General features: G+C 32.6%; 4 protein-coding genes and 1 pseudogene across 15 annotated transcripts; 2 read left to right on the top strand and 3 right to left on the bottom strand.

Annotated features, from left to right (window-relative positions):
- Positions 1 to 1717: 1717 nt before the first annotated feature.
- On the bottom strand, positions 1718 to 6578 carry LOC109337706 (protein IQ-DOMAIN 1-like). 8 transcript variants are annotated; one of them, XM_019574735.1, is made up of 8 exons: positions 6302 to 6576; positions 5285 to 5368; positions 4858 to 5184; positions 4194 to 4421; positions 3745 to 3867; positions 2102 to 2737; positions 2028 to 2037; positions 1718 to 1957 (listed from the first exon to the last, which is right to left on the bottom strand). In XM_019574735.1, the coding sequence occupies exons 2-6, from the start codon at positions 5351 to 5353 to the stop codon at positions 2120 to 2122; spliced, it is 1365 nt and encodes a 454-aa protein (XP_019430280.1). In that variant the 5' UTR covers positions 5354 to 5368; positions 6302 to 6576; the 3' UTR covers positions 1718 to 1957; positions 2028 to 2037; positions 2102 to 2119. The 8 variants fall into 8 exon arrangements, with proteins under 8 accessions (XP_019430280.1, XP_019430285.1, XP_019430282.1 ...); XM_019574740.1 differs by having other exon boundaries at positions 1747 to 2461; positions 2492 to 2737; positions 6302 to 6577; XM_019574737.1 differs by having other exon boundaries at positions 1747 to 2044; positions 2084 to 2737; positions 6302 to 6577.
- A 27762-nt stretch (positions 6579 to 34340) lies between these two features.
- LOC109337704 lies at positions 34341 to 35089 on the top strand. Its single transcript, XM_019574728.1, has one exon. It carries the CDS (start codon positions 34406 to 34408, stop codon positions 35087 to 35089), a length of 684 nt encoding a protein of 227 aa, XP_019430273.1. The 5' UTR covers positions 34341 to 34405.
- A 4427-nt stretch (positions 35090 to 39516) lies between these two features.
- LOC109337707 (transcription factor GTE1-like) lies at positions 39517 to 46659 on the top strand. Of its 3 annotated transcripts, none has more exons than XM_019574742.1 (10): positions 39517 to 39646; positions 39842 to 39967; positions 42362 to 42577; positions 43969 to 44046; positions 44376 to 44600; positions 44764 to 44862; positions 45036 to 45094; positions 45588 to 45738; positions 45938 to 46131; positions 46265 to 46659. In XM_019574742.1, exons 2-9 carry the CDS (start codon positions 39842 to 39844, stop codon positions 46106 to 46108), a joined length of 1125 nt encoding a protein of 374 aa, XP_019430287.1. In that variant the 5' UTR covers positions 39517 to 39646; the 3' UTR covers positions 46109 to 46131; positions 46265 to 46659. The 3 variants fall into 3 exon arrangements, with proteins under 3 accessions (XP_019430287.1, XP_019430286.1, XP_019430288.1); XM_019574741.1 differs by having other exon boundaries at positions 45938 to 46113; positions 46288 to 46659; XM_019574743.1 differs by lacking the exon at positions 42362 to 42577 and having other exon boundaries at positions 45938 to 46113; positions 46288 to 46659.
- A 6555-nt stretch (positions 46660 to 53214) lies between these two features.
- On the bottom strand, positions 53215 to 64977 carry LOC109337705. Of its 3 annotated transcripts, none has more exons than XM_019574732.1 (6): positions 64709 to 64977; positions 64314 to 64552; positions 63070 to 63930; positions 61554 to 62645; positions 53598 to 56213; positions 53215 to 53540 (listed from the first exon to the last, which is right to left on the bottom strand). In XM_019574732.1, exons 2-6 carry the CDS (start codon positions 64477 to 64479, stop codon positions 53377 to 53379), a joined length of 4899 nt encoding a protein of 1632 aa, XP_019430277.1. In that variant the 5' UTR covers positions 64480 to 64552; positions 64709 to 64977; the 3' UTR covers positions 53215 to 53376. The 3 variants fall into 3 exon arrangements, with proteins under 3 accessions (XP_019430277.1, XP_019430275.1, XP_019430274.1); XM_019574730.1 differs by having other exon boundaries at positions 53216 to 54712; positions 54749 to 56213; XM_019574729.1 differs by having other exon boundaries at positions 53216 to 56213.
- A 2059-nt stretch (positions 64978 to 67036) lies between these two features.
- LOC109337702 lies at positions 67037 to 68812 on the bottom strand (annotated as a pseudogene).
- Between the last annotated feature and the right edge of the window lie 3277 nt (positions 68813 to 72089).

The raw sequence follows: 72089 nt of genomic DNA on the forward strand, positions 1-72089 counted from the left end.
AGTGAACCGGATGGTTCACTTAATATTTAAAAAAATAAAACACTACTCTAATGTTTTGTTTTATTCAGGTCCAAAAAAAAAGATGAAAATATGTTAATTCAATATGATTATATATAATTATTAATTATTTATATATAACTATATATTTATAGACAAAAATGATAAATTGTATATGAAACCAGCCGGTCCGACCTGACAGTTTAACCGTTCAAATCGGTTAAACCTAATATGAGACCTCTTTCGATTTGACGTCCGGCTCGGGTTTCACAACATTGGTATAACCGTTACGGTTCAAATAAAAATCAGTCGATATAACCGATTTTTATCAATTTCAACCAATATAATTACATAACCAGTATAATTATTATATTATACCAGTATTAAGACTGATTCATCATTTTAGAAGTTGTTTTCATAATAGCGATCATCCTAGCCCCTACCAGCAGCAGAATGTCTCGGGCGTGAAATAAGACAAATTTTACAAAATAAAAGCAAAATGACAACTCATTTTTGTATACTACTTATTTTATATTATCATTTTGAAATGGGAAAAAGTATTCATTATCATTTTTAAATTGCTTCTTAGAAATGGTTTTAAATTTTTGAGAAAAAAAGATATATATATTAATATTTTTAAAAAAATTATATTACATATATATTTAATTATTACTGACTTTTAAATATTAATAATATAAATGAATAATAAATAATAAATAAACTTATATAAATTTTTATATTAACAATGCTTTAGTATTTTACTTTAGATGGGACATTTCAAGTAGTTTGCATTTTTTATATGTCTCACACATTAGGCATGTCACCATGTGTAATAAGTCCACACCTTATGAAATGCGAGCAAATGACACAATTTGTGTCACTTCATATATTATCAAGTATTAATTGTGATTGATTAAAAAAAATTAATAATTATATTTTTAATTTGAATATATTTTTTTAACTTAAATATATTTTTTTAATTAATTATCATTGGCACATAAAGTGACAGAAATTCTAAAAGAGCAGATGTGCTCATGAAGGAGACCCTGTGCCTAAAATAAAATTTAAAAGAATGAGACCCTGTTATTTGTTGCACAACTCTACCAATTAATTGAAGTAAGAGATCACATATTCTAAAACAAGGAAGTCTTGAATGAAGTAAGAGATAACATGTTCCACAATAAGTGTTAGGTTATTTTATGTAATAGGAGTTATGATTGTTAAAAAAAAATATTTAATAATTATATTTTTAACTTAAATGTATTTTCTTCAATCAAACAGAGTTCGTGATATATGGAATGACTCGTGCTATGAGACAAAAAACATACTCTTGTGAGTTATATGTATCAAACCAGTGTTTTAAATTGTGATGGCAGTTATGGTTACAACGATTGCGGTTATTGCGATGCGGCTATTATAGTGTAAATTATTTTGTAATTAAAACTATTTTTGAATTTGATGTTGCATGATGCAGTCGCATGCAGTCTTTGTGGCTCAAATGCAATATGATGCAGTTGCGTTATAGCCAAATACAGCCGCATCATTGTGATTTAGTATCACAATGCAAAAACAACCGCATCACCATGGGATCTGAAACTTAAATAAAAGAATGTCACCAAGTTAGATATTCATTCTAAGATTATTTTTTCATAGGGTGCATGCGGATCTCTATATTTTTTCTATGAAAACATCCCATATCAAACATGCTAGTGCTGTATCTACTTTTTAACTTTGTTTCTCCTAACATCATTTAGAGAACATGATTAATATGGTTACAGTCTGAACCAACAATCTTGAAATTATTTTATAATGAAAAATACATACAAAGAACACACTCCCCTACATTAGAGCAAATAAATCATGACTTGTCATAAAACTAGTATCACCCCAAAACAAATCCTGCTAGATAGAGTTGTTAAGAAAAAGTGAAAGATGTTTTTGACAGATTATGAAGAACAAACTGATAAGTTAAATCTTTATTCTCTCTTTTTCTTCAAGGCACCAACATTGCAGGTGCTGAAGATGACAAAAGACAACTATCATAGCCTATACCAACTCTACTGAAATCTTAATTCATAATTCCAAGGGTCTTGTGTGCTAATGGTATTCTTAGCACTCATCATTATTGAACCATTTCCATCATGGGAGGGCCAGAATGCCTTCTTGAAGAAGCTGGAGAAGCCAGGAAAGAAAGCCGCTTCTTTGCGGAAATAGCTGCTCCTTTATCAGGTGTTCCATTTTTCTCCATACTAAGTAGTGATGGTCTTTGTGTTCTTGATCTGGCCTTCGCTGAACTCGTCGGCCTCATGTAACTTGGAAAGGCAGGTGAGCTTGTAAGACTATCATCATCTCTCACTGATGATGCACCAATGCTATGCCTGCGATAGCGTTGTGACTGGACGCTAAACAAGCTTCTCGAGTCCTCGTCGCCCCAGCCACTTCCCTTAGAACTTGATGGCCTTGCCTTTCCAGTAACAGATGACAAGGATGGGGCCTTTGATGCTGGAGTTGAAGGGGAATTGTGACTTCCTTGTTGGCTTGCTTTTCTGCCTGCAGGCGAAGCCTTGCAGGCATGGCTTGCAGAACTCTTTATAGATGCGCGATCGTTGGAATCCATAGTACTTCGGTCCTCCCATGGCCGCGCAGCCATCCATCGCTCTAACCAACTCCATCCCCAATGTGGATTATTTGGATCCATAAATGTGGGATTTAGTGATTTTGATGAGTTATTCCCTATTTGCTGTTAGAGAAAGTAATTAGTGATACACCAAAAAGTTACTTATACTACCAAAAACTCAAAGCTATCAAAAGGGACTAAACAAGTAGAGTCATTAATCAACTGATACAAGTGCCTTGGTGCATTTTCATCTGTTTTGCAACTTTGATTTAGAAATAATAAATTATACATTAATGTTTTGACAAGGACACATGTGTTCCATGAGTTTATGGTTCTTTTAATGCCTTGGTCTCATTGTCATGTCAGGGAATTAATCCTCAATGACTTATATATGTAGATCAATCTTATTAATGACATTTCATAACTTCAACCCAAAATCATATTTTAGGGTTATACCACACATCCATTCCTCTCTGTATATCTTAAATCTTTGGAAGTGGATGAGCCTTGCAACACTAAGGTTGTTTGTCTTGTGACCTGAAAGTTTGAGTCCAAATCCTGAAAACGACATCTTTGCTTGCAAAGGTAAAGCTGCATTCATCTACCCTCCTCAAATCCCACTAGGTGGGAGATAGTTCACAAAAAGTCAATGATATTTAACATTCATGCATGAAAAACTGTAGAAGAAAATTATATAACATTATTAGTTTTAAAGAAGTTAGACCCGAGAAATAACTTCATCAAAAAGGTAAGAATTGAAAGAAGTTTATAAGTAAAGATAGAAACATGATTTGGAAAATGAGATTCTGTCATTTCTAAGCCATTCTTATGAATATTAGCATACTCTCTTTGCATTGCTAAAACACCTAAGTTGTAGCATCTCTAATATTTGTTGATTATAAAGCACCACAATAGGGAGATAGTGTGACATCATAACATCTTGGTAATTAACTTAATCCAGAACATGCCCTTAAACTTGGAAATTAACTTAATCCAGAACATGGAAATTAATCCAGAACTTAATCCAGAACATGCCTTTAAACTTGGAAATTAACTTAATCCAGAACATGCCATTTTCTGTTTGGTTAAAATCCAAAACAAGAAAACCATAAACAGGACAATCTTGGTACCTGGTGTGAGAATGCATAGGCCAAAGCTCTCTCTCTTCTCAAAGCAGCTTCTTGCTTGTGCAACAATCTTGCTTCAATTTGCTCCTTTGTTTGCAAGCTATCATCCCATTCTTCTCCAACTAGCTGTAAAAGTACTCATTGCTTACGAACTTAAAAGGCGGTATTTATCATATCATACATTTTCATAAGTTTAAAGGGGAGTGAACAAAAAGGAGAAGGGAACTAATTAACAACCTATCATAAATTAACAAAGAAAACAGAAATAGTTCATATGCAAAAAAAAAACATTCACCGGTGATAAACATAAAACACAGGCATTGTAAAGAACATATTAGCCAAGGCAAAGTTGTACTTGCATCCGGAAATCTTATTGAAAGTTTTCCCTATAATGCATTGCATCATTGCCCCTACATGGCTACATCACAAAGAAAAATATAGAGAGTGCTTACAGCAGTATGCAACTTCTCGAGTTCCTTTTCATGTTTCTGCTGTAGTTGCCGCAGAAGAGCGCGATTCTCCTCGGACATTTTAATTCTCCTTTCACGAATCTGAGACTGAAGTCTTGCAAGAGTTTGCATGCATCTTAAGGTGCTAGCTGCCTGTCTTTTAACTGATTGCCCTTGTATTATTGTTTTCATTCTCACCAAACCTTTCAAAGCACGCAGTGCCCTTCTCGCCTGGAAGCTCGAAAACAAGAACCCTTAGCCGAAATTTATTGTAGTACGATATAAATTATATCCCTATGGGACTTGTTAATGTAATTACACTATGCATCACATCCTATAATAGATTAAAGAACAGTTTTTATTGATGTGTAATAATGACCATGAAATGAAAATCTCCATAATATCCTTGAAATTAATACAGCAACTTCAACTTCAAACTAACACATGATGAACGAACTTTATCCTAAAATAGGGTTGTGATTGTTAAATTTTCATCTCAAAACTAATCGGCTGTAAGAGGCATAGTTCACCACTTACATAAATCGCACCCTGAAGGTTTATGGTTACATTTTTAGGATAAAGTTCCAACACTATGGTTACATTTTTCTTTGCCTAATTAGTAGGCTGTGTAGCATTACTCTAAATAAATAGGACAACAAGTTCATACCAAATGTCCACGGAATGCGGTCTGAATCATGATAGCTGCTATTTCTTCCTTTGTCTTTCCGTGGTAACGAGGCATACTCGTGAGACGAACAACCTCAGCAGCAGCCTGGGCAGCAGCAACAGCAGCTTCTGCTGCAACGGCGGTGGCAAATGCCAATGAATAAGCATGCTTGTTCTGTTCATTCTCTGCCTCAGCTAATTTAACTTCTTGTGTTGGTGGAAGAGAGGGAACAACTGCAACAGGTGCATCTTCAAATGCATGTTCTGAATCCTTGTCACGGCCACTAGATTTTTTCTTTGACTTGTGGTTTTTCTGCTTTTCATTTTTCTATGAACCAAAATGAATGGTTTCAATCAGAATCTATTCTAATTCAGATAAATAATGTAAAAGATGTTGTCTTCTAAATTTATTTGCATAATATCCTAACCTTATCTTTTCTGGAGTCTGAACTAAAAACTTTCTTCACTGCAGAAAACCAACTCCCTTTTCTCCCCATTTGCAATTCTTGTTACTTTGAAGGAAAAGAAAACGCCAAAAGATCTTAATCCAATATAAAAGAGGTAAGATAAACAAACTTGTGTAAAAACTTAAAAGTGATTAGGTTCAACATGGTTAAAACCTTATTTCAATTAATGCATATTGAATTCCAACCAAACAGTTAAAGAAAACATAATTCATGCATAGACTAGTGAAAAGAAAACTGCATAGAAACTTCAAAAGTACATAAAAACTGTGTCCATAAATGCTATTGATAAGAAGAACTAGAAACAGAAACTAAGTAACAAAAGCGCCAAACCCATCAAAGGAAATTAAAGGGCTTTCTGATAATTCAATAATGCAATGAACAAATAAAGAAGCACCCAGATAATATAATTACAAAATGAGTTTTCCTAATGATTAAGAAATAAGTAAATAAAGGTTTTTTTGGTAGAAATAATAAAGGCAAGTTTATATCTGAAAACTAAATCTATCATTTCTCAATATATTAAATACATTATTAGCTCCAGAAAAAAATACATTAGTAGCTACATCATAGAAGATAGTAAAAATTTGCTAAGAAAATAATATTAATCAAAGTAAAAATACCATTTTGTAGGACTAGAGTGACATTTTACAAACCAATGTCAAAATCTCCAATCTTAAAAGCCTAGAGAAAACAAACACAGCATGAAAAATATGGAGAAGGACCCAGATATTATAATCCAAAACAGAACAAAAGCACAATCAAAATTTCCATTTTTGAAACAGGAAAATTAAAAAAAATCAACAATGCAATAGAGGATTGACAAATGGAGAAAAACCCAGATAGAATAATCCAAAGAAATGAACACAAAACCATGAAACCCAGTACACAATTTCCAAATTTGGAAAGCCACAATTAGCAACTACCAACAAAAACAGAATGAACAGAAAAAAGATTATGAAGTGAAAAACATTCCAATACCTATGCATGAGAATCTCTCTCAGATCTATGAAAACAAAAGGTACTTGATCTACCCAAGTAAAAACACAAGTTGAGAGGAATCAGATCTTGCCTTCAAAGTAACTTCAACTGTTGGAAAATGGAACATGACAATAATAACTATAACAGCATGGCAACTGGGACCTACTGTTTCAGATTCCTATTTTTAACGTTATATAACTAACACTGAAACTAAACAGAACACAAATAATGAAAAATACATATTTGGATACTACTATGAGTGAGTATTAACATGTATTTATTTCATCCACAGTTACTATATTTGAGTTTTTTAAACATAATTTCGGTAATTCAATGTTTTGTAGCTCAAAGGAAGAGTTAGAATAGGGGGTAATTCAATCATTTTTGTGGATGAAAGGAAGAGTTAGAATAGGGGCTTATGACTAGGAGTACTTGTAAAAAGTATTGACACATTATTCACTATTACATAAAGTCTTATATTAAGGTGTTTACAAATTAGTCGTCAACCACTTTCACATACTAATGTTATGATATGAAGTTATGTAATTATGAATGTTATGAAAACTGGATGGTTCATCTGGTGATCCAACTTAAAAACAGTTATAGTTTATAGTTTTTAATTGATTAACGGATTAGATCGTTTTAAATTAGGGAAATTTTGTTTCGACCATGTTAAAGTTAAATGTAACTGAACTATAATACCCAAAAAATAAATTGAATAATTCAAATAATTTTAGAAAAAGACAAATATTACCCTAATATTTTGTTTTACTTTGGTGCGAAAAAATATAGAGATATTATTTGAATATAATTATTAACTATTTAAAATTTATATTTATATATAATTATATATTATAGATAATTATTAATTAATATATAAAAACTGAACGATTTAATCATTTAAACTGATTAAATCTAATATGAGAAAGGAATGATTGTGAAATATGAGAAAATTATTATCAACTATAACAATATTGAAGTATAGTCAATTTTGTGAGGGTTGCAAAGAAATGAGTGTTGGATATTTTTTTATTTTTTATTTTTATTTTTTTTCAAAAGAAAGTTATCCAGATTTAATACACAGAATTTATTGTATTGGAAAATCATCACCCGTGAAGTCAATATTGCCATTACAACAAAGATATGATGTGTTTGGAAATGGCAAAAGTTAAGAGCTGAACAAGAATTAACACAAATTTATGTGAAGCACTTATGTGCAATAATGAATTTCACCAGAACCCCATTTACATCAAATGGGAAGAAGTCTTCGCTTAAGCAGTTAAACCGTCCGGTCAAACCAGGTGATTTTATATATAATTAATAATTTTATTAATAAATATATAATTATATATAAGTATAAAATTTTATATAATTAATAATCATCTATAATTATATTGAAATAATATCTCTCAATATATTTTTTATACTGAAGTAAAACAAAATATTAGAGTTATATTTTGTTTTTTTTTTAATTTTAGGTAAATTGTCCAGTTTACTTCCCATGTTATTCTGCTTTAATCGGGTTTGACATAGTCAGACCGGAACTTTCTCAATTCAAAGTAGTTCAACTCTCATTCAATTAAAACCATAAACTAGAATCATTTTCAAGTCTAATGACAACTGGTCGGACTGCTTAATACAATACGGTTCTCATAGTAGTGATTTCACATGTATAACTTAAACTACTATTGGCCCCCATTAATGTATATACGTATCCAAATGCTATTAAACCTTAGAGGATCGAGGTGCACCGTAAATGGAGAAGGTGATCAAAGTTTTATGCAATTGACTAAATTTACTACAAGTATAATATCTATGCTCTATCGATATAAATATTTATATTATTTAATTATATTATTTTTTAATTTAATTTACTACCTAGAAGTTCACATGCTCACATGCACCTAATTTGACTCAAACTAGTATAGTCGTAGACTCTATTCTGCACAATATCAGTCATATATATAATTGTTTATATTTTATAACTTAGATCCATCCTTATTTAATAATAATCGTATAATTTAAGTTGAAATATTATATTTATCAAATTCAATTTTAATAATGAAGTTAGTAATTTATTAACTGTGTTAAACCTTCATGTTAAGTTTACAGTTTATAACACAAAATTGCACATCGTAAAAACCGAATGATTTAAAATATATATACACGTTGAAGAACTTTTGTTTTTGTTTTTTCATCACTAAGTTGACTCAAATGGGCCGTTCAACTCAACTGAAATCACATAATTACTTCGTTAACATCAAAATCATCATAATTCATAAGGGCTAACCGGAATTTTGGACATTTCCACTAACTAATATGAATTGTTGTTACATAATGGAAAAACAAAGGGTGATGACTTGATGAGTAATGTAATTGATAAAATTTCATGATTAACGTGACATGAGCTTGTTTGTACTATAATTCTAAAATCACAACTTATGAGGGGAGGGAATGATTTATAAGATCATATTTGTTGTCCCATTTTTTGTAACATTTCATGTACTATTAACTTTGATTGGTTGAATTTTTTTACTGACATTAAAATTAAAATTATAAAAAAAATCTGGTCAATCAAACATCCTATCACATAGAGTGACATAAAGTCGTAGAAAACAACTTTACTCCAGGAAATGCGTTGCACGTTCTATAAGAGAAATATTTCATTTCCTCATAGTATAAAGTAAATAAATTATATTAAACTCAACTATATGATCGTAGAACTTATCATTTTAGATAATGCGCATGACTGGAACAACCAAATAAAAATAAAACTCTACGTGATAAAAATGGATTTTTGCAGCATATAATTGATATCCTTTCATATTTTTTTCATGATTCCACCGGTACTTTGATAACAAAGCACTTGTTCCTTCATGATGCTATGATATCACGTGATCACAAGTAAAAACAAACACGATGCAATAATTAAAACCATGTCATTTCACGTGCTTCTCATGTGTTTTGCCTCGGTTTCCGCTATCACTGCTACAACATCTAAGTCCCGAAGTTATCCCAAGAATTAGTGGCAGGATAAAAAATTAAACAATGACAGAAATTACATTACTCTATAAATTTAAAATTGAAAGGGCACTTATAACTAATGACTTAACATGCCATACAACTCATTTTCATAAACTTGACTCAATATTCCGAGTACAAACATAAACCGACAGAGTAGGATTTCCAAGGCAGTTCTTGCTTCTACTTGTATATATAATATTGTTAGGATATCATTAAATTTATATTACTTCCTTTTCATTAAATCATAGTACAAGTTTTATACCATCCACTATCTCAAATGTGTGCTGTTTGTAACGGTGTTATTCCAACTAAGCATGAAGAATTATTTTATGAGTGAAAATTAATTTATAGTGTGATTTATGACACCTTCAGTAATAATATATGCATAAAGTTAGACCCATTTATTTTAATTAAAAGTTTGTTTCCGTGGATTATAAAATTATTAAATCACCACTTACAATGATTTGGCAATCCTTCAGTATGGACTGTGGAAATGAGCCCAATTATTTTAATTCAGTTTGCTTCATTTTTTTTCTTATTGCTTGTACATTCATTTAGTTCTTTTAGCTCGAGTTTCTTCATTTTATTTATTTTGATATTTTCCAAAATTTTAATATTTAATGAATAAAAATAATTAAATTATTTTTATGAACTTTTTATAATTATTTTCGAAATTATAAATTAATTAAGTTTAAGTTAATAAGAAGATCCTTTTAGAAACTTCATTTTCAAAAATAAAAAATAAAAAAATATAACAAATCAAAATAATTAAATTAAAATAATGTTATTAGAGTTCCTGAATCAAAGTGGTTAGGTTAACCAAAGGTTCAAAACTAAATTAAATTAAGAAAATAATTTTAGAAAATAAAAATTTTGAATTAGGAATGAGCCACTATAAGCTCATATTCTTTTTCTAAAAAAGAGAAGAAGAAAAAATTATATTTATTTATTTTGATTTTTCGAAATTTTTAATATTAAATGTATAAGAAATAATTAATTTTATTTTGTCCACTTTTTTATAAAAAAAAATTTGATTAATTTAAACAATTAAATAATCAAATACACTAATTACCTAATTTAAATTTGAAAAGAGAATGACAGAAAATTATTAAAATAATATTAAAATATGATGGTCAAACCAGTCTGTTAAGATCCCTAAAATTAGGAGAGTAAATTTATCTGAATTTGAAATTTTGTTAACCGAAATTTTGGGATTAGGTGGTTGAAAGTTCACTATATATAAATAGAGTTCAAGGTGAAAATAAAAATACACCGAATACTATGAAAAAACTCAACAAAAATCAATTTTCGTGAGAGAGAAACCTTGTTTGATTTTTTTCAAAAATGATCCAGTGCAGGCGGGTTCATGCCATTCCCATGCACTTGCGTTGAAAATAGAACCACAGCCGTCTGATTTGCTTACTTCCCACGCCTTCACGTTGATCAAAGATCCAGCCAATCAAATCACGTAAAGAGTCTAAGCTACGGTGTACCGTGCCACACCGAATCACTGCACCGTGGGAATATGGGAATCCCTGCAAACGAGCCCACATCACGGTTTTGTGCGTCCCCCATCCAGCGTGTGACGTTCCGCCATGTGTCTAAACGCATTGACTTTTCTAGCTTCGTCCAATATCTGTCCGCCACGTGTTCGCCACTTTTGCCAGCTACCCCACGTGATCCCTGTCTGCACAGTACAAAAATCAATCCTCCTTTAGCAATAAGGTGCAGTTTTCAGTCCCTGTTTTTTTTTTTCTTCACTCTTTTCTTTTTAATTGTTTCAAATATATTTCATTCATTCAATGACATAAATATTAATGTGTAAAATAATTCTTGTAATAATAATTCACTAATTAGTATTATATAAAGGTCCAATAATAACAACATGCATTAAATCTTAGAATTTTTAAGGATAATGATAAACATAAAAAATAAATAAAATCTCTATTTTTTATGAATAAGTAGTAATTTGATTTTTAAATTTTTTATATTGTTTAGCAAATGACTTTTTTTGTTTTCTATAATTATCCAGTAATTATTAATAAAAATTAATGATCTCCTAAAAATAATTTAGTAAATGATTAAAGTATAAAACAATATTACTTTGGTGCATTTTTCAATTTAATCAAGTTTTACACTAGTCGTTTAATAATCTATAAAAATTTCTTTTTTTATAATAAAATCGCAAATCACATCTCTACAAAATTTAATATTTTTTAAATAAAACAGGATCAACAAACACTTTTCAAAAATAAATTAATTTTGAGATTTAATCAAAGATGAAGAGAATGATGTCCTAAATGTCTCTTTCTTCTCAAATCATGGTCGAAAGGTCGCGCTACGCCGCTTCTTTTCAATGGATTAAATCTCTAAATCAATTTAGTTCCATTTTTTTAAATAAGTAACAAAAATTAGCCAAACTGTTTTTATAATAAACAAAACTTATAAAATAGATATTTTTCACTAAAAAAAATATATTCTTTTTAATTAAAATACCCTCAATTGACAAACTTTTTTCTACTTAAAGAATAATGTAAGCCTAGATTCTCTTAATAGGGATACGTAGGACCGGGGTCAATCTTGTCAGGCACAATAATAAAAATAATTAATTAATTAATCAGATAATTTAATAAAATAATAATAAAGTCATATATTTTAATGAAGGGTACCGCTTAAGGCGGACGGGTAGGGTGCTAATACGTTCCCTACCTTGTAACCGACTCCGGAACCTGGATATCAAAAATCCAAAAGCCCAGAGTAATTGGGCTTAAAATATTTTTCTACATTTTTAACTATAAAATTTAGTGGCGACTCTAAACAAAATCGTGCAGTCGAAAATCGGGGCGCGACATCTGGCGACTCTGTTGTGGACTTTTTTGAGAGAGTCCGACCCATAATCTATAAAATGTGTGACTGTTTATTTACCATTATTATCATTATTTTTTATTTGGTTAATTAATTAATTTCCAATAATATGAAAATTGCATGTTTAATTAGTAGTTGTATGTATAAATAAGAATTTCATGCTTAATTATTAATTGTATGTATAAATATGAATTACATACTTAATTTTAATTGTATGTATAAATATGAAAATTGGTTGCTTAATTAGTAGTTGTATGTATAAATAAGAACTACATGCTTAATTTTAATTGTATATATAAATATGAATTACATGCTTAATTTTAATTGTATCTAAAAATATGAAAATTACATACTTAATTATATGTAATAAATATGAAAATTTTATGCTTAATTAGTAGTTGTATGAATTACATACTTAATTATTAGTTGTATGTATAGATATATATTACACGCTCAGTTATTAATTGTATGAATTGCATGCTTAATTAGTAATTATATGTTGTATGTATGAATTATATATGTATGTATGCATTGTTTTTGTTATTGTATGATATATCATGTATATATTTTAGGCACACATATATGACCTACACCCGAGTCTTAGTGATACCTTTTTGAATAGAAGAGACACTAGCCTCATTGGTCGCGGTCTTTGTTGCTTCTAAGTGTTGATGTGAACCACTCATATTGTTACATCTTATTATGAATTAGCCACTCGAGCTAGTCTCTTGTTTCTAGCATCATAATATTTGGGTTTCTCTATTTGAGAGAGATGCAATACGAGCGAGAGTCTAGATCTTGCCAATGACGTCCATTATATGTTAGAACCCTGTCATAGGATATTGTACTTGTTGTGAATCTTATGATTTGTATCATGTTTGTATTATAACATATTGTTTGGAATTTTGTCATGTAAAATAAAAATCATGTAAAATATTGCACATTTGAGGGGAATTATTGTTCGCCTAATAAAGAGATTATCATAAAAATAAACATGGCAATTTATTTTTGCCCTAAGCTAGCCTGAACGATAAAAACAAAAGAAATATAATTTAAAAATATATATCCATGTTCAAATCATAATGATGGCTAAACCACCCCAAGATAGGGTTCATTACCCTAAGCGACATACATTTTGTATATTTAGTCATTTCCTTCATCACGCATTAATAAAAAACACATCATTCAAGAAATACATTTATGGATGCATAAATATAAAAAATACATCTTCAAACATTCACTCAATTATCCATTCATTTATGCATTCAAAAAAATAAAAATATGTATTGACTAACTTATGCATTCAAAAATAAAAATATTCATTGATTGACTTATGCATTCAAAAATAATTTCTTTATTGATTGACTTATACGTACATTCATAGATACATAGATATATGAAAATTCGTCATCCACTACTTATGCATGCATTTATGATAAGTACATACATTAAAAAAATCATTTCATCCATGATACGCTAACAAAAAAACTATCGTTCAAAATAATTCATTCATGCATGCATATAAGAATAATACGTTACTCATACATTCTTTTAATTAGCTACCCGTTTATGGATTTTAGAAAAATAATACATCATTTATACATTCTCTTATTTATTCATCCATTCACTCATGAAAAAAAACAACGCATTCATTCATGTAAAATAATACATATAACTAAAATATTTATTCCTTAAATTGATTCATTCTATTACTCATTTGTGCATTCAAAATGAAAAAATATATGATTTAATACTCATTGACTTATGCCTTTATATATTCATTAACAAGAGTACATTAATCACACGTTCATTCACTCATGCAATCGAAAAGAAAAAATCATTCATTCAATCATACATTCAAAAATAAAAAAAATCGGCTGACTTATGTATTCATTCATCACATTCAAAAATAAAAATCTTCATTAATTGACTTACGCATTTATTCATTCATTCATTCAATTATCCATACAAACATTATTCATTCACTCTTCTACTCATTCATTAATTCATGCATACATGCATTTTTAAAATAAATTATACATTCATTCATACATTCACTTAAAAAAATTAAAAATACAATAATCATACATTCATCTATATTTTATTCATTCACTCAATAATTCTAAAAAAATTCACTCATGTATTTAGAAAGAAAACTAATCATTAATTGGCTTAAACATTCATATATGCATAAAATATTATTAAGCATTCATTCACTCATGTATACATGCAATTTAAAAATAAATAGATTACTCATACATACATTCATTTATGCATACGTTTATCAAAAAAATAAAAATAAATCATTCAAAATATTATATTTCACACATTACCATATCATACATCTTAATTTTCTTGCATTCATTGTCACAAACCTTTTCACCTCATCGTAAAAAGAAAAATATTTCATACATCTTCACATAGTCTTCATGCATTACATTCATGCATCTTAAAAAGATTTGCATTCTCAATCATTCATACATCCCAACAAATGCATAAGCATACAAATTCCTTGCATCATTTTGAGTTATAAGTTGCACCCCAATTCATGTAACATGATAAAAACCAAAACAAAAAATCACTTCATGCATCAATAAGAAATCAGTTTTCTGCACACATTTCATAATCTCATTGCTAAGGACACTCATAATTGAAGATTGGTTTTAAGAAAAATACTGTTAGACTTGACTGAAAGCAATCAATATTAAAACTGAAGAGATTTAAAAAGATAGAGAACTCTCAATTTGTGGTTGAGTCCATACTCGATATTGCATTATCTTCAACCCCAACAAAGTTAGAGAGCAATTTGAAAAATTCTCTTCACTTGAGGACCACAGTCAAGGTTAAACTATTCAAGCATTCACTCAAAAAGATTTAATTTCAAATGCATATCTTTTTAACAAGTATATATTAATGTATTGATCATGCAAATTTCAACATCTTATATATCACCCTAACATCTCACATTACACTCTACCAATCATATTTATCCAAAAAAGAGAGCGCATAACCCAAATAAAATTAATCTATGCATTAATATGAGATATTTGATTAAAAAATGATTCAAAAATAAAATGGAGGATGATGCAAAATGTAAAAACCAAAAAAATGATGTACATCTTCAAGCAAAATTTTCTAATGATACAATACATTTTTGTAATTCCTAAACATCTTGGAGATATCCCTAGTCACCCCATTTGAGCCCAAACATCAACAAAGAAGATAAATTTTGAATAACCCTCAATATTTTAATAGCCCAGGGAAGGTCGCTTTTCAACAATTTTCCTTGACATTCGGTTATTAAAGAAAAATATTCTTTTACATCAATCATTTGACCGAACGATAAGAGAATATAAAGAACGTTCATTGCTTAAAGTACAAAAAAAGGTATAAAAAAAGCTCGTAGAGAATCCTCAATTAGTATTTCAGACAAAAGTTAGGGCAAAAGTGCAATATCGATGATCACAAAAGGAACCCTTCATGAAAAATTATCGCCTTAATCAGAGGTCATCCTTATCAAAACCTGAAAAAATCTCTTAATAGTTGAATGTCATGTTTAAAAATTGTTGAAAATAGGATAAAGAAGAAGAGTGAATGGTGGGTATGGGAAACACAAGTTTTGAGCCTTATATCCTTTTCTTGAAAACCCTAGCCAAACCACGATACAAGCTTAAAAAGACCTTGTCAAAGGTTTATTTGTCTAAGATGTGCATCATGACCAAAAAATGTCGACTCCACAAATGTCGTAAAATTTTGATAAAATATCTCATCTTTAATGCATAAGTTAAAATTCATTATCACCATCACCATATCAACACAAGCCCAAACGCAAATTAAATATCATCAACCACAATCAAATATCAACCATTCATCATTCATACATAACTTCACTATCACTCATAAGCCAAAGATAAATTCAATTTTATCATAGCCACCATCACATCTACATTAACCAAACCCAAATTGAATTTTATCATCATTATCACCACCATGTCTACCCAATCCAAACTCAAATTAAATTTTGTCATCACCACTCATAGCCCAAATACTTACCAAATTTTGCTTGATCATTGTTTTAGAAAAGAGTTATGCATGAAATAAAGAGCAATAAAGGCAAAGGAAAATTGGACGCCTCTCAAATTGGAGCATGTTTAAAGATGATTCATGGTCTAAAGCCTTACATTCCAAGTTTACCAAATCAATTTGAATAGAAGAATGACTCGAATTATCTCACACTGGGGCAGTGAAAGGTCACAAGAAGTCAAAACTAGGACAATTTTTGGAGTTGATCTCATTTTCTTGTGAAAGTTTATAAAAAGCTGAAAACTGGGGGAATAGTGAAGTGACTTTTCTTGACTCTAAATTGATTCGATCAAAATAAGCCAAAATGCCTCAAGTAAGGAGAAAGCTCCTACGTTATCATCTTCAAAGACACCTTCAACAACGACTTACATATGTCTTCTACTTCCTACCAATTCAAGTTGCCACATCGGGGGTATTCACAAAAACAGAAGAAAAAAAGCAAAGAAAAAAAAAACAAAAGATTGTTAGGATGAAAACCCACATAGGCAACCCATAAAAGGTGAGGGGTCCTAAGTCGAAAACCTATGGAGGCGACTAGAGATCGTAATAAAATGAGAGAATTTCTGACATATGCTTACATATGGTATTCTGGGCAAAAATTAGGGAATATTAAATGAACACCCCAAGTTGAAGACTTGCTACTACATATCATCAATCACGCAAACTGAGACAACTTTTTGGAGAATCTAAGTTGTAGCCTCCTGAGTGAAGACAAGAGTTTATAACAGGAACACTGGGACAAATTTTGTTGTTACAAAAAGCATCAACACTTTCGAGAAATTTTTTATGCAAGCCTACACTGGAGCAAAATAGCTAGGTTTAGTCATTGTCCTCAAGGCCATACTATGGCGGTTTAAGGATCACATTAAAGGAAAGACATCTTCAAGTAAACTGTGGCATATTTTGATGAAAGAAAACTATGGTACCAAACTACCAATCAACATCAAGCAACAAGGACCACTTCAGTCGATTCTACAAAGGTTGATGAGTTCCATCCAAAAAATATATATAAGTGATGCATTAGAACATTTGTGCACAGGTCTTGCTCCTTATTCCATTCAAACGAAATATATAGTACTCATCATGACATACATACATTAAAGTATAATATGCTTATTAACATATAGTCACATTCATATACCAATCATTATAGCAGAAAAAAAAACAAAAAAAAACATGGCATTGTATATAACTAGGCATTCGCACGTGCATCTTCACATTATTCTTCCTATAAGCACAAATAAACAAACAAAACAATGCATTGCATATAACCAAACAGTCAAACATGCATCCCTACACTATTCTTCTAATAAGCGCAAACAAATCATTGCATTGCATATAACTAAACATTCAAACATGCATCTCTACATCATTTCTCTAATAAACATAAACAAACAAACCAAAAATTGCATCTCAACATACATTCCTACAAAATTTATGCATTAACAATCGGTGCGGAACATTACATTACGCAAGTGAATTATCTAGCTTCACACCAAAACCTCTATTATGGCAACACATGTGCCTCAACAAATCCTTGATTCTTTATAGCAACACGGGTGCCTCAGCAAATCCCTGATTCTTTATGGCAGCATGGGGGCCTCAGCAAATCTCTGATTCTTTATGGCAGCAAGGGTGCCTCAGCAAATCCCTGAATCATTTTGGCAGCATGGGTATCTCAGCAAATCCCTGAATTCTTTTGGCAGCACGGGTGCCTCAACAAATCCCTGAATCATTTAGGTCGCATGGGCGCCTCAGCAAATCCCTGAATCGTTTTGGCAGCACAGGTGCCTCAGCAAATCCCTGAATTATTTTGGCAGTAGGGTGCCTCAACAAATCCCTGAATCCTTTTGGCAGCACGGGTGTCTCAGCAAATCCCTGAATTGTTTTGGCAGCACGTGTGCCTCAACAAATCCCTGAATCATTTTGGCAGCATGGGTGCCTCAGCAAATCCCTGAACCATTTTGGCAGCATGGGTGCCTCAACAAATCCCTGAATCATCACGGCAAGCGCAAGAACTACCTCAACAAATCTCTAGTACATCACGACAAGCGCGGGAATTGCCTCAAAAAATCCCCGGTTCATCATGGCAAATGTGGGAACTGCATCAACAAATTCTAGGTCCACCAGTAGAGCATCGATCTTCTTCATCAACATTTGATACCTTACCAACAACCTTTTTCTAAGCCTTAACAAAAATAACGTTCATTTCTTTACTTGTCACTTACCACGATATCTCTCAAACATTGGTTTCCTTGCTATCAGGTAAGCAACAAGTAAATAGGGGCAGCTGTGAACACCCATTTTTGTCCGGCCCAGAAAAAGTCTAAAAAACTTTTTAAAGAAAAACAATAAATTAACTTCATTTTATTTATTTTGATATTTTCCGAAATTTTAATATTTAATGAATAAAAATAATTAAACTATTTTTATGAACTTTTTATAATTGTTTTCGACACTATTAAATTAATTAAGTTTAAGTTAATGAGAATATCCTTTTAGAAGCTTCATTTTCAAAAATAAAAAATACAAAAATATAACAAAACAAAATAAATAATTAAATTAAATTAATGTTGTTAGGGTTCTTGAATCCAAGTGGTTAGGTTAACCAAAGGTTCAAAACTACATTAAATTAAGAAAATGATTTTAGAAAATAAAAATTTTGAATTAGGAAAGAGCCACTATAAGCCCATACTCTTTTTCTAAAAAAGAGAGGAAAAATGTTTTTTTTATATTTATTAATTTTGATTTTTCGAAATTTTAAATATTAAATGTATAGGAAATAATTAATTTTATTTTTGTCCACTTTTTTATAAAAAAAATAGGATTAATTTAAATAATTAAATAATTAAATAATTAAATACACTAACAACCTAAAAAATACACTGAATTTGAAATTTTGTTAACCGATATTTTGGGATTGGGCGGTTGAAAGTTTACTATAAATAGAGCTCAGGGTGAACATAAAAAATACACCGAAAACACTGAAAAAACTCTACAAAAATCAATTTCTCTGAGAGAGAAAGCTTGTTAGTTTTTTTTATTCAAAAAAGATCTAGTGCAGGCGGGTTCATGCCATTCCTTGCACTTGCGATGAACATGGAACCATAGCCGCACGATCTGCTTACTTCCCACGCCTTCACGTTGACCAAAGATCTAGTCAATCAGATCCCAAAAAGTGTCCCAGCTATGGTGCACCACGCCACACTGAATCACTGCACACATTTACCAAAGACAAGCCCATAACACGATGCTATGCATCCCCATCCAGCTTGTGACGGTCCCCCACGTGTTTTAGCGTGTTGACTTTTCCAGCTTCATCGAATCTCTGTCCGCCACGTGTTCACGTAAGAACGAGGTTGCAACTAAGAGGGGGGTGAATTAGTTGACTTAAATTTTATGGCCACTTTTTCTGCAAAATCAAGAGTTAACGTGCAACAGAAAATATATGCAAAAAAATAATCAAGATAAAATGAAATAGATGAGGGAGAAGAGAATACACAGTGACTTTTATACTAGTTCACCTTCTAGTCCACCGAAGGCTACGTCCAGTACTCTTGCAACACAAGAGATTTCTTCACTAAGAATTATGAGTTGTAATTACAATATCTCACCCCAAGATTTCTATGTACCTTACAGACTCCCTAATTCTTATTCACTCTTGGAAAACATCTTTACAAGTGATTCTAATCCCCTTTCTTTTCACGCCCCATGAAAGAAAGTATTCTGCAACAATATTGAAGAATGTACAATAATGCCAGATTGCCTTTACAAGTATGAAAGTAGTATAACTTGCAATCCAATCAACTCTTTATGTATACCAAGCAATAATACTCTTCGGAAAACTTTGAAACTCTTCTAAGCAACTTCAGAAAAATGGCTTTGAAAGTTTGAGTGCAAGTTGCAAAAAGTATAGAGAAATAACTTCAGAATAAGTTTAAGAGCTTTTAAAAATTGTATAAGAGTTGTGGGTTGTTGTGTATTGTTGTGTATTTGTGTTGTGAGAGTTAGAGCCTTTATATAGACTTTCCAAACACCCATGGTGCATTTCTGAAAGTGTAGGAGTTGTTTGAAGTGAAGAGATTTCGTTTGGAATGAAAACATTTCATTTTGAAATATGACATCTGATGCAACAGCTCTTAGTAATCGGTTACTAACAGTGGGTAATCGATTACCCAAACTCTTTGTCCACTGTTCTTTTAAAAACAAATTAGAGTAATCGATTACACAATTTTGGGTAATCGGTTACTCAACTTTTTCAAAGTTGGTAATCTGTTACTCAAATGCAGTAATGGATTACTCTGGACAGTTTTAAGTTGGATAATTCTTTTTTCACACACATAACCTGTTACTTAGATGAAGTAACCCGTTAAACACTATTTTTGAAAATTGTTTTGTATTTTAAAGTGTTTCAACTTTCTTTAAAAATAGTTTGAGCATTACTACTTTGTAAATTTAAGAGTTTTAGGATAAAAGTACCCATAGAGACTTAATCTAATTATCTTGAAGCTTTAATTTTCTTTGTCTTCATAAGTATTATTCTTTTTTTTATTTTTGGTGATGTTGGTGTCTTCATCAAAACCTTGTCAATATCAGGAGCAAAAATCTTCTTCACATTCACCACTTTTGCCAGCTACCACACGTGGTCCCTGCCCGCACAATACAAAAATCAATCCTCCTATGGCAATAAGGTGTAGTTTTTCAGTCCGTGTTTTTTTTTTCTTCACTTTTTTTTTTTTAATTGTTTCAAATATATTTTATTAATTCTATGACATAAATATTAATTTTTAAATAATTCTTGTACTAATAATTCAATAATTAGTATTATACAAAGGTCCAATAATAATGGATAAGGAGTAAACATAAAAAGTAAATAAAATCTCACTATTTTTAATGAATAATTAGTAATTTGATTTTTAATTTTTTATATTGTTTAGCAACTGAATTTTTTTTGTTTTCTATAATTATCCAGTAATTATTAATAAAAATTAACGATCTCCTAAAAATAATTTAGTAAATGATTAAAGTATAAAACAAATTACTTTGGTGCATTCTTCAATTTAATCAAGTTTTACACTAGTTGTTTAATAATCCATAAAAATTTCTTTTTTATAATAAATCGCAAATCACATCTCTACAAAAAATTAATATTTTTTAAATAAAACATGACCAACAAAAAATGTTAAAAAATAAATTAATTTTGAGATTTAATCAAAGATAGAGAGATGGTCGTCTGAATACATCTTTCTTCTCAGATCATCTTCGAAAGGTCGTGCTACGCCGCTTCTTTTCAATCGGTTAAATCTTAAAATCAATTTAGTTCCATTTTTTTTAAATAAGTAACAAAAATTAACCAAATAAAAAACTTTTTTATGATAAAAAAACTTGCAAAATAGATATTTTTGACTAAAAAATATATTCTCTTTAATTAAAATACCCTCAATTAACAAACTTTTTTCTACTTAAAGAACCACGTAAGCCTTGATTCCCTTAATAGAGATACATAGAACCAGAGCTTAATAGGGGTACGTAGGACCAAAGTCAACATTGTCAGGCTCAATAATAAAAATAAACAATTTTTTCATAATAAGTAACTAATTAATCAGACAATTTAATAAATAATAATAATAATAAAGTCATATATTTTAATGAAGGGTACTGCTTAAGAATGGCGGGTAGGGTGCTAATACATTCTCTACCTTGTAACCGACTCCCGAACCTGGATATCAAAAATCCAAAAGCCCAGGGTAATTGGGCTTAAAAGATTTTTCTACATTTTTAACTATAAAATGTAGTGGCGACTGTAACAAAATCGTACAACCGAAAATCGGGGCGCGACATCTGGCGACTAGTCTGTGGACTTTTTTGAAAGAGTCCGACCACAATCTATAAAATGTGTGACTGTTTATTTACTATTATCATTATTTTTTATTTGATTGATTAATTAATTTCCAATAATATGAAAATTGCATGCTTAATTAGTAGGTGTATATACAAATAAGAATTACATGCTTAATTATTAATTGTATGTATAAATATGAATTACATGCTTAGTTATTAATTATATGTATAAATATGAATTACATGCTTAATTTTAATTGTATGTATAAATATGAATTACATGCTTAATTTTAATTATATGTAAAAATATGAAAAAATGCATACTTAATTATTAATTATATGTAATAAATATGAAAATTGCATGCTTAACTAGTAGTTGTATGAATTACATACTTAATTATTAGTTGTATGTATAGATATATATTACACGCTCAATTATTAATTGTATGAATTGCATGCTTAATTAGTAATTATATGTTGTATGTATGAATTATATCTGCATGTATGCATTGTTTTTGTTATTGTGTGATATATCATGTACACATTTTAGGCACATATATGCCCTACACCCGGGTCTTAGTGATACCTTTTTGAATAGAAGGAACATTGGCCTCACTGGTCGTGGTCTTTGCCGCTTTTAAGTGTTGGTGATGTGGACTATTCATATTGTTAACTCTTATTTTGTTACCTCTTATTAAGTGTTAGTGATGTGCATCACTCATATTGCACTATAATACGGGATTGAGTCAAATATATAACATTAGTTACACTACTTCATTCCAATAATAATGTAGGACTAATATTATATTTGTCTTGTGTTTTAGATTGTAGTTGTGGTTATGTTTATAGTCACAATTGTGGTTATTATGATTGTGACAATTACAAAATTAATGTTGATTACATTGTAAATTATTTTGTAATTAAAAAATATTTTTGAAATTAATGTGTCTTATGCAACCTAATGTAATCTAATATAGCTACACTGCTATTCATGCTACTGCATCATCGCAATTCGGTATTACATCATAATTATGATGTGATTAGTTATGATGACCTTAATATTATGAGTCTGGATCCTCTCCTGTAATGGAGAGGCCAATACTAACCTAGGATTATGACACGTGGCAATTTAATTTTTAATGGTTAGGATTTTAAAATGCAAAAATATGTTTAATTAAATTAATTTAAAAAATAAATTATATCTTCCTCTCTAACTGTATCTACTCCTTTGCTACACTAGGAGAGAGAAAATACTGAATGAAACCCAGTTTTCTTTCAATTGGAAGGACTAAATGTTTTGAGATATTTGTTGTGCTTGTTAACACAGATAGAAAAGTGAAACATTTTCCATGGTGAAAATTTAGGCCATCCATGTAGGGTTTCATATTTTTTTAGCAACATCCCTAATAATCCAAAACTTATGAGGGAGAAAACACAGATAGAAAACTAACATCATCAAAACTTATGTTTCTTCCCTCTAAAATCCATGGCAAGCACGTAACTCCAAAGTCTAGAAAGTCAATAGTCATCTCTTGTTTTTTAACTCTGTGCTCTCCAGGCTGCCGCCTATAATGTCACCGTCGAAGAAGAAGAAAAAGAAAAAGGATGAGCCAATAGTCATATCTTGTTTATCTCTTTTTGTGTTTGTGTTTTCTCTCTCCTCGTGTAGCAATGGAGGAAGTAACGGCCGTTGAAGTGGAGGAAGATAAAATTTGTTTTTTGAATTAATTTAATTAAGAATATATTTTTGCATTTTAAAATTCTAACCATTAAAAACTTAATTGCCACGTGTCATTCCTAGGTTAGTACTGGTCTCTCCATTACATGAGATAATCCAGACTCTAATATTATGGTCCTATTGTGTAATATAACTTGCAATTTGAGTCACCTGTGAGTAAAGGGAAACCCTCCAATAGTGCTTTTACCATATATGTTAACCTCATTATTGGACCGAATCAAACTATGAAGTATAGGTTGAATTGGTTTGGGTTACTGAAATCTAAAACATCCATGTGTACCCTGACATATGTGGCTTTTAAGGTGGGTATGGTAAGATTCATCTATTTTTTTATAACGTAATAGTACATATTATTGAATGATGGTATGCAAATTTTGTAAACTTAAAATTAGAGCTTCATTTTAACCCCATCAAATTAAATTCACCCCATTTTAATCGTAAAACCTAAACTATCCTCATACATTTTCAAACATTCTTCCTCACTTCATCTTCTTCAAATCACTCACTTTTTCTCTGCTTGTGATGGTCCTCTTCCACTAAATAAATCCCAAAAGGAAAAAATAAATACAAGATGGGGACAACAAAGCTACCAAGAGTGTTTATTTGAAAGAGGTTTGAACTGAGGGCCAGAGAAGAGGACCGTGATGATGATGCATGGGTGTTGGGGGAAGATATGAGAGGGATATGGAGTAATGGGAAGTTTGTGCATGAGAAACAAGTACATAGTGGAAGAGCTCAAGCCATGGCGCCTTAAACAGATAAAAATTCAAATTAGTAAAGAAAGATTATGATCCCGAGTCAAAATAGTTTTTTGGGATTAAAATATTCTAAAAAATAGTCATAAAAATACTTAAAATTTTAGATGAGAGAATCGTACAATAAAACTTGTTGATCCTCACTGACCCGATTGAATATGTTCACGAAATTGACCATATGAAGAAGGTAAACCCATTTCACAATATTGCCAAACTAATTGGTTGATGATATATTCACAACATCCCTCACATTATGGATCTCCTCTTGAAGGACCAACTACTCATCTTGGATAGTATAAATAGGTTTAGTCGCTAAGAAACAGACGACTTTCAAATTTCTAACATAAATTTTCATCATATAAATATTGACTTAAATATCTAATTCTCCTTTTAGGTACCTATTCATTACACTCCAAGATTAGTTGAAACCAGGTTCAACTTGAAGAACTTCATCCATACCATCACTCCTACACCACAGAAAAATATACATATAAAGTTATCAACCAATTATATGTTTATCATTATATAATCATTTCCTTGTTTTATTGACGTCAAATCATGAATTTCTTGTCAATGCTTTGATGAGTGAGACTTACATTTTCCTTTTCTTGCTTCTTTACTACATAAATTGTTTGTTAGACTAACAAATTGCCTCCATTCGACCGAAGGAAAATAAATAAATGCATGTTTTATTGTTGTGTTACAAAAAAAAAATGTATGTACCAAAAATGTAATTATTTTTATACTACTATTATATTATTCATCATTGATATTTGATCATATTAACTCTTAAATGAAAATTATATAAATGAATAATATACTCATTATATATAAATCTTTAAATTAATAGTGCATAAATATTATATTATTTGTATTAAGCATATCTTCTTATGTGAATGTATGACTTTTGTTGTTCTTAAGAATCAAACAAGTTAATATTAAATCTTATATGATAACTAGGACTCAATAAAACCTAATATCACTAAATCATTTCAGTGTAGATATTGTAAATATATTTATAGATGTAGGTACCTAACATACCCATAGAAACAGGAAATGAAATCATCTCTGATACTAGATTCCTTTAATATTGGGAATGCGAGAGAAATTATTTTTTAAAAGTATGTAATTTAAAAAAAACAAAAATTTGGACCATTGAAAAATTATTTTTGCCGTATATTATAATTTTAGCCTCACTCTAGAAACAGAGAGGGGGGAAGAAATAAGATCCTACCTGACTTATTATATTAGTGTTACGAGGTTGAAGACTGAGGCTTAGAAACGAAATGAGACTTCTCCATCTACAAGTTGACGAAGAAATAAGACTATTGCGGCCATCTAGAACACTCACTGTATAAGGAAGCAGCCCAAGCCCCACAATTGTGGATATTTAATATAAATTATATATTTGTTATAACGAGATAAAGTATATGTAGTCATATAGTCTTTTTAAGGAAGAAAACATATGTGGTTAATTCCTATCTGTAAAAATAATTTGTCAAAAATTAATCCAAATATACTTCCAGTATTATAAAGTGCATTTTTAGTAAAGTATTAGTCTAGTAGTGTATGACTCTGCTAGATACTCACAAAGACCAAAAGGTTAAGAATACAATTCTTTTGAGCAATGCTTTTAAGGAGAGCCAACCACATATTCTGAAAGAAATTATTTCATTACCCATATAAGATGAAGAGATATCTTTGATAGTATAAAAAACATATTTTTGAAAATTTATGCGCAAACTTTAGTGGTGGTGTGTAGATAATCTTGTTTAAAATGAAGTTGAAGAACATTGTAAGTATGAATATAAGACACAAACAGGTTTTTATTGTTAACTAATGATATTTTCTTATAATTTTATATATAAAAATTAATTTCTTTGGCCTTATATTATGCTTTAAAATTTAGTACAGTTTTACAACATTAAAACAATTCATTGTTGATATGGTGGGTTAGGCATTGTTAAAAAAAGAGTTAAATATGTTAATGGATATGCTTTTGAAAAAAAAGTTCTAAACTTGAAAAATGACATCTCAAAATGAACACAAAAATGATATATCATATTACTACATCTTCTTATTAATCCTCCTACCCATAAGAATAGACATATATCATAATAAAATACTTTATTTATTAATGATTAATTTACAAGTGACATGTATCACTTTTTATGAGTAAAAAGATTAATAAAAATATTTAGTTGAAGGATATAAGAATGCTCGAATGAATATATTATTTTACTTAATAATAATATTGTTATAACATCTCACTCATTAGTTGATACCCATGATTGTTGGGGTAAATAAACAATAATTGTATTTACTCTCATTGCTCCTCACTAAATAAAGATATTCCTAGGCAATGAAAGTTGGATAAGAATTAGTTAATAGTTTTAAGGAGTATGTATCCTCTCCATTCTCAGAAAAAGAAATGATCCTTTTACACATAGTTTTAAGATAAAAATATCATTATAAATGTAAACAAAAAGATATAATTATATTTTTATCATGTTTTTTGTTTTATTTTATACACACTTCTCTCTTCAATAGAAGAGTCTGACTCAGTCCCAAGATGGTAACTTCAAATAATCTATACGTACATTTGTAAGTTTTCAACTTTTCATAGGGGTGTAAAGCTTACCCTAACTTTGGCGAGTTTCGGAAAGCCACCTCACCTCGACTTTTAACATAAGAAAAGGGGTATGTTAGATAATTGTTTGGTATATATCGCCTTTAGTATTAGACAGTCCCTTGAAAATAACTTTCATGCTTCAGCTAAAACTGAAAAAGCAATGGAGGAACATTAAAAGAATCTATAATATAAAAATATAGATGATATTAAAAAAATTAACAACTCGTGCAATGTAAAACCTAGTATTATTATAAAGTGGGTGTTTAAATAGACTTTTAGATCAAATGAGAATTTTGAGAGGTGAGGCTTGGGAATTGGAAAAAAGCTAATGACAAACTTGGGATTTGTGTTTGTAAAATCAGTTGTTAGATACCTCTCATTTCTATGTCTTAAAAGAATTTTATAACTATTTTATGGCTCTCTTTAATGATATTTTATGTCACTTTTATGGCTTTGTTTCCAAGCATCCAATGCTTCATATCCAAGATACCAAGACTTTGCTTGCCTATAAAAGGACACATATAGAGAGCTTCAAAATCATCTTCACAACACACAACATCTCTTTCATTTACACATATATTGTGAGTGCATTCTTGGTGAGAATTCTTGTTCCATTTGAGAGAGTATTTGTGAGGAAAAATATTGTCATTTGTCATCATCGTTATAAGAGGATTTCTTGTACTCTTCTTTTTTACATAGTGGAATTTTGCTCTTGATCGCCCGTGGTTTTTTTCCTCTCACACTGAGGGGTTTTTCCACGTTAAATCTTGTTTGTTATTTTCTTTATCATTTAGTTGTTTCTCTTTTGTTCTCAATTGATTCAATCCTGTGCTTCCGCATTGTGCTATATCATCAACAAGTGGTATCAAAGCTCTTACTAAATTGAGAATTTCAAAATGTCTGCAAAATTTGACATTGAGAAGTTTGATGGCAAAATTAGCTTTTCTATTTGGCGAGTCCAAATGAGGGCCGTTCTTATCCAGAGCGGATTAAAGAAAGCTTTAGATGGGAAGTCAAAGAAACCAGTTTCCATGACCGATGATCAATGGGATGAGTTGGATGAAAAGGCGTTTTCTACAATTCAACTTTGTTTGTCGAAGGAGGTTCTTCGTGAGGTTGCCAATGAAGAAACCGCTGCGGCTTTGTGGCTGAAGTTAGAAACTTTATACATGACCAAGAGCCTCGCAAACAAGCTTCGTCTCAAAGAACGGTTATACACCATTCGTATGGTTGAAGGTACTCCTATTCAAACTCATCTTGATGAGTTTAATTCTATTATTATGGATATGCAAAATATTGATATTAATATTGAAGATGAAGACAAAGCTGTTTTGTTGGTTGTCTCTTTACCTTCTACCTATAAGCACTTCAAAGAAATCATGTTGTATGGAAATAATGATACCTTATCCTTTGAAGATGTTAAATCTAATTTATTGTCCAAAGAAAAATTTGATCTTGAAGTTAATTCTGTGGACAAGGGTGAGGGCTTAAGTGTTCGAGGTAGAACTCAAGAAAAAGGGAGTACCAATTATAAAAAGTTCAGATCCAAATCCAGAGGTCGCAAATCCAACAAAACTTGTCGCTATTGCAAGAAACCGGGGCATGACATTCCTGATTGTTTTATCTTAAAGAAAAAACAAGAAAAACAAGATAAGGGAAAATTTCAACAATCCTCTGAAGCTGCTAATATTGAAGCCAATTCTGACGGTGATATTCTTTTATCTGTTGTCTCTTATAATAATAGGAGTAAAACAGAATGGATTCTTGATTCTGGATGTACTTTTCATATGTGTCCTTATAAGGACTTATTCACCACTTTTGAACATGTTGACAGTGGTGTTGTTTTGATGGGCAATGATACCCAATGCAAAGTTGCAGGAATAGGTACTATTCAGATCAAGGCTCATGACGGTGTTGTCAGAACCTTGGCTAATGTCCGCTATATTCCAGATTTGAAGCGGAACTTAATTTCTCTTGGCACCCTAGAGTCTCTCGGGTGTAGGTATTCAGCTGAAGGTGGAGTTCTAAAGGTATTGAAAGGTGCTATGGTATTATTGAAAGCTAACCGGATTGGTAGTTTATATGTCTTGCAAGGTTCTGTTGTGACAGGTTCAACAGCTGTATCTTCTTCAATGCATGATAATGACATTACCAAATTATGGCACATGCGCCTGGGCCATATGAGTGAAAAAGGTATGCACCTTCTAAGCAAACAAGGTCATCTTGGTAAACATGGCATTGGTAAATTGGATTTTTGTAAACATTGTGTTTTTGGGAAACAGAAAAAGGTTAGTTTCTCCACTGCAACTCACCGTACCAAAGGTATTCTTGATTATATTCATTCTGACCTTTGGGGGCCTTCTAAATTTCCTTCTCATGGAGGATGTCGCTATATGATGACCATCATTGATGATTTTTCTCGCAAAGTTTGGGTTTATTTTCTGCAGCATAAAAATGAGACTTTCTCCACTTTCAAGAAGTGGAAAACTCTTGTTGAAACCCAGACAGGGAAGAAAGTGAAGAAGCTTAGAACAGACAATGGATTAGAGTTCTGCAATGGTGATTTTAATGAGTTCTGCACAAAAAATGGTATTGCTAGACACAAAACTATTCCAAGAAATCCTCAACAAAATGGTGTTGCAGAACGGATGAACAGGACTCTACTTGAGAGAGTTCGTTGTATGCTCTCAAATGCTGGGTTATGGCATCGGCGTGAATTTTGGGCTGAAGCAGCATCTACTGCTTGTTACCTGGTTAATCGTTCTCCACATTCAGCACTTGATTTCAAAATCCCAGAAGAAATTTGGTCAGGTAATCCTGTTGATTATTCTAACTTAAGAATCTTTGGATGTCCTGCTTATGCACATGTTAATGATGGTAAATTAGCTCCAAGAGCTGTTGAGTGCATATTTCTTGGTTATGCATCTGAGTCTAAAGGATATCGCTTATGGTATTCTGATGCAAAGTCACGGAAATTAATTCTTAGCAGAGATGTGACTTTTAATGAGGATGCATTTTTATCTTCTGGAAAACAATCTATTGTGTCTTCTTCTACTAGTACAGGTAATCTGCAGGGTACTAGCGAGAAGGTGGAGTTGATAGTGAAACCTACAGTTCCTAATGTTGATGTTCCATCTTCCTCTACAAATCAATCTAGCATTGATGATCATTATGTTGATTGTGATGACAGTACAACTTCTCCTATTCATCAGCAAGAAGATGATTATTGTATTGCTCGAGACAGAACCAGAAGACTAATTAAAAGGCCAGCTAGATACACTGATGGTGATAATTTAATTGCTTATGCAATGTCAGTTGCACAAGAGGTAAATGATGATGTTGAACCTGCCAGCTATACAGAAGCTGTTTCTTGTGTTGATTCGTCACAGTGGCTAGTGGCTATGAATGAAGAGATTGAAAGTCTTCATAAGAATGGTACTTGGGCTTTGACAGAGCTTCCCGAAGGCAAACGACCATTACGATGTAAATGGATCTATAAGAAGAAAGACGGTATTCCCGGGGTTGAAGATCCAAGATGCAAAGCACGACTAGTTGTTAAAGGTTTTAATCAAAAGGAAGGTATTGACTTTAATGAGATATTCTCACCTGTTGTTCGTCATACTTCTATTCGTGTTTTGCTTGCTTTTGTTGCTTTATTTGATTTGGAGTTGGAGCAACTTGATGTAAAGACAGCTTTTCTACATGGAGAGCTGGAAGAAGAAATTTACATGGAACAACCTGAAGGATTTATTGTTCCTGATAAGGAGCATCTTGTCTGTCGATTGAAGAAATCATTATATGGCCTTAAGCAAGCTCCCAGACAATGGTACATGAGGTTTGATTCTTTTATGATTGGGCAAGGTTATTGCAGGAGTCAATTTGATGACTGTATTTATTTCCAGAAATTTCCAAATGAATCATTCATATACTTGTTACTGTATGTTGATGATATGCTAATTGCTTCACGTGACAAGTCTTTGATCCGGAAATTGAAAATTCAACTCAATAATGAGTTTGAGATGAAAGAATTAGGTGCAGCCAAGAAAATTCTTGGTATGGAGATTCACAGGGATCGTCAAGCTGGTAAATTGTTTTTATCCCAAGAGAAATATATTGAAAGAGTGCTTGAAAGGTTTAATATGAATAATTGTAAACCTGTTTCTACTCCACTTGCTGCACATTTCAAGTTATCTTTAGATCTTTGCCCACATACAGAGGAAGAGATGGAGCGTATGTCACATATTCCTTATGCTAGTGCAGTTGGTAGTCTTATGTATGCTATGGTGTGCACTAGACCTGATTTAGCATATGCTGTTAGCATGGTAAGTCGATATATGCATAATCCTGGAAAGGATCATTGGAGTGCTGTAAAATGGATTTTTCGGTATCTAAAAGGTACTTCTGGTATTGGCTTGGTATTTGACAGAAACAAGGCTACAACTGATGACGTTGTAGGTTATGTTGATTCGGATTATGGTGGTGATATTGACAGAAGGAGGTCTCTTTCTGGTTACATCTTTACTCTCTGTAATAGTGCTATTAGCTGGAAAGCTACTCTTCAGTCCATTGCTGCATTGTCTACGACTGAAGCAGAATATATTTCAGCAACGGAGGGTGTGAAGGAGGCTATTTGGCTCCGAGGTTTGGTAAATGAACTTGGTCTAATACAGGGTGTTCTTACAGTGTTTTGTGATAGTCAAAGTGCTATTCATTTGACCAGGAATAATCGTTATCATGACAAGACCAAACACATTGATATAAAACGTCACTTTATCCGAGATATTGTTGCTATTGGTGAAATTATGGTGGAAAAGATTCACACATCAGAGAATCCAGCAGATATACTTACCAAGCCACTTCCGAATACCAAGTTCCAACTTTGCTTGGACTTGGTTGGTCTCTACAGCACTTGAGTGCCCTTCGGGGCATTATTTGGCGATGAGCAACTTATCAAATTCGAGCCAAGGTGGAGATTGTTAGATGCCTCTCATTTCTAAGCCTTAAAAGAATTTTATGACTATTTTATGGCTCTCTTTAGTGGCATTTTATGTCACTTTTATGGCTTTGTTTCCAAGCATCCAATGCTTCATATCCAAGATACCAAGACTTTGCTTGCCTATAAAAGGACACATATAGAGAGCTTCAAAATCATCTTCACAACACACAACATCTCTTTCATTTACACATATATTGTGAGTGCATTCTTGGTGAGAATTCTTGTTCCATTTGAGAGAGTATTTGTGAGAAATTTTTTTGTCATTTGTCCTCATCATTATAAGAGGATTTCTTGTACTCTTCTTTTTTACATAGTGGAATTTTGCTCTTGATCGCCCGTGGTTTTTTTCCTCTAATACTGAGGGGTTTTTTCACGTTAAATCTTGTGTGTTATTTTCTTTATCCTTTAGTTGCTTCTCTTTTGTTCTCAATTAATTCAATCATGTGCTTCTGCATTGTGCTCTATCCTCAACATCAGTCATGCCTTATTAAGCAAAGGCTACTAGGCTAGCTAGCTATGGATTGAGCTATGTGTTAGTTAAATATTGCATGTAATCAGTTGAGAGCAAGTGACATAGGAAGGGGATGAACACAAATCACCTGGCTAAAACTTGTCTCAATTTTTTGTTACGATCAATTAAAAAGTTTCACATAAGTAAAAAAAATCCTAAAAAATAAAAATTAATATTTTTATATTATTTGTTAAAATATAATTGACTAAAAATATACATAATTTTCTTAAGACAGAAAATCTCTATTTAAAAGGGAATAGTGTGCAACAGTGGGTCAAAAGTCATCCATATATTATTTTACTGAAGTATAAAAAATAATTCCTACTTAGTATTTTTAAAACTATTTAATTCAAGTACTTATCCCCCTCTCCTCAAGTGTTTTCACCTTGACTATAAAATTGTCAAATTATTATATAACTTTACAAAGTCATATACCAATCTAAGTGCTCTTTTGTATATGCAAAAGAAATTCAAGCATTTTTCATTGCTATCAGCAAATAATGAGCAAGGAAGAAATTTTTTCCTGGTATATGCTGAACATGCAGGCTCCTCCAATTTCAATCAACCAGTCAAACACTAAATACATGAGTAGATTCAATTGGAAATTAATTTAGCTATAGTTTTAAAGATTATTTCATTTAGTCTTTGAATACAAATTTCTATGATCAAAATAACATAAAAAATATTGGGTTGTCAAAATTAAGGCGAATTACATTACCATTTCTTGATATTTGAGTTAACTACATTTGACAGCTTTAAAAACTACCCCACAACCTCTTTGAAATATTTTCATTATACATATATTTTTAAGTTTATATTGTTATTACGTACTTTCTCTCTCTATAACATAAATATCAAGAAGCACGACTTAATTTTAAAGCAAAACATGTTTTGAGTGTAATTAATTCAAATATTAAAGTATGTAAATTTCATGTACACTAAATTGTTGTTATAGAATGATAAAAATATATCATTATTCTTACTTTTTTTTATATAAAATGGTATATTATTTTAAAAAATAACATCCAAATTCTCTTATACATACAAAGATAATAGTGTTTTGATACATTTTTAGTATAACTAAGAATATTATCGTACATATGGTATCATTTCAAATTTTATGATTATTTATCCCAACAAATATTATTTAACAAATCAAAATTTTAACTTTTGTTGTAATTCCATACCTTAAAGTGATAGGTAGATTTTGGAAATATTTTGAGAAATAAATTAGAAGTTCTCTAAATAAAATAAGTTCTCTAGCTATCTGGGTGGGACCTTATCAGTAACTGAAGCCAAGACTTTGGTAAGACGCGTGGAGACAACTCATCCTACACAAAAACAATAAACCCCTTAAAGAAAACTCAGAATCTAGAAGCAATTAAATTAATCCTAAACATTTTTCTCCTTTGGCGCCTACTCTTCTAGAGTTCTAGTTATTAAAATAGTAAATATTTATGTCCATTTCCCCCTAACCATTTATTCATTCTACTTCATCTAGAAGGCATCACCATCATCAATTAGTTCAACCCTCTTTACTTTCCTTCACATATATATTGAGAATTCCTCATTTAATTTTCTCCAACATCAAATATCTATATTCTCTTCACCCTTTGTTTAATTTCTCTCTTAATTTAGTGTGAGTAAATATAACACATTATGATGGCCAAAGAAATTCTCTTAGATCAAGAAGCAAAGAATTATGAAGAAAGTACTTTACTTCAAGACCCATATGAAGAAGATCAAGAAGAAACTTTATCCCTTTGTGACCTTCCAAATTATAGTAGTGATTCTGCTCAATGGGATGATTATTTTTCCAAACAAGGACAAAGTTCATCACATTCCAATGATGATGATGAAGATGAACTCTTTGAATTCTTTAGTGAAGAATTCACTACCCCAACTCCTGTAACAACTGCAAAGAACATCATATTTTGTGGCAAACTCATTCCCTTCAAAGAGCCTCGACAACAACAACATGTGACAAATACTTGTGACAAACCAAAACCCTTGTCAAGAACTAGTGGTGCAAAGGGTTCAAAGAACAACATGTGTGACTATGCATCAATAAAGAAGGTGTCGTTGATGAGGTCTACTACAAAGTCTAGGTGGCATTTGTTTATGTTTGGATCAAGAGTGTCTACTGAGATGGAGCTGAGTGATATAAGAAGCAGGCAAAACCGGAAGGTTCCGGCGACAATGATTCCGGCATCGGAGCAAGGCAAGGAAATGATGAAGAACAAGGGGAAGATGAAGAATACGAAAGGCTTGTGGAGGATATTGAAGTCCTTGGAATTTGGCTGCTTGAGTAGTACTATCGTAAAAGCTTCTTTTGTAGAGTAAATCTCTCCCATACTCAGAGAGAAGTACTATCCGAACAAAAACAAAAGTAATATGTTATAGCATTTTTATCCTTAAAATTAAACACTCGCATCTTGAGTACTTTATCGCCCATGTATTAATTACTAATTTCAGTTTAGGCACCCAAAACGAGTTAGGCCACTTGGCTAACCTGATGGTATTTTATTTTTTGGTGAATAACCTGATGGGTATTATTATATTGTCTACAACTATGTAGTTGGATTCTTTCACACTCCAAAAGAGATTTTGGAGCATGGTGCATGCTCTTATAAGTTGTAACAAATATCAAACACCGATTTTTGTTAATATAGTATATTTCGATAGTCAGGAAAATTTGTTAGATATGACCAATTATCGGTTTCAAAGTGTTAATATTTGCATCTAAGACTCACAAATTATGAGTAAGTATTTTATATATGCCCATGTGTTAAATGACATTTCACCCCATTTTTTGAGTGAAAATGGCACTCTCTTCCATTGACTAAAGAGATATTATAAAATATTGGCAGAATATAAATATTTGGTTTACTATGCTTAGTAAAATTACATTTTAAAAAAAAGAAAAGGGTGAAGCCTTGAGTGAACTAGGCTTGTCCTCATCTTCTTTAAGCTCTGCCTCTCCATAAACAAAGCAAGACTAAAAAGATAAAGATGAAAAATTGTTGTAAATAATTGTCACTCCCATACTTCAAGTTTGTGTTCCTAAGGTGCTGCTTAGGAATTGGGGCGTGTTTGGTATGGAAGAGTCAAGTTTGTAATCATGGTTAAACTTAGGAAATGCTAACTTTTCTGTTATTCATTGAGGTCAAATAGGGAGTGTCATTTTATTTAAGAATGGTGTGGAGTGTTATTTGAATAAAAGGGTTAGTGAGAAAATTACCTTAATTCTTAAAACTAATTAATATTTTTTAATTCTAAATACTAACTTTATGCATTTATAATTAGAATTTTGGTGAATTGTTGTGCTAATCGTTTGAATTTAATTTCTATGACATTTTAGGACATTAGGAGAGTAAAACAAGCAAAGATTGGTGTCAAATGGCAAAAAGTAAGCAAGACCACAAGTCAACTGACTTGTGCCCAATGCAGGAATGGTGCTCAGCGCAGCTTGTCCAGGTGAAGCGCCAGACTAGACGAAGAGGTTGCGCTTAGCGCACCACCCCTGCAGCACAAACACCAAAACTCAGAATGATAAAAAGGGACTGAAAAAACAAAAGAAGAAGGAAGTTACCCGATTTTTAGTTCCCAACTAAGTTTCGGTTAATTTTAGGATGATTTCCACTTTCCTTATTCCTTAGAATAATATGTGTTGGAAATGAGATGTAAAGGTGAGATAGAGTAATTGGAGAAGTTGTTGTAAGTTTATGGAGGAGGTATCACTTCTCCGTGAGTTATAATTTTCTGCATTGTTCTCTATCTTAGTTTTATATGCAAATGCTTAGCTAGGATTACACTCTTCCATGGATTGATTGTAATATTCATTTGATATAATGTTTGGAATTGTTATGTGAATAATTTGAAGTATTGATTTTCATGAATTACCTTGTAATACTTAATGCTTATTTTGGGAATGACGATTTGCTAACTATGATTTCAGAAATGAATTAGTGAAGATATTTTGGTTCAATAATCTAAAGCATGTAATTCATCATTTTTGTATAATGCTAGACGTAGTTTTATGCTTAATTGTCACATTATGCATGTGTCCGTATGATTGCAAGACATATATTCATATAAGCATTGAACAACTCTCAAAATTGTTGGCATAGACTACTAAATATAGATGTATGCTTGATGATCTATATAGCTTAATTTTATTAATCTAGTTGCTAGTCATAGAGTTATTTTAATAAAATATTAGTATAGACCAAAACATTGGCGGCTAATACAATTGAGGTGTGCACTTAACTCAACTTCACATGCATAGACTACTAGACATATAGGTTTGTTATATGAGTCATAATTCTAAATCTTTTGTGTAAAGTTACTAGACATAAAGTTTTTTTGCATGAGTTGCTAAATTAAGACATTAACTTTAGTAGTATTGAGATCCATCATTGTGTAAGAGTCATTCTTGAATTATTTGTTTGATTAGTTTCGAAGTTATGGAGAATGAATAGAAGATCAATCCCACTTCAAAACTCCAACATCTTTAGTTCATAATAACTTGACGTTTTAACAAACAAACACCACCAAAATCCTTTCGAAACTAGCTTATGATGATAATCTAATTATTAAAAGACTAGATTTAGCAAGTCTATATGGATAGGACAACCCTTATACTTTGTGTTTGTTTGTGACGCCATTTTGTAATTTCAATACCAATTTGTCGGATAGCGAAATAGTGTCGTTGTTGGGAACTTACGTGTAAATCATAGCATGACATATTTAGATCACTGTTTTAAGCACTTTTAAATTATATTTTTATTCACATTTTGAGTATATTGATATGCATTTGAGGTATTTTCTGTTTGTTTAGGGTCTAAAGTCAACATGAATTATGAGACGATTAGCCATGACTCCTTAACTCGTGCTGAACTTTTATCCTAGAATAAGATGCTTTTACAGCAGTCGGACATGCTCAATTGGTAGATGGCCACAATTCAACAAAAGGTGACTTGTGAGGGATGCCATGGTAATCACCCGACCATGTATTGCCCAAAACCCTTTACTGAGGATGCAATACATGAAAGGTCTTTTCCTATATAGAACCTCCAAGTTGGAAAATACCCTTAAGAAGTTCATGGAGCTAACCATGGAAAACCAGAGGAGTATCAACACCTCATTGATAAATTTAGAAATTCAAGTGTGTTTGCTACCACACACTTGAGTAATCTCCAAGTTTCTCAACCTGAAGAACCATCAACCATGCACTGGTCTACACCGAACATCAACCTCTCACTATGAAAGTCAAGGAATTGATAAGTAAAATTGCGTATGAAATGTTAGTTGACACTTTATTAGTAGTTAGCTCGTGTATCGTACAATATCATAGAGTATACAAGCATTGTTGATGATTTTATCATTAGCATAAATCATATCTTAAAAGAGTTAATGATTAGACATATGAGTCTTAGGAAGAGCACAAAAATGATCAAATCATTTAAGCGTAGTGACTCTTGCTAGAAAGCATTAAACATTGTTATACATTGGTATTAAAATATCAATGTCATATTGCTTTGGTTGATCTAGCTCTGCATCCATAAGATCACAAAGTAACGTCAAGCTAGTGACATTAAAGAAGTGTTTGATAAGAGACAATCCATTGTTTAAATTTCTGCACTTTGAATTTTAGTATTGTTCTTTTGTTTTTGTACTAATTTTTCTAAAGTAATAAATGTTATGGAGGTGTATTGGGGACATTGAGGTAAGAAAAGTGCACATACGACACTTGTGGGTACCCGTCAGTAATACTTGTAATGGATCGAGTTTAGATTTGTTTTTTGGACACCCATGTAGTTATTAACGAAGATTTTAAAACTCGTCGTTGAACGAGTGCATGTATGAGTAATGAGGTACCCAAATATGCAATTCCTAAATGTATATATCTATATATACAATGACATAAGTAAACATATTTTCTATTATAATTGTGATATTATTTTGTTAAGTAGTGATATCATGTGTGTTAGCTAGCTATTATGTAATGTTATGTTGATAAATGAATATTAAACATTTGATATGTTTTATTGTTTTATGTTAAATTATGTTTTTAGTAAAAATATTTTTGTTTAAGCGATAGTTTAAAATTGTAATTTGTACTTATGTTTTGTAATTATTATTTTCTTCTTCTTCTTTTTATTGTCTAAAATAATACACATAATTATAAGAAACATATGCACAAATATATAAATTGTTTACAATTTTATAAATATTTTCTTAATTTTTAGGTTGTTATAGATTTGCTGCATACCCAATAGTAACAGACCCAATAAGTATTTGTGTGGGTCTAGAACCCAAAATAGTAGGATTGTGGGGGTCTAGGTAGTATATTTTTGGGTCCATCCAAACTCATTATCGTTACTAGATGTGACACTTTATTATGCATTTGAACCATTAACAAAGTTGTTCTAATGAATAAAATCAAAATTTTAAGATTTGAGCGATGAAAGATAAATACTAGTGGGAGAAAACCACCACCCTAATATAAATTGATTAGGAGAATAAATAAATTATAGAATTGAAAGAGGCTATATAATAGAGATAGATAAAAATTTAAAATTAAACAATAGTGATTGAGATTAACGAAGTATGAGTAAATTTTTTCACTATTATTACTAACTCAATATTATTTTACGTGAAACCCAATCCAGTAAGGATAATTAATAAGAAAAAAATAATTTGTAATGATTAGGATTTTAAGAGTTTTCCCTTAAATAAATAGCTTATGATTATCCGTTGAGAAACGACGTCGTGTGACATGGAGGGTGAACTGAATCACCGAAACGCCGAAAGGCTTAATAAGAGAAGCACCTCGCGACACAATGAATAACCACTCTACTGCACCGTCTTGCTTGTCTCGTCGCAACTCACTTTCTGGTACTAACCTCTTTTTCTGTTCCTTCTCTTCATGGATTACCACTTCATTTTTTTAATATATATTTTGATGTGCTATTACATATAGGAGAACAACATCACTATTAAGTTGTACCTAAGTTTTTCTCTATTTACGATACCATCTGTTACTTAATATTAACTGGCACTTTGTCTTTTGTGTAGTGTTCTTTGTTGCAGATGGAAGCTTTTGATGCGTCGATATCAGAGGCGATAAATGTTTTTATGGGAAACCCTGACGGCGATTTGATTCAGATGGAGGGTTTCAAGCATCGTGTTGATAATATAATTTCAAAGGTTGATAAGGTAAGTATTATTTAAGGAATTAGTGGCAAGTATTATTCTTGAGTTAGTTTATTTGTTAAGTAAGGAGGTCAGATTTTATCACGCTACATAGAACATTTACATTTTCTTACTTCAAAATTAGAGTACACGTATGAAGTCACCGGTTCAAATTCTCGAAACAATCTCTCCATTTATATGGGTAAGACTGTGTACATCTAATGCTGCCTATATCTGCCCTCCCCAAATCCCACTAGGGGAGAGCCTTGTGCACTAGGCCTTTGTGACCAGTTACAGCTGATGGAAATAATGGGTGACTTTATTGGCTTGTAGGTAGCGATCTGTGAAGGGTTGAATTGTTATTTTTTATTTTCGCGTAGCTTCTCTTTAAAGGCTTCTCGGAAATCCTATTGTAGTGTGGCTTAGATTTTATTGATTGTGTTTCGTGCACCATGCACATCTTTCACTCATTAGCTAAGCCTTAGAGACAGCGAGCTTTATTGCTAATTTTGGCATAATACTATGGTATGACAATAAGGCATGGTGCTGTCTTGTTAAATCCGGACAGAGATCTGCTGTCCCATATACTGTCTCGTGCCAATGAAAACATGTCATGTCGATTAAATTTTTTAAACATTCATTATTATTGCTCTCTTTGCTTCATTATCATTAGTCTAGGACAATATATGGGACATGGTCTGGAACAACAGATCTTTGTTCGTTAAATCCAGCAAGAAGTTAATGCCATCTTGCATGATTTAACTGAATGCCATGTGCCATATCAATTTACTTTGTGCAAAACAAAACAACATACTGTGAAAAATGGGTAATTGTTGGAGTCTGAAGATTTTGGCTCATCTACAGCTTTGTGCAGCCTTCTTTCTTAGTTGAATAGTGTGCATTTGATGCATGATTCATGGACATTTTTTTCTGAGACCCATAAGAGCTGTAGCATAGAACTAACTTGGTCACTGCAAAGTGCAGTCTTCAGTAGAATGTGGCATGTGATTCAACACCAAGTAAAGACTAAAGAGGCTAAGTGATGCGTGTTTGAAATCCCACCAATCCTCTAATACTTTCAGTCAAGTATGTAAGGTTCTTTGATTAATCTTTTTACTAAGAGTTTAGCGAATATAGTTGTAAAGAGTAAACATATACTGGCAGTTGAAGTATAGTGGTAGTCAGCAGGAATATTGGGTGCATTTGGGGTCTGGGTTAAGCCACTTTTATATTCTCCGTTTGTTCAATTAGTGAAATTTTATCTGCTGTCTCTGCCTGGGGACATAGGCTTAAATTTTCTTTGTAATTCTTTTCCTCTTATTATTTGAGTATTTTGTCACTATGTTCCTATTTTTACCCCAAAACTAGCAAGACACATAAAGCAAAATAATGCACACAGTTGTTAATGATTGGATTTAAAGAATGCAAGCTCTTTTGCAGGGATACAATACAAGTGCAAAATTTTAGAATAAACAAGAAAAACCTTCCCTTCCCTGGGCAAGGATAGTATATGTTTAATTAGTTTCGTTCCTTCATGTGTTGCATGAAACATGTTTTGTAATAATACTTATTAATATAAAAAAAAATTGGTATACTTTCAAATAAAATTTAGTATCTTCCTTTATCAGACTGTTTTCTGTGTGTGTGCATAGATGGACAGAATCAACAATGCAGAGAAGAAATGGAATATCTTTTTGTTAGATATAATAAAATAAATAAAGTTATCACTTCTGCAACCAATCTTTTGCATTCTAGCACTTTAAAGTTTTCTCGGTAGGCAGCTCAGAGTCTCTTGCACATGCAACGCATCTGCATACTTCAGAAAAAAATTTCTCACTAGTGGGATTAAGGTTTGGTTGTTGTTGTTATTGAAGAAAAAAAGACAGATTTTATAAGAATTGGGAACCACTAAAACACAAGCCTCAGTTTGCACAAAAGGACAAGAACTGCTCTGTCTCTTTTGATAAACTTCTATTATACTGTTGCTTCAGTTTTGCTGCATTTAACTTCAATGTGTTCGGAAGTCATTAACTCTATATGATAATCATCCCAAATGTTATATTTGTGAATTGTGATTAATTGAAAATAGTTTTGATGAAACACTCAATTAGCATTTATGTTTTATATCGACCACAATTATGTATGCTATTATTTTCTCTCAACCAAATAATGCCTCTGTAAATTTATTATGTCTAAATATTAAAATATGGAAGTTTTTCCTAAATCACATTATACTCATTTGATTATTATAATATTTGAGGAATGAAAAACTGCCTGTGCATTCATAACTTTGAAGAGGCATTAACAATGGTTTTAATCTGTTTGGTTAATCAAGGTGCTGCCTTTTCTCTGCTGTATGATGGTTCTTGGTTAAATTTGCACTTCTACAAATTTTCTGTGTTATGTATTCTCCTGCAGCTTGAGCAGAAAGTGCATGACATAGAAATTTTTTACTCGAGCGTGAATGAGAAACAAACATATGTGCCTAAAGGTAGCTCAGCTACAAAGGATAAAGATAAGGAGAAACATGTTTCAAGTATTAAGAAGCAGCAGCAGGACACATCACATAGAGAAGCAGCTGCTTCAAAGAGAATGCAAGATCTCATGCGGCACTTTGGCACAATATTACGCCAGGTATGAATCTATAGTTCGTTTTTTGTTAAAATTTGTTGTAGTGTGCAGTGGTTGTGGAAATGTCTCTTTGCACCTACATGTTGATTGTCTTTACTTTATTTTTATATTTTATTAAATTTTCAATGTAACTTTTGATTATTTTGACAAATCTGCCTTGCTTGTTCCGTGCATTTTCATGTAATTTTCTATTTTTATGCATCATCTGTTCCAACTCATGATAAAACCAAGTATGAAGTAACAACCTTGGATAATAAATTCTGTAGTTTTTGATAATACCAAGTAACAATCTTAAATAGTAAATTCTCTTTCTTTTTTTCATCTTATAATGATTATTCTTCTTTTCTTCAAGAACATAATTAATTCAGGAGTAATTTGGGGTTTCTTGTTTTCTTTTTCTGTTCTCTCGGGAGACTTTTAGTGCACTGAACAGTTAGCTATGATGCGTAGGTCTTGCATATCTTCCTCTCGTAAATACATTTGTGAGTAGGAAATCCATTCTTTTGGCATGATATTCCCAAAAACTAATACGATCATGGAAATGCTATACTTTGTTGTTACAGAAAGTTAGTTTATTTAATTTTAAAATTTAAGATGTATAGATGGCTACAATGCAATATTTGGAACCTTTAACTTTAAGGTGATTCTAATTCAAGAATAATAGTTGTAGATGATAAAAGTGAACGGAGCAGGGCAAAGCCTTATGCTTAATCAGGGATTAGTCCACACTCAAAAAGTGTGAAGACACAATGATCCTGCCAAAAAGAAAATGGGAAGCCAGTTATAGGATAAGCAGGAGTACAGCTGAAGCCCGTACTGAGTGGAAAATTACAAAACATATATGGAGGATTCATATTAGTTTTGATTGAGGATATCGTGTTTGTATGGAGGCTTGTTATTTATTTTATTTTTTAATTTGAAAATTACACCAATTTTCTGGTTTTTTTATTTTATATAAATGAATACCCAAGTCTTACAAAGGTATACCTTTTCTTATGGAGTTACATGGTGGATATGCTATGCACATATCAAAAGAAGTATTGTTGACCAGGGTCCAAGATTTTCGTATATGGGAAAATTCATTTCAGTGTGCCTCTTATTTGAATCATCTACGTAACCAAGTATCGTTTGTGATATGCTTTTATGATGATTTCTATTCGCAGAACAATTTACACAAAATATTTCTGTATTTCATTTGGTTATGTTGTATGTGGTGATCACATTTCTTGTCCTGATTATGCTATATTTTTTCTTTTCCTCTATATTGTATGTGGAAAATGATCCCATGCCATTGGGTGACAGTGTTTGAGTGGTAGATGAAGTTGTGATAGTGCATGTCTTTCCTTTTTTTTAATTACTAATTAGGTCTCCAATAATTGGTCATTTTCCATCAGATCACTCAACACAAGTGGGCTTGGCCTTTTATGCAACCTGTGGATGTGGAGGGCCTTGGTTTAAATGACTACTATGAGGTCTGGTTATGTGTATTCAAATTTATCAAGTTATTTCATTACTGTTACTGATATCGAGAGACTTTTGACCTTCATTATATTTCCTTTTTGTTTGTTGAGGTTTTCTTATATTTTGTAATTTAAACACTTCCTCTTCTCTTAAATAAACATACTTAATAATATAAAGAAAGTGGATGATTTTGAAATACCCGGGTGTATTTTTTGGTTGTGGATTAATAATGCACTAATACTGAATTTTTCATTCAGAACTGTGGGTTTCAGGTATCTGATTTTCCATTAAAATCTCTGTTTATGCCTTTGATCAATCTGTTGTATATGATACATACTAGGTCATTGATAAGCCTATGGATTTCAGTACCATTAAGAATCAAATGGAGGCTAAGGATGCTGCTGGATATAAAAATGTTCGGGAAATTTGTGCTGATGTGAGGTTGGTTTTCAAGAATGCAATGAAATATAATGACGAAAAAAGTGATGTCCATGTGATGGCAAAAACTTTGTTGGCCAAGTTTGAGGAGAAATGGTTGCAACTTCTGCCTAAAGTCACTGAAGAGGTAACCTAATTCCACTGTTTTCCCTGAGATCAATTATTGGGCAGGATGGAATTTGATTACAAATTGAATAAGGCGTCTATTTCATTGTGGAGACTACTGAGATTTTCTTTTTCTATCAATAATTTCTTGATAGTTCTTATCATCTTGAGTTATTGAAGTGTAGGAAGAAAGACGAGAAGAGGAAGAAGCTGAAGCACAGTTAGCCATGCAGCTTGCTCAAGAAGCAGCTCATGCCAAAATGGCTAGAGACTTAAGTAATGAGGTATTGAGGGAGAGTTTTACATACTTCAGGATGGGTTTTGTTTGGGATCATATAAAATTTATTCAACTAATCTGTTGGTTTTTTCAAGCATAATAGAATACATAAAATATGAGAGTATTGATTCTATTAAACATGAGACTTTGCTGAAGATGTTTTACTTTGTATCTTCTCAGCTGTATGAAGTGGATATGCATTTAGAAGAGCTACGTGAGATGGTTGTTAGAAGATGCAGGTTAGTTCTGTTACATTACATTTCTTGAAGAATACACCCAAAAAATTATCTGTTATATTTTGGCCTATAATTTTTATGTTCCTTGTTAAACCATTGTATGCATGTTATGTGTGATGATTCTTTCTATCTTTTTTTGTGTGTTGGGGGTGGGATGGGAAAGGGGATATTTTTGCTCTGCTATTGAGAGCAAATGTATCTGTTGGAAAAAATTCCATTCATTTTCTATCTACATATTCATTCTGTTTAGGATTCTAGATCAGTCTTTTTAAGTTGTGAAATTTGAAACTGAAATAAGTGCTGAATTACTAATGTTGAGAAGGAAAACGACAGTGTCACCACACCCGTAAGAAGGTCCATGCTGGTGTTCTTGATTTTTTAACAACTTAAGCGTTTGGGAGAGTTGGTTTTCGAAAATTTCGGCCTTATGGTTGGAAGATATTAAAGCTTTACTTTGTCACTCCCACAAAGCTAAATTGGAGAAAATTGGTTTCAGAAAATTGTCAACTGAAGAAAAAAGAAAGCTTGGAGTTGCTCTCACCCGATTGTCGCCTGAAGATCTAAGCAAAGCGTTGGCAATTGTTGCAGAAAATAATCCCAGTTTTCAATCAAATGTTGAAGAGGTGGATCTTGACATGGATGCTCAGGTCACTACTCAATACTTATTATATATCTTCACATTTTTATATGTATATGTTGTATTCAGAAAAGTTTAAAAGAAATAAATAAATATAATTGCTTTATCATTCCAAGTTTTACAAGAGTACATCTTCAGTTACATTCATTTGTCAGAAATTGATATAATGAGCTTGTTAATGAAATGAGTATCTTGTGCTCCTTAAGCAGAGTGAGTCAACTTTATGGAGGTTAAAGTTTTTTGTGAAGGAGGCTTTAGAAGTCCAAGGCAAGAATTCAGGAACCATGGATGGGAATGAAAGGCATAACAACAACAAACGTAAAAGAGAGATATGTGATGCTATTGCCAAAACGTCAAAGAAGACCAAAAAACCCACTTGAATGTCATTTGGAGATGACTAAGGGTCCGTTTGTGAGTTGAATTTTGGTGCGAGAGGAAAGAAAAAAGAAGATTTCGAAGTCATCTCAGAAGTGCATTTCATTGCTCTCAAGTCTTTCTTTTCCCTCCAAAATCTAACTCACAAATAAGCCCTAAGGAGTAATTCCTAGACTCAAATTTTTAAGTTTGTAATTTTTTCCTTGGAAAATGGCTTTAAATTGAGTTGTTCAAATTAGTCTCTTAAGCCAACTATAGACTTTCCCAGTGGCTCCTCTTTTCTCCCAAAGAAATCTTTGAGATGTAGCCACAGTAGTAGTTAGAACTAAAGGCATCTTTGCCGCATATAGATGGACCATGTATTCTGCCTTCCAAGTGGTTAAAGGATAGATGTAAGTTTCTGTTACTATTACGACAACCAAACCTTAATCTCATTTGATGGAGTCGATTATATGAATTGAACGATGTTATGATGTTCTATATATTAATTTGTCATTAGAAACCAATTGCTAACTCATGGAAATCATGTATCTTTATTATGCTTGGCTTGTCCTTCCATTTCTGTCTAAGTCATAATTCTTTTGATCTTTATGTACTACTTTATTATACTAGAATATTAGTTGTTAGACAGCACTATATTAACATGGTTATGCAGTACTATATAATATCATACATGTTGATGGCAACTTTTGTTATAGAGTGATTAAATTGATGCTAAAATCAGTCTTGTGCGAACCAGACCGTAATCGGACTTGAAAACGGTTTTGGTTTACAGTTTTAACCGAATAAGGTTGAACCACTTTGAATCGGGGAAAGTCCAGTCCGACTGTGTTAAACCCGGTTAAACTGGATTAACCCGGGAAGTAAACCGGACGGTTCACTTAAAAATTTAAAAAATGGACTGCTACTCTAATCTTTTGTTTTCTCCGATCCAAAAAAAGATAAAGAGACGTTACTTTAATATAATTATACATTATTATTAATTATATAAAATTTTACATTTAAATAATCATATATTTATAAATAAAATTATTAATTATATCAGACGGGAGGGTTTAACCGGTTAAATCGGTTAAACCTAATACGAGAACTCTTTCGATTTAACATCTGGCTCGAGTTTCATAACATTTGATTAAAATTCTCTAGAAGACAAACACCATTAGTTTAAATCCATTGTCTTGGACTCTTTATATTTTTTATTTTTTCTGTTCCACACGTTTGTTTTGTCTTCATGAGTTACTGCCATTGTAAGTTCATTAGCTTAACTTGGTAATGAAAAATGGGATGCCCATAGATTCTACTGCAAATTAAAATCGGTCGGTTTTCACCAATTCTAATGCATGAGTGATCAAAATATCAAATAGGAACACTGTATGGAGTTATTAATATTTTTTGGTTATTATAAAGAAAACACAAGGTTTTTGTATTATGACTTAAAGTTAAATGTTTGATTCATGAGAGCGACACATATTGGAAAGATAATTTGCATTTCAAAAAATATTAATTCCTTATCCATAGGGTGATAAATAATATTATGCTATCATTTGAGTTTGTACTTTTAGTTGATTTTTTTTGTTGTTAGATAAATTTGATGTCAGATTGTTTTTTTAAAGGGGTGTTAGAAAAGTATTTAATCTTTATTTAAGTTTGCTTTATATCAGTTTTTTTACTACATATACTTGTGGATGAGTCTCGTCTTAATACCAGTTAAAAATATTCATACCAAACGGTTTCAATTGAATTGTATTAGTTATACTAACCATTTTTATTTAAAATTATTCCTTTTTAATAAAAATGACATAATTTTGCAAAATGTTGGGAGGATAAAAAACTACTATATTTTTTTATCCTCCTAAAACATAATTTACCATTAAGTTACACATTTTATTTTAACAAATTATGTAAATAAAAATAGTTATTATCTTTATTGATTTTTCAACATTAATATTAATATAATATAACATATATATAACTTCATTGTTTAATCAGTGAATCACCAAATAAATTACTATATTATCATATCAATATATTAATTGATTTGATGATTGATATAGATATAGGTGAATCATTAATATTAATAAGTGAATCACTAGTATTAATAATACTACTATACACTAGGTGAGAACGTGAAGGATTGGAAAGAAGAGAAAATACCCCGATTATAAGGATGAAAACTTCTCTATATGAATGATGAAAACTCTGTCACTTATTTTTACAATAATAGGTTCATTCGTCAAAAAGTTACCTTTCAAACTGATAAAATGGATATATATAAATTATCACATGCATATACAAAAAATAATAATTTTTTAACCGATATATGGCACCTATAGGGTGGGTATTATTATCCTTCTCATAGCCTTTTTTTTAATATAAAAGGTACCAATTTGAAGTATGTGGGCCAGACTAGTCATAATCCAACAAAAAGTCCAAACAATAAAATTGTTATCTAGACAAATTTTATTCCCGTTTTCTTTTATATTGAACTGTTATCTAGATATATCCCCTCCGAGGTGAGCTTAAATTTATAAAACAATAGGAGAGATCAATGTAATTAAATCAAACCTTAAAGGATATTAGTATAACTTTTCCTTTTATATATTATTTGTCTTATCATTTTTTCTATTAATAAATAAATAAATGAACCTAATTAGTACATGCAAAACAAATGCTCTTGAACTTAAAAAAATGAAAAAATACATTCATATTTAAAAAAATGAAATGCCTTACTTACCTATTTTATTTCTACTTCAATTTTAATTATCATTCTCTCAATAACAAACAAAAAAAACTATCAGTGTCTCATATATGTCTTAGTGCTACTCAGTCATTCATCATATCACCCTACTATTTTGTCTTTATTATATATTTGATTTCAGTGATATGACTTGTAGTCATTCGTGTTCATAAAATAGATTGATTTCCGAGGAGAGTACACAGTCTCAACAAAATGTGTAGCTTAGGTCTATTGGTGAGGAGGGTGGTCATAAGGAATGGAGTGCAGGAGGTTGTGGGTTCGAGGTCCCACCATCAACAAAAAAAGGAGTTATAAGGTGTTTAGATGGTAGAGTGTAGGAGGTTGAAGGTGGAGTCTCACCCACAACAAATATACTAACAACTAACATACTAACAATTGCCGATCAAAAAAATAAAAACAAATGTGTCACTTTATATATTATTTTTTATTGGTAAAAAAATACTTTATTATTAAATTTTAAACTTAATTATAAATATTTTTTAGCCAACAAAAAAATTGACATATAGAATTACACTCTTTTAGTATATTAGATATTTAACCTTTTCCGGAGCCCATGAATTTGGAGTGGAGATCTTCTCCAGTATCGGAGAGTCCATAGGATTAAGACATGTAACAAAAAATTTCTTTTAACGATTATGATTACATGTTATTTTCTATTAAAAAATAAATAAATTTTTTTTAAAAAAAACTCATTTTCATATTCCAGTGCTGGTTTCTCCAATAATGGAGAGAAGTTGAACTCATGAATTCGACATCAACGTACATTCTCCAACAGAAAATCTAGACATGAATACACAGCTTTTAGTATAGACACTAAACATATTCCCCATTTTAAGTTACATTCATTTAATTGTTTCTAAAAAGATTTGAACAATTGTTTGAGAAATCTATTAACTCCACAACTAATGAAAATATCACTAATTTTATGATTTGGTGAATGTTTTGGTTGAATTTTACAAGGATGTGTCAATCAGAATTATTTGTAAAAGATAAGAAATAAACGAAATGAAATATTACAATTGGTCAAGATCTAATAAAGTTTTCATTTGTCATGAAAAACTTGTGAATTTATTTGCTACCCTGTGTTGATTAACATAGTCAAATTTAAAACAAAAACCCAAACCACAAAACTTTTATGTGTACATAAATTATATTTCCCATTACTTTTATATTATATTTTTATCTAGAATATATATATATATATATATTATATTTTCGGATCTTTTTTATATTATTTATTTCTTATCCTATCTTATATTAATAAAATAAACAACCTAATTTGTTACACACAATTGAAAAGCTCACATAATAATAAAAACTTTCTCTTTCATATTTAAACACAAAATGCCCCACCTACTTATCTTATTTCCATTTCATTTCTCACTCTCTTCATTGTCTCGGTGTATATGCATCGCTTAGCTACCTTGTCACACATTTCTTTCGACCATAATGTTTTCCCTTTACCTTCTCTCTATTACTTTTTATTCGATTCAATTTTGCTGATTTTAAATTTTATCATTGGAATTCAGAAAAATTGATACGATCAGCATACAATCTCCAAAAACATGTGATTGCTTTTCCAAAACCCACCCCTTCAACATCCGTATATGATCTCCAACAATAAGTATAAACAAAGGTACGTGACTTTAACTATCAACACTAAAAATATAGCAAGCTTGAGTTAAATATTCAATTTCATTCTAAAAATCAATTTGATTCTAACGCCTAATGAAGAATTCATTAATTTTATAATTTCGTAAGGATCATTTTCATTTTACAAGGATGTACTAACCTATCAGGAGAGGACGAGAAATAAGTAAAATCAGAGATTCAAATTTATCGAGTCTTAATAAAATCTTAATTTTTCATCTAAAACTTTGTGATTTGTTGGGAAAAATCTTTATTCAATGTAGATCAAGATGGTCAAGATTGAAAAAATATATGTAGAAATATATTTTATTTTCCCATATGCATTTATATTAGCTACATAATCAATATGCTTGAATATATTTTAAGTTCTGATAAAGAATAATATCACTTTATTTTTTTCTTGGAAAATAGCATTTTAGTTTTTAGTCCTTCTAACTTAGTTTACTTTGATTTTCACTCATGTCATCAAATGAAATTCATTAAGTACTTATGTGACATTTTCTTGTGGAGCCATTTGTCATCCATACGAGGTATCATGTTATCACTTAACTTATTTCAATTAGAGGAAAATCAAAATAAACTAGGTTATAGAGATTCAAAACAAAATTTTATTGTGAAGGGACTAAAAAGGAAATAACTTTATCCTACATGAAATAAACATATACAAGTTTATTTAATAAAAGAATAACTTGGTGCAGGAGTTTCAAACCTGGTGGGTATTGGCATGAATACATACAATTTTGTGTTCAAGAGCAAAGAGGTTATTGTAGAACTTTAACCTATAGCCTTTGGGCCATGAGGCAACGATTTTACTGTTGCAGAAAGGCTAACCTTCTAAAAATCACCTATGCACAAACCTCACACTTGAGTGGTTTGAGAAGAGTAAATGTAAGTTGTCTTATCTTTACAAATAAAAATTTCATACAAAGTCTTATTTTCCTTTATAAAAACTTGTAAATTTATTTACGATCCCAAATATAATATGAGCTACACACATGAAGATCCAACTTGAAACCCAAAAATCGAATTATTATTCAAAAGGAAAGGGATCCACTTACTCTTGAGAGTAAGTTTTTTAAACTTACTTCTTATCCTAGCCATCAATTCTAAAGAAATCCAATAGTATGAATTAGTGAATAAATCTATACCATTAGATGTCACTAGAATTGGTGGCTAGGATGAAGAGTAAGTTTGGAATAAGTAGATCTTCACTCTTATCATATCCAAATATATATCACATTTCCCTTTCTTTTATATCAAGCATGGCTTTCTTTCAGGTGTACCCAAAAAGAATATCAAGCATGGCTTATCATGTATATTAAATATTGAAAACAATCAATCTCATACACTAAGCCTACGAATATATCTCTGTTCTTTATTTTTGAAACAGAAATTATCTCTAATCTTTAAACACAAAAGCTGTCACCTCTACCTCTTAGTTATATTCACTTCCTCCCTATGTTGTTGCTACACCATTCGTCTCTATTGGTGGCGAGGTTGCTCCGTTATCTTTGTTACTTTCTCAATTCTTGAGGAATAAATTATGCATAAAGATCAATAAATAATTAAATTATGTACAACTTTATTATATTTTGATTAAACTATCCGCTATTATATCTAATAATCAATCACATTAATCATATCTCACCATGGATTATTCATTATCTATATCTCTTTGTTGTATTTTGGCGCCATCGTCCATCTCTATTAGCAACAATGGCGCTCATTTATTATTTTTCTATGCTAATTTATTTCATGATTTCTATTAATCTGAATCTAACCTGAATTGCTTGAAATCAGGAAAGCTTTCTAGAAGAATGCCCGTCCAACAAGAATGTACACTCACCGACTATAATATTCAAAGGTGTGTGACTCTAAATATTTGTACAACACAAATAATATATACACACATTATTCATTAAGTTTATGATTCAGGGAGAGTGGTGCTTTCAAATTCTACAAGGATGTTTCAACCCAACATGTTGATGAAAAAGGTAAGAACTAAGAAAACTTGTGCATTTAGTGGCCAAATCTTTATATGATGTGGGTCAGCTCTTGGTCAAGATCCTACTTAAAGTTCATAATATTGAAATTTATCTAGACATATATCGCATTCCCCCTTTTATTATATATTAAATATTAACTAGCTCCTGCATTACTTAATAGAGTTTAGTGCAATGAGATTACTATAGTCCAATTCAATGTGGTGTGTTAATGTGTTATGTTGCATGCCACCGTCACCTAGATCTCTCTCTTTTTGGTAACAATGTCGTGTATCTAATCTTTAAAACACAATTTGTCATCCTCATCTCCTTTTCTACAACATAACCACGAGTTCATCAAATTTATGATTTTGTTATACAATGTTCTTGATCAAAATCCTAACCCTAACAAGAGCAGAGCCTATATCGTATGATTTGGGTGACTTGAGTATTACTAGGATTAGGGAGTTTATGGGAACTTCAATACCAAAGCAAAGAAAGACTAATGGTTTGTTTGCAAGTTGATTTTTAAAGGGTAACACGAGAAAGAGAAAGGCTTGGAAGTCATAAAACTTGTGAAATAGCTTTGAAGCCTTTTCTTTTCCTTCTTTCCTCTCAAGAACTCATCTTGCAAACGGACACTAAATGTCCACTTTCCCATTATTAGAGCCCAAAGCAAGCAATTATCAGAAAAGCTAGATGATTGTTGAAGTGAGAAGTGATGGGAATAAGGGATCCAAAATGGCAATGATCCCTCTCTAACTTTTTTAAGAGATTATTTCTGTATTTCAATCAATACAACAAATACAGAGCTACTGCATAATACAAGCACCTAATAAACAAATCGCCCTATCACTGTATTGAGCAATAAACAAAAACACTATTATACAGAGCACCTACTACTACCTGACTCCTCTTTCCCTCCCCAACATTCATCCTCTCTGGTGATACTCCCACTCTGGCCACTAGAGCTGGAGTAATGCATTTTTATTGCTGCTACCGGATCCAAGACTCCACCATCGACAAGAGTCCCCGGTTCACCAACACCATTTATTCCCACCATTACTCTTCCATGTTGCTGTAAACTTGAGATAGCTTCAAAACCATTTCTTTTCTGCATCTCTGAGAACACATCTTGGTGGAGCTTTACATCTACCACAAATGGCTTCACTGTTGGACCATCACTATTTCGACACATTTCGTAATCAATCACACCATTGTTGCCATTGACTTTTCTAGTTGTAAATGCACTGTTATTAAGGTGTTGTTCATTAATTTTGGCCAATGCCTTCAATGATTGTTGCTCTGATTTTGCAGAAGCTTCTGGATAGTTACTAAATGCAGCAGGATATTTTGCAAGCAAGATGGCAGAATCAGGCAGTGATGAGAAACCGGTCTGTATTCTGTTCCCATCCCAATAGCCATAACTCATGACTGGAACATTTTCAAGGCCCCCTGTATGATCATTATGATCAAACTTCAAATCTGCGGAATTTCCATCAGCAGTGTGATGGCCAGTAAATTTCAGATTCGAAGAGTTGCTGCTCAGGATGGGATAATGGGTACCATTTTCTTCACTTCCCTTGGTGGTTAAATTAGGTTTCTGGGTGGACGAAGGAATGGTTAGTATCTTCCCGAACAGTTTCACATCACCATTTCTGGATGTTTTTTCTGAATCTGACAAACACTGCAATTTTGTTTTGCAATGATCATCAGCTTGTTCAATCTTTTGAGTCAGAAGTGGCAACTTCTTTGAGGAACCACAGCAACTTGTATCCACATTCACTTCCTTATTAACAGGCACTTGCAAAGGATAACACTGGTGGGTGCTAGCAGCCTCAACATGATCTAATAACCCTCCAGGATTATGAAGCTGATGGTCAACATTGCTAATGGAATTATGGCAGTATTTATCTCCACTTCCCTGAAAGTCACAAGCAGAAGACGGTTGATCTTGGCTAGCTATTTTATCACATCGAGAAGGAGTGGTAGCATTTTGCAACAATGAATTTGTAGCTGCATGAGGACTCTCCACAGACAACCCTGAGATATGAGGCTTTTCCATAGACAGTTCGGGCCGACTTTCCACATCAAAACTCAATCTTGAACAGGCTAAAGCACCTGTATCAGCTTCATGTTTATCATCTCTTTCAACAAGGCATTGAGGTGATGACACTCTTCGCCCCTCCAATTCATTTTCATTACCCATAGAAGAAACCCCAGCAGCAGAATTAGAGTGGTATGGTTCAATTATCTCTGTAGCAGAAGCCAACTCTGAAGCTGCACCATCCACTTCTTTTTTATCTTTTCCAACTTCTTTGCTGTCTGACATAATTATAGCTTTCTGGCCCATGACTGAACCAGATGCATCAGAACTGTACAAGATAACGGCATTACCATCATTGGTCAGTTTAGTCTTTCCCTTAATTATAAATGCATCAGAAACCATATTTACATGTTCATGATGTACTTCTGCCCCAATAACTTTTTTAGATTCATTTAAGTCGGTTGACATGTTGCTGGCTTCCACATGGCAAGATACATCACAGTATGTGTTCATGACAGACGAATGCAACTCCTCATCTGTTTTAGTGCCAGACTTATCGGAGCCATTGGCTGAACCTGTCTCTACAACACATGCATCATCTGTGTCACTCCCGCCACCATTTGCATGATCATTTAATTGAGATCCCGAATTTTCAGGTCTGCGGTGCATGAGATCCAACCCAAGGCACTTTCGAGCCTTGCTGAAGAAGACTTTGCACTGACTTTGAGACCTTGTCCCCACATACTGTGCAATCATAGCATAATCCTTACCAAAAGATGACACAGCCTGAAGAAACAATGCCTTCTCCTCATCTGTCCAATCAGTAGGATCCATTTCCTCAGAGCCCTCATCTGAAAAAATTCCGTCATCAACATCCTGAGTGACATCAGGTATCTCGGGTTGCTGGCATAGAGGGCTCAGTCTCAGGCACTTCATGTTTCTGTTACCTTCCACAGGATCAACCAAGCTTGTGCAGGAACTAATAGCCTCGGATGAAAGAGAACCACAAATACCAGCCAATACATCAGCTGCAACAGTCACTCTTTCATCATGAAGAATATCAAAACCGCTTGATCTTTCAGTGATACTGTCCTTGCCCCTTGATGATTTCACCCTACCTAATCCCCTCAAGAGGAGACTTCCTGAACGAATTTTCTGATTAACTGGAATGCTGTCCGCCATCTCTGAAGCTGCACTCAAAATATCAAGTGAAGCAGCATTCACTTCACAATTCCATCTTTTATCTGATGTCATCAAGTTAGTTTTAACAGAAAATGAGTTTCCTAGCTTTCCGCCATATTGCTTTTTTATTTTCTCAAAACAATCTGACTTGTGATTTTTGTAGTAGAACTCAACACAGTCAGCAGTTGTCTTGTGGTCAAGGAAAGTAGCAATTTTCCGGAAGTCTTTTCCGAAGTTTGCAAATTTCTCCTGGAAAATATATGTCTCTTCTGATGTCCAAGGGTTGATCATAGCCCTTTCTTTCTCAATAGCCAATGGATCTTCAACTAACCCATTTCTAGATATAAACTTTGAAACCATTTTCTCCTTCTGATCCAAAATTAATGCTGGCATCTTCAAGCTGTTTCTCTGAACTTTAACTTTGGATTCTGAAAGCAGTTTGCTTGCAAAATTAATAATCTCAGATTTTGGAACGAAGCTTAGATGATTTCCTGTTGCAAATATGATGGGGGGAAAGAGAAGGAAATATAGTTATCATCAAAACAAAAGGCTAAAAAGTTTAAGATCAGAACAAACAACTACAAAATACAAGTGTCATGGGTCAACTTAAAGACAAGTTAAAGACAGAATGCAGCAGATCATGGCCCCATCCAAAAACACTGGCAACATAACAAGTCATCCAGCAGCTACAACAATGAATACAGGCATAGTGACTAAAAATTTGCTAATCCTAGAAATTTTAAACTACAATGAACAACAAAGTTTCATGACTCAAAACAAAGCCAGCAATTGCTAGAAAGTGAGCCCTTGATGGAGGTAACCTGGGATGTTTACTGTTACTCAGGATATTGATGATGAAACTTATTCAGATAGCTGTGAGAAATGGATCCTACTGATTCTACCGATGAAGAGAAGTCAGTATTGGATTTTGCTATGATTGCAGTGTGTTGGAACACGGTTCCAAGATCAGTGCAAAATTTTATTCAGAAGGAGAAAATGATTTTGAAGTTTATATCTAGTAATGGGCTGGTTGAAGATCCATTAGCCATTGAGAAAGAAGAGGCTATGATCACCCTTAGACATCATAAGACAGATATTTTCCCAGAGAAATTTGCAGAAAATTGCTTCATTCCTTGACCAAAAGACAACTTTTGACTGTGTTGAGTTCAACTTCATAAATCACAAGTCTGGTTGTTTTGAGAAATAAAGAAGCAAGATGGTGGAAAGCTAGGAAGCCATTTTCTGCCAAAACTAACTTGATGGCATCTGGTATAAAATGGAATTGTGAAGTGAAATCACTTCAGATTTTGAATGCAGCTTTCATTGACAGCAGAAAGCGTTGCACATGATCATAAAATGCATTCAGGAAGTCTCCTCTTGAGAGGATGTGGTAGGATGAAATCATCAAGGGGCAAAAACAGTATCATTGAAAGATCAAGCGGTTATGCTATTCTTCATGATAAAAGAATGACTGCCGCAGCTGATGTATTGACTATAATTCGTGTCATATGATGCTATTAGTTCAGTTAATCCTCTGGAAGGTAATAGAAACATGAAGTGCCTGATACTGAGCCTTCTATGCCAGCAACCCAAGATGGTTGATATTACTCTTGACGGGATATGGTAGGATGAAGAAATCAAGAGGAAAGGATAGCATCACAGCAAAGGAGGATGGATGGAGAACCTAAACAGGAACCAGTGCAAAACAGTGGTTGCAGTGGTGCAATGGAAAGAACCAAATCAAAGGAGCTATGAGAAAAACAGAGGTTGGAGTTGGGCTAAAGTCAGAAACAGCATGAAATAAAGGAATCAGCTGCCATGCTAATTCAAAACAGAGGCAGGCTAGTGGAAAATGGTGTATAGGTGGTGGTGTAAGTATTTCTCAACATCTCAGAGCCTTCATTTTTCATGATTTTGCATAACGGAGGTGTTAAGGAGTTACGGTGCAAAAATAAATCCTTTATTAAGTTCTTGACTCTTTCTCATAACACAGATAGTTTTATTTTGGATAAACTCATCAACAAGTCCAAAGCTCCTTCTAAGTTTAAAGCTTTTGTATGGACTGTTGTTCTTATTAGGATTAACACTAATTACATGTTCTAGAAGCACAAACATCTGCCCAATTCGTTTCCTAATATCTTCACGATGCATGGTTCAAGCCCCCAAAAAGGGGCATCATCTACATTGCTCACCAGCAAAATAGCTTTGGAATAAGTTGTTTAGGAACAATGGAGAGTCTTGGATTTGCCTTATGGTCTTGCATACTTCCTTACTAGGTTTGGAGGTTTTGGCTTGCATAGAGATTATCAACCTGTTCTATTTTTATTGTCTTTGGTGTATATAGCTGAAAAGGAACGACAGAATTTTCGATGACTCCTTTTCGTCTCTAGACTTCCTTTGGGATAGGGTCCCTATTTTGTGCTCTAGACATGGATTTTTTAGTGGCGTGGGTGCCATGCTATGTTGCATGGCCCTGCCACCTAGTCTTTAGTTGTTTGTTTTTCGTTTTCTGTGAGAATGGCTTAAACTATTCTTCAGTACTTCTCTTTTCTCATCTGATAACATTTTTATTATAAATAAGGCTATATCCTTATACAAATCTTCATATAAGCCCTCCTACCACTTAAAGTTAACAAATCTGAGATTATATTTGTTACACAATTATTACTTAATCTTGAGTTTTAAACAGTTTTCTCTTTTCCAAATGGGTGGATGAATTTCTAGGAAGATTCATTGGAGGATATCTTTTGTCAGCCATTTTAAAATTATCCACTAGCTGCAGCTGGCCTAACCAAAGTCCAAAGTACTTTACCATCAACCGGATTTAAATCATAAATATTCTAAATTTGATAACACAATAGCAAACCTCAACTTAAATTCAAGAGAGAAAACCTTAGGATATAATATCCTAGTTATGTCAATTCTTCTAATGATGCATGTTTACATTGATTGCTAGCTACTACTAAGGAAGCACAAATACATTATGACTCCACCACAAGGATACAAAACAACAACAACAACAACAATAACCAAGTACGTGTCAGTTCTTATAGGCAGCTGCTTTTCCTTTAATTTCAAGTGAATTAAAGTATAAGTTCAAGAACACAAAAGTTGTCACCAAATTCAACCAAATGTTTTAGAGACGAAACAAACAGAACCACATAGGACCAAGTTGTGATTAACTATGAAAGTCCATTTGCTTTATTAAAAGCAAATTGCCAAAACCTTTTAACCTCAAAGATACACTAACTTAGAAATTATTCGAAGGTAGTAAAATGAACATTTATGATTTAACAATGCAATACATTTTTCACTATAGGACAAAAAAAATTATCGTGCAATTTCCAACACCTAGCTTTCTCTGCCCTAAATATTACAAGAATACTGTGCCTCAACATTCAGTTGTTCCACTTGGACTATGTGGCAATGCCTCTTAATTACTTCATAAGAGGAGAAATTTATTAATGGAAAGAAATTGAGATATTAACTAGTGAAAAATCTCCATAAACTAAACAACCAAAAAACAAAATGATTTTGCTAAACATTGCCCGTAGGGCAAAACTTAAGAAATAAAAAAGGAGTAAACTTTTATTGGAAGAATGAATACATCATTTCTTAATTTATTAAATGCACCATTTCCCAATAAAAATTTAGTTTTCAGATTTTTCAACCATTACTTTTAGGGTAATGAATAGCAAAACTGAAGATAAAAGTAATAAAATCAAACACATGATGCACCATCCCTCTAGCATATCTAATTATCTACTACCGAAGAAACCACCAGAAAGCATATCATGCCCCAACATTCGGTTGTTCAACTTCAAAGGGGTACACAGCTATGACTCTTATTTACATCATATTGGAAAAAAAATTATCAATGGAAGAAATGGCAATATTAATAGGCTAAAAAACCATAAACTTAAGCAAAAAATAAAGATGAAATATAAAACCCAAGATCTACAAATCCAATCCCTTTGGCATATCTACTAACGAAACCCACAGAGAATCCAAGTACTGAACACCAGAAAGGTATCATAGAACGTAACGGAATAAATTGTTGAACCAAGAATTCATAATCAAAACTCAAAAATATTTGAAAAAGATTGTAGGAGATGTTCGTCTCATAGAGATTTGAGACAGAGTCATAGAGCAACCTAAAATGAGTGTTTTATATTAGCAAACTTCTTAGTCTACACTAATATGTCATTCTTTCTTTATTCTAGTTGATAAATGAGTAAATAATATAACTCACTAGAACAGCATCCTAAAAGGCTTCCACACAACATATATAACAAAGATCAAGTGTTTGATTTGGATGATATCAGTGAAAAGATGTTAAGCATGTCAATCACTCAACATGACTGACACAGAGTCGTCAATAGCGACGCTGCCTCCGTCCCTACCTGAAACCAGTACATATACATTTAAGCTTAGTGGTCATAATAGCTGCAAAATTGCATCACAGCTTGAATAGCAAGAGGAGCAACCTCTATTCCCCACAGGCACATCTCTGTTCTGTATCCCAGCCGAATTCAGGAAGCCCATGCATTTCACGATCAAGCCCACCCCTTTAGGTTAAAAAACACCCTTTCTGGCTATGCCTCTCCCTTTCCAGACAATATCACCACACGTTTTCCTCAGCTTCAAATGGCTTTCTGTTTCAGCACAGCAATCTTTTCTTTCATTTTTTGTTGAAGTCCTATGGCTTTCTAACTTCTTTTTTTGTTTTGTTTTGCAGTGTCTTTATATCAGCCAAGTCCCTAGTCTTGGCATTTATTGCAAATGGCTATAAATAGTTTACACCTTCTGACTTTGCACTAGCTCTTTCCTAACGTGAATAGGGTTCATATCCTTTTTACTTTTTTCTTGATTCTTTACTTTCTAGTTATGGGCATTGACTATTTGTGTTGTCCTCATAATTTTTGTTATAGACAGTTAACTATAAATTTGTGCATCACTATTTCAATAATACATTTATTGTAATAAAGGGTGGCCCAGTACACGAGGCTCCCACCTAATGGTGTCTGGGAGGTTGATATACACAGCCTTACCCTTGCAAGCGAAGAGATTATTTCCAGGATTTGAACCTGTAACCTCCATGTCACAAGGCAAACAACCTTATTGTTGCACCAGGCTTACCCACAATATGTTTTTTGTAATATTAATACATAATTATAATTAAGTTTTAAATACATAAACTATATAATCATATTAAATTCGAATATAAACTTCTGCTATTATTTATTTATTGATTATATTGAAATGTACCTTTTATTTCAATTAAACATGAGTTGTGTGTTTTTATAAATATTTTGAACTTAGGTTCAGTACAATACCAATCCACTACACTTCTATAACCTTTTTGACAGTCAAATATTACACTGTAATTAGCAATTAACTAACAAAGAAATCCATTTGATTACTTCTCTTCACAAGCCACAGTATTTTTAGTGCTGAGCTCCGAAGGAATACAGTTTACCAAGCAAGCTGCATGTGATAACACATCCATGGAATACAAGGTATCAAAATAACATCAGACAACCCTTATCCTACTAAGTGTGGTCAGCTAAATGGACCAAATGTTGGCATTAAACTCTATGAAAAACCAAATTATCAAGAATGTAAGAGTCTACGTCATTACAAAACCTAGCCACCAATAGGAAAAATAGTAAATTATTTATGTTTCCCAATTTCTGTAAACAAAGTATACATTGCCACATGAATCAGAGAAAAGCAAAATCTCCTAGCTGACCTAATTATGCAGAGAAATACATAGTAAAATCACTGTCACATGTTTAGCACAACAACTGTTAAAAGAATAATTTCCATACCAGGCAAAGGAAAACGAGAACGAATAGAGGAACGGTTCTTTTGACCACTACTGACAGTTCGCACACCTAATTCAACTTTCTTGTGAGATTTAGGGCGGTATTTCCTTATAGACAGTATGCACATATCTTCTTTCCACAGGTGATGCAAGGCTTTAAACTTCAGTGTTATAACTCTCTCCTTAAATCTTGCAAACTGCTTTTTCGCAGCAAATCTTTCCATGAATGAACTATTATGTGAACCACTGCTAGCTTCAATATTACCAATTTTGCCACATTGTTTGGGCAACAACTTAGCAAATACTTCATATGCTCTGTTTGCACATTCTTTATTGGAAGAAAGAATTGTGTTATATAAAATATCCTCAGTTATAGAAGATAAGCTTGCACCAGTATTAGCATCCATGCCACCCCCCATAGCACTATCATCACCACGAGCAGATACACTAGCAACTTGCTTTCGACTGCAGGGAATTAAGCATTGCCTGTCTGTAGACTGAACACCATCCAAATCTCCAGCACAAATATCATTCCTACCCACATCACACAAGGAAACTGCATTTATCAAAGACGGAGGCTCTATAAATTTCGATGTTGCTGTTCCAGGACTATCAATATCCTCTTCCTTGCCATTATCATGTATAGTATGCAAACTAGTTGAAAATGGCATCTTCTCCATATTAGGGTCAACAGAAGAAACAATTTGCACTGGCTCTGGACGAGCAACCTTGTCAGTGCCTCCAACATGTCCCTCACAAGGTTTTGCATTGTAGCATACCAGCAAGGAGCCAGCTGCAGCAGGACATGGAAATCTACCCTCAGATTCAGATTTTAGTGACTTCAATTCATTTTCAAGTGAATCAATTTCAGTTTCAGTCACCTCCAATACCTTCGAAACGTCAGCTTTCCATATCAGCAACTTATTCATTGCAGTGGATGTGGATCTTCCTAGACTAGAATCCATAGAGCTCAAATCATCAAAACATAGCAACTCATTAAGTGAAGAACCCAAACTAGTCAATGAGTCAGTATCCAACTTCTCTAAATTACTAATGTCCACATTTGCAGCTTTTACAAATAATTTATCATCCACACCTGCAACAAGATGAAAGGAATTTGGTAAACGTGTAATACATTGAAGGGAATTGCTTTGTAAATAGTGTCTGGATTAGCTTATTTTACGTTGGACACCGCTCATAATAAAATAGAATTCCCTGAGAGCTTTTTCAAAAATAAAGAGAAAATTATTTGCCCCAAAATTATCAAAACAAAACACGCTGACAACTAACGTTGACATGAATAAATTTGCCTCACCAAATACAAGATTACTATTCACTACAATCATACAATATCATATGAAATATCAAGATAAACACTCTCATAAGTCAGATGTTACTTCACTATAACTCTACAAGTAGTAAAAAACTTCTAGAAGTTATGTCGCCATGTTCTTATACCATACCACTTGCACCATAGGGCTAAACGGATTATGAACATTGACAGAAAGCCAACAACATACCTGGTGATGAACTGCAGGCAACAGAAGATGGAGTGGTAGGAGATGCACAACCTGAAAATCCTATAACTTTTGGGCTTGTATCTACTACGCTGGGACAAAGAGCATTACAAGGTTCAAGATTAGTAATAGACACGATAGGGTCATTTTTACTTGAAATTTCATCAGGACCCTCAACTTTCTTCTTCTCAAACTTTGCAAGTCCCTCACCCCACTTTAGCCTAGGCTTCTTCCTCGAATCTGTGTCTTCAGATGGAACAGAAGATGTCACACAAGCAGCACCTTCCCCTGAATGCGACTCAATAGCAGCTGCATTTTTATGAGGCAACTCAGCCTTTCCTTCATAAGAATCTGCAGCTCTGAAGCTCCTTGTGCTACTCGAGTGGCTAAAATCTGAGCCTCTTGAAGACAAGCTTCCAGAACGTGTCCATTTAAGTGGCTTCCAGTCAATTGAACCCAGAGAACTATCCTTATCACATCTCCGGCCTGTACTCAACCCATTGAGACCGCCCATTTTATCATGCTGGTCTTCCAAGTGATGTTGTTCCCAAGTGTTAACAAAGTCGGCATGTGGACGAGAGGAATATGTCAGCATGTCAACAGCTGACCTCTGGACATTATTTGCATCCAGTTGCCTTGTGGATAAGTTCTGAGAGCCATTGGAAGTTTCCCAAGAACGTTCTCTCCAATCTCTCTGGCCAAATGATCCCCTATTTTCCTTACTGCTCCTGTTATATTTTCCATCTCGAGACACCACTGGCCGACAGTTATCATCGTCCAGCATCTTGTCACAAGACCGAGAATATGAGTACCCACGACCAGATTCTTCAGGCAACAGGTGCCAACCACTCTGCTTACCATGACCTTCAGACAGTATTTGAACAAAATAAGAAAAAATAACCAACACAACAAAAGTATATCATCTCACATCCACAAAAGTGCAATGTAGAAAAGCAACATTCCGACACCACATAGAGACCCAAATCTTCAAAAATTCATAAAGAAAAAAGTTAACCTCTATTAACTTATTTACACTTTAAAACAGCTTATAATCAAAATCTTATTGAAAGAGTTCTGTAAGAAATTTTTTTCTCAGAAGCAATAAAATCTAAACATGCTATGCTACAAAACATATAAACCATTCTAACACTAATTTCTTCCAAAATAAAACCAGTAAGGAACCAATATGTTCACTAAGCATAAATTCATAACAAAAATATCTATGATCAGAATGACTGGAAGCTCACCGGCCGGTCTGCGAAAATCGGCAGATCCCCATCGATTGAAGTCGTGGGAGCCATGATGATAGGACGAGTCTCGCCATCTCGCCGAAGAGCCTAGAGATTCGGACCTCTCCTGCTTCCTCTCCTTGAAGAATTCCTTCCGATCCCAAGGTATTGGTTCCGGCGGCATGAAAATTTCAACTCAATAGCATGAGGCAGCCACACACACAGGAAAATCAAAACCGCACCAAATTCCACAAAACCTAGGGTTTCAAAACACAGCATAAATATCAACAAAAACTACAAACAACGCCTAATTGTAACTGTTCTATCCCTCAGATCAAAACCACAAGGCTTTAAAGTCGACAAAAAACATCAAAAACTGAGAAAATAGAGAGAGAGAGAGAGAGACGAAAAACCTTCGGATTTGACGAAATGAGCAGAGGAGGGATACAGAAGCGGCGATTCAGATCGAAGAATGTAGCAATCAATCAACAGTGTGCGGAAGCCATGGATTCTTGTATTGAAGGAATCCAAAGCTTTTGGCTATATTGAAAGATTGATATGTTAGGTTTTGGAGTGTGGCTATGGCTATCTTCGTTGGTGTTTCTCTGAAGAATGAAGCGTTGAGGGAGAAAGTGAGAATGTGAGAGATAAGAGAGAAACAAAACATTGCTAGGGAGAAGGGTAGTGGATTTCAAATATGCTTATAAACTGGTTTCAACCTCGTTTGGAATCCGGTAATAAAATAAACAGTTTTTTTTTTTGTTGCATTTATTAAGAGTAAATATTTAATCCTATTGAGAGAGAAATGTGCCTAATTTAATTATTTGATATGTTTGACCTAATTTAATTTTAGTTACAAGGGGAAAAGCCATATTATGATGTTTCTATTTTGTTGGAATCAACTGGAAATTGCTTATTACTTTTTATCCAACCCCTTGAATTATAGATTTGAAAATCATATTCACTCCTTGTTTTGTTGTTCATTACTTAATTTAATTTATTTTTTCTTTAATAATATTAGTTGATAAAAAATTGATATTAAAATGTACTTCAAAAATCTTAATCGTATGCCATTGCTAGTTATAGTGTATATTAAATAATTATAGATTTTACAACAGTAAGAATTCATATTAGTGCTTTAGGGTTGTTCCCCTTTAGCTTAAGGTATGTGGAAGTAACATATTTAAGTTTAGAATCCAAAGCCTTTTGGAGTAATGAAAGCTTCCTTTCAGACATGGACTATGAATGATTATGGCTCTCATTTTTTTTTGGATTGTGATCGTTTTCAGTATTAAAGATTTTAATATTGGATCCAAATTCTGAAATATGGTATCAAAAAATAATTAATAGTCTAGATATTTTGATTTTTTAATTAAATAAATTAAAATATTAAAAGGTTATTCATACATTCACATCTCAAAATCAGAAGGTCTGATATTGGAGATGATTTCTATACTTATTTTTGGCCTTTATGCAATGTCGTAAAGCCTAACCCCAGATTAGAGATCCTTAAACCATTTTCGCTATACAATTTATATGTCACTCCCAAAAATTGACTCATTTTTTAATTGAAGATATTGGTGCATTAAATAATAGGGTTAGGATAAACTTGAGAAATCTAAATGATGCTCACCACATGTTGTGGTCAATAGTGTCTGAATTAAAACCATACATGATATTATAGTGATAGACTCATTTGAATGCTTAAAAGGGCGACCCCTTTATTAGATTTATGATTAAGAATCGCATAAATAGAAAGCTATCTTTATCTATGCAAATGAATTTGATTATGGTTGTTCTTTCCCTTTAAAATTTTTTAGAACCTTGTGTCTCTCAAGCAAGTATGGATATTAGCACAAATGATATTTATAAAATGTTTCTAAGCTAATTTGGAATTTGATAATTGAGAACAAACACTAATAAGGAGTATGTGACCTAATTTAATTTAGTTCATAAGAAGAAAGTCATTTATTTTCTTTAGCATCACAAATGATAGATATTTTTAACTTAATACAAGTATCTAATGATAGAGTGCTAATAGCAATCTACCAAGAGTACTATAGAATTAATCTACTCCTAAGAAAATAGGTAAACATTAATTTTTTCACATTTGATTCATTCATATTATGGATGAACAATATATTATTTAAAGAGAATGAAGAAAACATAATATGATGATGACCACATAACTGTCATCATCATACAACACTAAAACATTTTAGAAATATCAATTATTTAATTAAATTAAATAATTAACTATCATATCATATTCCTTTTATAATAAATTTCATAACAAATATCATAATAAACATTTTATTATTATCGAACTCTTTAAAATCAATCTTGTCCTCAAGGTTGGATGATAGCTCAAGAGATCCATTGAGTTGACTCATTAAATTTGAAGACATTTCATTACCTTCCTCACATAAATTTTCTTTGTCCTTACCTTCTAAATTGGCCCTAGAGATATAATAAGTTAGGATGCCAACATTTGTTATTAATGACTGGAATTTTCCAGATTAGAGAAGCACACACATTGTGCTTTTTGTAATGTGTAATATGTGTATACATGGTATTGTGTGAGAGGTGGAAATGGTTTAGCTCGGATCACACCCTCATCTAGTGGTATACATGCATTTGTGCATTTTGTGAATGACCAAGATTGTATATTGTCTTTCCAATTTATTGTAACAGTAGGGAACCACGTTTGATTCAAAATATTTCCTTCTACCACAAAACATTCATAGAACGCTTCCTTTTTTCTCCTTCACTTTTTCTTTTCTAATCAAAATTCCAAATGCAAAAACACCCTCTATTCCCTTAAATATTTTTGGTTCTTCATCAGTCACCTTCTTACCAAGATTTGTCATAATATTGTGAAGCTCTACTGTAGAAACAGAACCATTCAGATCCTTGTCAAATACATGGAAAGTTTCCTTAAGCTTCTCATCTGAATCGATGTCTTTCATCTTGCGCACCACCAAGTTGAAGAATTTTGGAAATCAATTGTACCATTGGCATCAACATCAACCTCGTTTGTTGTGTCCTGTAATTCTGTCTTGATGGTTCTGTTCGGGTGATTGCATTATAGTCCGAAGTTCCTTGGTGGTAACACAACCATCTTCATCCTTATTAAGGGCTGAAGGCTTCCTTGAACTCAATGTTCTAGTCATTAGTGAGCTGGTAAGTGATTTTTCATTTTTTTCTAATGTCTCAGACAAATGTTTTAGAAACAAAGATGTCATATGGTGCTACTTTGATGGCTCATATCCAAATAATTCATTGCTTTTTTTATTCTCCACCTCATTTGTTATTATCTGCATCCTTATGTTTGTATACTAGATCTTATTGTAACTGAAGTACTAACTCTCTTATCTCGGTAAAGATATATGTAATTGGCGGATGGACAATTGTGGTTGTTGTGATCTAAAACGATAGAAGTTTAGGGGTGTTGGTTGAAGAATTTCCCATATATACTATTTAGTGACATTGTTATAGTATTACTTCCTTCCACTAGTATTGAAATACTTTGTCCAAGCATGAGAGTGATGATAATAGATTTGATGGGACATATAATATGGTTATGATGGTGGTTTTTGGGTGGTTGTGGTGTTAGCCGTTGTGGAAATGAAGGAAAATGAGACTGAGGTGATGAGATGTAATGAGAATGTTAGTGATAATATAGGTCATACAATGGGTAAAAGGTGATGGTGGATGAGTGTAAGTATGATGTGGACAATACATGGTTTCTATGAAGGGATGAGTAAGAATGAAGGCAACAATTGATAGAATATTAATAGCAATCTACCAAAATACTACATAATTAATCTACTCCTAAGAAAATGGATAAACACTAACTTCTTCATACTAGATCTTATTTTTGCGCAGCATTTGTCACAAGTAATCAAATAAAGTGCATAAAATAAATAGAAGAAAAAAACAAGAGAATTTGGTAATGGGGTTCGACCAATTGTGCCTACATCTCTGAGAGCATTGAGCGGCTACCATGAAATTATTAGAGAATGATGATTACAAGCTCTACCACACACATGAGCCAAGTGCTCATTGAGTATTTATATTTGGTTCTTCTATCTTATACACATTGTAACGCCCCGGAAATTACTCCATAAATATAATGCCAAAAGATGGTAAAAGTTTTTTTTGAATAATGTAACTTAAACTTATCATCTTTATATTCGTTTCTTTTCCGCGACATCACTTTAAGTAACATACTTTGCGGAAAATCAAAAACTGTTACCAACAAAAAATAACACAATATAACTTTGAATAATACTTCATTTAATAACGGAAAATATATGTACGAAATACAAGGCGGAAGAAATATTCGCCCAAACTGAAATTACACAAAAGGCTGAGACATCCAACACATCAAAAAGTACCCTACATAGATCTAAGTCGCAAGGGCTTATGTAGGTGTATCGATCTCCCTCAATCTCCCATGCCCCCTCCTGGGACATCGAGAAGCAGTAACTTTGAATCCTCGCAGAACGATCCATCTGAACAAAACGCGATCTAAAGACAAACAGAAAGAAGAGGGAGTAAGACATCTAATGAATATTATCATTGACGACATGGAATTACACGGAATATCACATCTAGACAGACACATATAATAAACACAATATATACATCACATATAAAAATGCACAATGATGAACGATGTTATAATCTCAGATTATGAGGATCAAAGTCCATAATCTCAATGTATGAATGTTATGCTTGTTTCATCCATCCTTTCACCAATATCCTCCCAATATACTATTTGAAAATAACAAAGAGTACAGGTCCCATAACAAGCCGATTTGAACGCACCAAAATTATTCCTCGCAAGGATATATAATCGATCTGTTCCATAGAACTGTCCATTCCAGGACGGTGTCGTATCAAACACTTTCTGGGCATCCATCTTATTGATCCTGGTTGCGAAGAAGGGTTGTTAGAGATCGTCTAGTTTGCACTGTGAGAACTGTCTGATCGAACAAACATAATACCTCATCCTAGAATACAAGGAACTCGTATCATCTAGACTCACCCTCAAGACTTTGCTGACGAACCACCGCCATCATCGTCCCTCTCAACATCTTGGGGCTTGTTCGTCTCCCGTAAATTTCCTCTCAACTACTTCATTATCCATAATGAGTATGCACACTAACCAAGATTAGCCGATTAAATTTTTTAATCATTATTTTATATGATCGGCCCATCTAAGACATCTCCCAGAGGAATGCTTCTTGTGGGACCCGATCTTACGTCAACACGTAAATAGAGGAATAACATCCCTACCACTAAGAACCATCGCTGAATCCCCTTGGACGGCCACATGGCCAAGCCTCTTACGGTCAGACGACCTCGCTGCGTGGTATCATGTAATCCATTTTTTCCGAGGCATCTCCCTAATCACGACATCACAGTTGGAAACCTTGCCCTAAATAGGCGCAAGAACAAAGGTACTTGTATAAGTTTGTCAATTTTGGGCACCAAATTCAATCATTTGAGTCACAGTCTTTCCCAATAGTAAATACACTTCACACCCAAGCTATGGCTATTGCCTAAGTAATCAAACAATCGCAATCAGTCAAAAATATTGTTTGTCTTTCGCCCAAGCGAGAGACTGTCGATCAAACGACCAATTCATGAAGACAGACTTAATTTCCTGCATGGTTCTCGCTTGAGCGAGGGGATTGTCGCTCAAGCTAAAATTCCACCAAAAACTAGTCAAAATGCCTATTTGGACTTGCCCGTGCGAGGTACGATCGTCCGGGCACCAAAAACGCCCAAAACAAGTTGTTTGGCCCTCGCCCAAGCGCTATTTGGAACCATTCTTCTATGTTTCTCCCTCACCCAGGCGAGGCTGGCTCGCTCGGGCGAGGTGGTCCAGTTACTAAGACCATTTTCCTCGCCCTTTTGTGCTACCAGATCGAAACTCTCTGCTATTTTCTATCCTAGTGCATTTTAGTTTCTCGAGTGGTGTTCCTTCATGGATAGCCACCACAATACTTGATATTTTAAGCTATCCTAATCATACAACTTAAGAAAGTATTCGTACAAAATCCAAGCACACAAAATAATTGATTAAGTATGGGTTTTCTTAATACACAAATATAACTCCAAACTTTTGAGATAGTTTAGAAGATTCGGGTGTCATATTCGGACACCACTATGTCACGATGTATTATCCCTCACCTTAGATTCTCGCGCTTGATTTCCTTTATGAGAGAGTGGGTTGGTTGTCCGACTTCGAAAGCTTCGAAACTAAACACACGAAAACAATTTAGTGATTCACAAATTAGATTTTTACATGATAACCATAAGGTAAAAACATTGTTTTAACTAATTTATGAACTCAAATATGTGACCATCCTCGAAGCCAATTGTTCTTTTAGTAATAATCAACTTTGCACTACATTTACATCTTGAACTTTTCCGTCTTCTTTGTCTTTCTACTTCAACAACTTTTTGTTGTTTAGCAATACTAGCACAGTAACAAATAAACTCTTTTTTGTAAATATCCTCAATATTATTCTTGATGTGTTTTTAGGTGTGACCTTCGTTTAATCGAAAAACCACAATTCTTTGCAAATAAAGAGTAAAAATTGTGAGCAATTTCATCAGAATTGAAATTTTGCCCTTTAAAAGGAACTGACTCATTATTGTTTTCAACTAGATCATTTTGTAGCTCTTGAGTTTCATCTTCTCCACTTACCGAATCTGAATATCTAAGAAGTTCCATAGGCCAACCATCACTTTCTTCTTATGTCATTATATTATGAAAATGTGTTTGAGAACTCATAATGAAATTAGATTGAGGGTTTGAGAGAGATTGAGGGTTTGGGTGTGGCGGAGATGGCTCTGTTTTGTCGCAGTTGTGGTGGTTCTCTGTTTTGCAGTGGAGCGACACTCAGTTTCACAGTGGTGGTGGCAATCCATTTCACAGCGGCGACACTCCATTTCGCGGTTGCGGCGAAACAGAAATAGTTGTGACGGCTCTATTTCGCGGTGGATGGAAGTGCTTGTGTTTAGAGAGAAATGTTTCTTCTCTAAGAGGACATGAGCTTAAGAAATGGATAAAGATGAAGGAGATTTAAGAAGAAAAATATTGAAGAAATTGAGAGAAAGATGCAATGAGATATATGTGAGTGCATTAGGAGGAAATTGCTTAATGAGATAGGTTTGGGGTAAGAAAAAAATGATTTCGTTATTTTTTTAATTTTAATAAATGTTGTTTACTAAAATAACATTGATGTGTGTCTTTTTTTAATTAAGCAATAAGGATATTTTTGTCATAATATTAGGGTACATATTGCTATCCTATTCTTTCATAAATTGAGGTGAGATCATGTTAACAAACCCCTATAGATATATATATAAACATATTACTAATTTATGAAAAAAGAAAAAAAAACAAATACAATAAATAAATAAAAAAACAGAAATAATAATATAATAAATAAAATAAAAAAATGAATTACAATAAAAAAATGAAACAAAGAAACAAAACCTAAAATCATGAAATACACAAGAAATGAGAAATTTAAATTGGGGATTTTGGGGCTAGGGTTTTGTAATTGATTTGGGAACTTAGGGTGAAATTGATTTGTGTTTAGGGTGAAATTAATTTGGGAATTAGGTTTTAAAAATTTAATTGGGGGTTAGGTTAAAATTAAATCAATTTGGGGATTAAGATCAAATTGAATTTGGGGTTTACGGCTAGGGATTACATAGAGGTAATCCCTTTGCTGGAAGGGGTTGTCGGGATGACACCGATGGGAATGG

The sequence above is a fragment of the Lupinus angustifolius genome, unplaced genomic scaffold, assembly GCF_001865875.1.
Source record: "Lupinus angustifolius cultivar Tanjil unplaced genomic scaffold, LupAngTanjil_v1.0 Scaffold_9_171, whole genome shotgun sequence".
Classification (NCBI taxonomy): domain Eukaryota; kingdom Viridiplantae; phylum Streptophyta; class Magnoliopsida; order Fabales; family Fabaceae; genus Lupinus; species Lupinus angustifolius.

Coding starts and splice junctions, on each gene's coding strand:
- LOC109337706 (XM_019574735.1), bottom strand. CDS start 5,353: ATGGGGAGAAAAGGGAGTTGGTTTTCTGCAGTGAAGAAAGTTTTTAGT. Junction 5,185..5,284: donor CAGACTCCAGAAAAGATAAG/GTTAGGATATTA, acceptor TTTGGTTCATAG/AAAAATGAAAAGCAGAAAAA. Junction 3,868..4,193: donor TCGAGAAGTTGCATACTGCT/GTAAGCACTCTC, acceptor GTACTTTTACAG/CTAGTTGGAGAAGAATGGGA.
- LOC109337705 (XM_019574729.1), bottom strand. CDS start 64,479: ATGCCGCCGGAACCAATACCTTGGGATCGGAAGGAATTCTTCAAGGAG. Junction 63,931..64,313: donor CGATTTTCGCAGACCGGCCG/GTGAGCTTCCAG, acceptor TACTGTCTGAAG/GTCATGGTAAGCAGAGTGGT. Junction 62,646..63,069: donor TGCCTGCAGTTCATCACCAG/GTATGTTGTTGG, acceptor ATCTTGTTGCAG/GTGTGGATGATAAATTATTT.
- LOC109337704 (XM_019574728.1), top strand. CDS start 34,406: ATGATGGCCAAAGAAATTCTCTTAGATCAAGAAGCAAAGAATTATGAA.
- LOC109337707 (XM_019574742.1), top strand. CDS start 39,842: ATGGAAGCTTTTGATGCGTCGATATCAGAGGCGATAAATGTTTTTATG. Junction 44,601..44,763: donor TGCCTAAAGTCACTGAAGAG/GTAACCTAATTC, acceptor ATTGAAGTGTAG/GAAGAAAGACGAGAAGAGGA. Junction 44,863..45,035: donor CTAGAGACTTAAGTAATGAG/GTATTGAGGGAG, acceptor GTATCTTCTCAG/CTGTATGAAGTGGATATGCA.